The sequence below is a fragment of the Bidens hawaiensis genome, unplaced genomic scaffold (genome assembly GCF_021521415.1).
Source record: "Bidens hawaiensis isolate Kalapana, Puna unplaced genomic scaffold, B.hawaiensis_p1.1 tig00068199_1, whole genome shotgun sequence".
In the NCBI taxonomy this organism is placed as follows: Eukaryota; Viridiplantae; Streptophyta; class Magnoliopsida; order Asterales; family Asteraceae; genus Bidens; species Bidens hawaiensis.
The window spans coordinates 1-69287 of NW_027502068.1; the positions used below are offsets into that span (position 1 = coordinate 1).

Consider the following 69287-nt stretch of genomic DNA (forward strand, 5'->3'; position numbering starts at 1 on the left):
ATAACATAAAATTTATGAATTGGGCCTCCCATAAGTGTTTCATGACATTTTATTCCAATTAATTAACGAATTATCATGATAAGGGACTTGGATCGCCCTATGAGCACTCTATGGCATTTTAAATGGTTCAACTAAATAATGAATTAACGAAATCAAATACGAGTAGTTGAAGCATTTCGTGAACTACCACGGATGATAATGCTCCAACAAAACTTCATAATCAAAACGAATTGAGAAAATGGATGGCTAGAGTGTCCATGGTTTGCCATGGGTTTTCACCCGATTAAACATTTTAAAATAATAATATATAATAATTAGAATTTCCGAATTTAACCACGAAATCACCATGAATTCGGTTTGATAATTTAGGGAATGTAACTGTCACATTGGTTACGTTGACCATTTAAAGTCCGGATGGTATGACGTATGCTCCGCTTTGGCCTATTGGTTTGAATACTATGTTTTAGATCCTCCAAGAAAGGAATATCATCTTTCCTTTGATTCTCGGAATCTTTATGGCAAGGCCCGACTTATAGTATTCTCCCCCTTCCAGTTACTACAAGAACTTGTCTTACCCCTTTGCCTTTAGAAGAAGTAAAAATAAAAATCATGCCCGTAATTAAATCAAATAAAAAGAAATCTAGTGTTTTTATATAAAATTCAAGAGAGAAAATATTTTGAGAGTGAGGCGTAGCCTCAAAGTTTGTGTGTGCGTGTAGATGATTAAATAATTTACAAATAAAACCAAACCAATTAATGTAAAAACAACTTGTCTTTTTATTTATAACCTAAAGCCCATTCTATGCGATCTTCAACCTTCATTTCAAACCATATAATTACCTGCAATATGCGTATAAATGTAAAAATAAATGTAAAAAGTGGTGATTGTATGGAAATATGAGGAAATTGAACGGTGTTGTTATGCACCTAAACTTACACGCAAAACCGTCAAACGGCGTAGTTTTAGTTAAAAACAATTAAAAATTTAATTAACTTTTATTATTTATTCCTTGTTTAACCTAGTTAGATCCATGACATTTGTAATGTATCGACACCAAACAATCAGCTGCCGTGCCATAGAACTAATATTGTAAATGAAAAAAACTAAAACTTTAATTATCATATAATTAAATATCGAATATGTGAGAACCCCACGTAATGCATTTTCTTTTTTGTTTTTTATATTGATTTGGGAATTTTCATTTGTTTCTATGTTTTGATTTCGAAAATTAAGAAGCAGATGTTAAATATGGAGAAATTAACAATAAAATAGAATAAAAATAAGTTTTAATTGGATTTCATAAAGTGCTAATTCGATTTCCGGTAAAAGAAAATTTCAATAAAGATATTTTTCATCTCTATATGATTAATCCATTCCTAATGAAGAAGTAAGTGTATACATGATCAATAATAGGGATTTAATTAGCGATCTAGGTTTAATGGAGACAAAATAGGTAAATTAAAAGATTGAATGTATTTCTTAGTTAGATTTATTCCAAACTACGTTATTTTGATGGTTTTGTGTGTTGATGTACGAAAATATATGTAATAAAACGCGGTTCGCAACTAAGCTTTAAAACCAAGCAACCTAACCTAGTTTACACAATCGGCAAATTTAACGGTCGTGCGTAGCAAAGAGTGAGGAAGTCCGGATATCGAACTCAAAGATACGTGAGGTACCTCAGACACTAAACCCTAACTAAGCACTGCCTTATAAAAATATTTAACTTTGATTTTATTATTTTAATTAATTTAAACTAATTTAACTAACTTACTTAACTTAACGAAACTAACGAGAAAACTTAACGGCACTAACGGAGCCCTCAGATATGATGAAAGGGAACCACCTATGTAAGGAATCTTAATGACTATCAACGACGCTCGGGTGACACAAACACATGAAACTGGGTTCTAAAGATGATCTAACAAGATAATGATAAGGGAAAAATAAGTCCCTACGGTCAGATTTACTAAAGACCCCTAAAAATGTTCAGAAAGAAGGATAAAACACGGTTGATTTTCTAAGTACCCTAAATCACAATCTCCTCTAAGGCTCGTAATCCTAACAAACCTAGGGAATAATTCATGTAAAGATAAAATTACACGGGGTTTAATTAATATAATTCAGCTAACTAAATCGATTAGACCAAAGAGGTAAACCAACTCCTAATATCTTGGTCCAACTAAAAGGAGATGAACTACTGAGATAAACAACCTTAAGCAATCAAACCTTATGGTAACGTCTACCACAAACAACCGAAAACACAAAGTAATTAGTCTAACATGCAATCCTAAACCAAACCCAAAACTAGTTCATGCAAAGATAAAATTACATGAGGTTTAATTAATATAATGTTGAACAAACTAAGTGGTATTAATAGAATAAAATCATAATAATATGAACTTGACAATAGGAAATCAATCATATGTTCGTTAATCAACCCAAAAAAATCGTCAACACATCGCCAATCAACCAAACTAGGTAGTTCAAATAGGTTTAGCAACTCATACTAATTATAAGCCAATGTCTAAAACTCAAACCCAAACAATAAACGAACCCATTAGCGCTCCAAAGCGTTGTCTTCTGCCCTTTTGCAGCTGTTAAAAAAAACCTTCTGCCTTTGTTCGATCCCCCTATTCACGGCAGCCTCCAACTTCAATTTATACTGTCTTCCAAAAACCCTCCCAATTGCCGACAACAAACTCCATTCTAAAACACCTGGGCCCCCTTTTTTTTCCTTTAGTTTTTTACACAGCCACTAAGCCCATATCATAGAACTTTAATTTATATGTGTACATTACAATGCAAACAAACATGCATTATTAGTTTCCAACCTTGATTATATGTAAACTAAACTTTAAGTTCAGAGAATAATATATCAAAGTTGTTTGAAGTTTCAACAAATGCACACCATACATCGTCTCATCACTAGCAACAATAACTATTATATTTCATGACATGAGCATCAACCATTGATAATTATCGTATTAGTTCCCAAAAAATTGACAACAAATATATATATATATATATATATATAGGGGAGAGATTTTTTGAGAACCATGTTGAGTTTTAAGAACTTAAGAACTCAATCATAGGCCACACATTTAATTAAATGAAATGGAATATGTGGTTGAGATTAAATCTGACAAAAAAGTCAAAGTAGGAGAGAGAATAAAGATATAAGTGGTTACACTAACTTTTACGTCCGTTACACATGTGTAAAAAGTCGACTCAGTACGTAAAAAATTATGTAATTTTTTTACGAGTATGTAACATACATATATTACGCATGCGTAAAAAAAAATTCGAAAAAAAAAACCGTTACACTGAGTTCTTTCGAGTTCTTAAAACTCAAATGGTTCTCATTTGAAATCTCCCACATATATATATATACTAGATTTTATCCCCCGTATTACGGGGGTTGTTTACATTATTCGTTTTTAATATTTATTTATGTATATTTGTATTTTAATTTTATTTATTGTAAGAAAGTTAATAATTAATATACTTGAGGTTTGATGATAAAATGGTTTCACAAATAAATGATATGTTATAATAAACAATTTTCTTTATTATAAAATTGTTTCTTAACTATAAATAATATCTTTTTTTTAAATAAAATAGGATATTAAGTTTTAGTATATCCCTATTTTATAGGATTTTCATATCAAATATTTGATGAGATTAATTTTTTAATATAGTGAGATGTTATAACCCGTTTAAGAGCTATCTGGGTTTGCTGAGAGCTTTACCCGTGAATTCGGGTCAAATGCGTGAGAAATCTTTATTTACAAATAAAGCAATCTGGTGGCTTGAAAGAATGGTTGTTTTACATTTTTTGTTTTTTAATATTTATTTTTTGGATTTTAATTTTCTTTATTGTAAGAAATTTAATAATATACTAAGGTTTGATGATAAAATAGACTCATAAATAAATGATATGATATAACCCATTTAAAAGCTATCTGGAGTTTGTGACTCATGACCCGTTTATGCTTTTTACTATAAAATTGTTTATTAATTATAAATAATATCTTTTTCTTTTCAAATTGGATATTAAATTTTTGTATATCCCTATTTTATAGAATTTTCATATCAAATAATTGGTAAGGTTAATTTTTAATTTAATGAGATGTTATAACCCGTTTAAGAGCTATTTGGTTTTGGTAAGACCCATACCCATGAATTTGGGTTAAATCAATGAGAGACCTCCATTTAAAAATTAAGCAATCTGGTGGCTTCCATAAAAAGGGGGAGCGACCACATCGCGACACGTAGGATTTTAGGGTCTTCGTTTATATATATATATATATATATATATATATATATATATATATATATATATATATATATATATATATATGGTAAAGATAACATATAAATAGAAAAAGTGTGCGAAGCGTACGAACTAGAACAAAATTGGAGGCGGTGGTATTTTTGTAAATAAGTGGAAATCATGTTTGTAGTGTAATTTAATTGCTCTATACAGTTTACGAATAGAGTAATTATAGTTTACAAATAGTGTAATTTTATTACTTTGTTTGTAACTATATAGAGTAATTTTAGTAGTCTACTTGTTTCAACTAGAGTAATTATTTTATTAGTAGAGTAATTATTGAATCTGCTTCTTCTTCTTTCTCAAATTGTCTGCTTCAAAAATCTGTAACTACAAATCGATTGGCAAATCACACACTTTCTTGTTTCAATATGCCATAAAAAGTTTCAAATCAACGAAATCGTAAACATATATCTTCTTATTCCTCTCTAACATCATCATAATAATCCGGTCTTGCCGGAGACATAGGGATTTAACTTCCGATTGGAACGATACATCGGCTTTGGTGGTCAACAACCGCCAATTAGATCAAGTATGTTGCAGCAGAAAACGATGGCGATGTTGCCACCAGAGTTAAAGTCTCGCCGGATTTGTCGCAGTTGCAGATACGAGAGAAGTGGTTGGTGTCGGCGGCTAGGAAACGGAGCCTTGGTTGAAGGAAAGGTGGCGGAGGTTGGCGGTGGAATGATTGGAGTCTGGTGATTTTGTGGTGGATGAGGAAGAAGATGGAGATGGGATCTGGTGGTTGACTGAGGAAGAAGATGGAGATGTGGTGTGGTGGTTTTGTTCAGTTTGTATGTTTAGTACGGATTTTTTATTTGTATTTGATCCATCTCCTATATAGGATAACCCTCGCTATATATAATATATATTTGTATATTTGTTCAGTTTATATGTTTAGTACGGATTTTTTATTTGTATTTGATCCATCTCCTATATATGATAACCCTCCCCTATATATATATATATATATATATAGGGGTGGGTTCTAGTGAAAACTCCTTTTAAAGAGAAAACTTAAAAATTCCTATAAACTTCTAAAAAACTATTTTTAACTTTTAAAAAATTTTTTTTTTGAAGTTTCTTTTTTTTTCCCATTATTCTTATATGTTGTTATTGGTTTTTTTTTTAAAAAAAAAACAACCTGTCGGTAACTTCGTAGGTATAATACGCATGTGTAATAATATGCATTGCATATATGCAAAAGTGTTTGTATTGTATAGAATACAACACTATTGCACATATTTGGTACACACCATTATATATATGCAATATAAGACTAATACACACATTGAATACACATTAGTACCTATGTGTAATACAACATTAATGCACATGTGCACCACATCGATTTTTATTTTATTATTATTTTTTTTCATATAATATAACACTACTACACATATACAATACACAAAGATTGAATATATGTAATAAAACACTATTAAACTCAAAAATACATAGTAATACACATGTGTAATACAACGGTATCGCACAGTAATACGTATGTGCATTACAGCGGTTTTTTTTATTTTTTTTATATTTTTCGAGTGAAATATAAGAATAATGGTTAAAACAGAATTTTGAAAATATTTTTTATTTTTTATTAAAAATAATTCTTTAGGAGTTTTTAAATTTTCTCTCTAAAGATGAGTTTTCTCTTGATCATCTCCCTATATATATATAGGGGAGGGTTATCCTAAAAATAAGTAGTTTCCTCGGAAGACTACAAATAAATCATAATCATTGGATCATGTTAATTAATAGTTGAGATTTAAAATTACCAAAAACCGACATAGTTTTCTAGAATTACTCTTTCAACATTATAACCGACATAGTTTCCTAAACTTGTTCTTTCACCATAGATTTTAGTGCAAGATGTCAAAACTATTACTTCTTATCATTTATAGGAAACTCCTTATTTTTATTTGAACAATTTTCTATATATATATAGTTTGTTTGAAGTTTCAATTTTGAGTCTCGATTTTAGTAAAAATACTCTATTTTAGCTCGTTTACTCTTGAGACCATTAAAAAACAAATATGAACTAATCATGAGTATTTTTCAATAAAAACCAACTCAAAACTAATTCAAAGTGTATGAAATATTATTATATTGATATAGATATCATGACTTGCAAACTTAGATGCATAACATCACCGCACTCATTTTCACCTGTTCTAAAACCCAAGGTGTAGTTTTGGATAAGTAGAAAAAAACCTTTTAGAAAACAAAAGTCACAAAGCACAATGTAAGAGTCATTAGTCAATTTCAACACCTTAATCTACAAGTTAACTCCAATTTTCTATTCCAACTTGTATGTTACTCCATGCTTATGTTCAACTCCAAACATCTTTACAAATGTCTTTCTCCACTTGACCCCCCATTTACAAATATTATTATATTGATATAGATATCATGACTTGCAAACTTAGATGCATAACATCACCGCACTCATTTTCACCTGTTCTAAAACCCAAGGTGTAGTTTTGGATAAGTAGAAAAAAACCTTTTAGAAAACAAAAGTCACAAAGCACAATGTAAGAGTCATTAGTCAATTTCAACACCTTAATCTACAAGTTAACTCCAATTTTCTATTCCAACTTGTATGTTACTCCATGCTTATGTTCAACTCCAAACATCTTTACAAATGTCTTTCTCCACTTGACCCCCCATTTACAAATATTATTATATTGATATAGATATCATGACTTGCAAACTTAGATGCATAACATCACCGCACTCATTTTCACCTGTTCTAAAACCCAAGGTGTAGTTTTGGATAAGTAGAAAAAAACCTTTTAGAAAACAAAAGTCACAAAGCACAATGTAAGAGTCATTAGTCAATTTCAACACCTTAATCTACAAGTTAACTCCAATTTTCTATTCCAACTTGTATGTTACTCCATGCTTATGTTCAACTCCAAACATCTTTACAAATGTCTTTCTCCACTTGACCCCCCATTTACAAATATTATTATATTGATATAGATATCATGACTTGCAAACTTAGATGCATAACATCACCGCACTCATTTTCACCTGTTCTAAAACCCAAGGTGTAGTTTTGGATAAGTAGAAAAAAACCTTTTAGAAAACAAAAGTCACAAAGCACAATGTAAGAGTCATTAGTCAATTTCAACACCTTAATCTACAAGTTAACTCCAATTTTCTATTCCAACTTGTATGTTACTCCATGCTTATGTTCAACTCCAAACATCTTTACAAATGTCTTTCTCCACTTGACCTCAATCTAAGCAATCACTCTCCGTTCAACTGCAGTGCAAACCCCCACCCTCCTATTTATTTATGCCCTAATTATATTATAACATTTTTCATCTTTGCTTCTTCAACCCAACAAGCATGTCTGATTTTCACCATTAATCAAGAAACCCATGTCCGAAAGTCAACTCATTTCTTCACAAAAGGTTCAGTTTCTTGATTTTCTTCAATAAAGTTTCCATCTTTACTAGCACCTGGGTCTCTTTGATTTGGGGATATTCCAGGGTTTCATGTAAAAATTGAATCTTTAATCTAATCGAAGCCCTAGATGTCGATTTTCGGCAAGAATTTCAAGAAACATTATTCTGGAAGGGCGTATAATAATGATCGCAAGTGGATAATCCCCTTTTTTGTGAGTTTGGTTGTATGGATTACCCTAATTTCAGCTGCAATTTTTGGGTTTTATTCATCATCATCATCATCATCATTGCCAACATACAACCTTAATTTCGACATGGCCGCGAAATCGGATGATTCGGGCGGGTTGTTTGTGGAGATGAATATAGGGAAAGCTAGTGAGTTTCCTAAAGAAAAAGCCCCTAGATTAGCTTACCTTATTTCCGGTACCAAGGGGGATAGTAAGAGGATGATGAGAACTTTGCAGGCTGTATATCATCCCAGAAATCAGTACATTTTGCATATGGATCTTGAGGCCCCGCCTCGTGAACGATTGGAGCTAACGATGGCGGTTAAGAGTGACCAAACCTTTGCTGAAGTTGAGAATGTTAGAGTGATGGCTCAATCGAATTTGGTGACTTATAAAGGTCCCACTATGATTGCAACAACCCTTCAAGCGATTGCTATTTTGTTGAAGGAGAGTTTGAATTGGGATTGGTTTATTAATCTTAGTGCTTCGGATTATCCGCTCGTGACACAAGATGGTGAGTTTGATTTTGTTTAATTGTTACTTTCTTGGTTCAATATTATTCGACTCGTTATTTAACAATTAACTAAAGTTAAGACGTAATACCTGATATGGGTGGTACTAGTTTTAAAATGCACGCATCACATGATGTGGTCTGATGTGATGTGACACCTTGGACCGTTGATTGCAATGAGCATAGCATGAGTCTTTTGAATCTGACCGAACAAATCTGACCATCGATTGAACAATTTGTTTGAGTATTCGAACAAATTAGACAATTGATTTTACAAATCTTACCGTATATGATGAGAATCCTATTTTTTTAGTGTTTTTTAACTAGTCTTTTAGTTTTTTCAATCACATTAGGGACTTATAGGCTAAGTAGAAGGATTATGAGATAGTGATTAAACTAATGATTAAATTTACCCTTTCTTGTTTAGATGTCGAGTTAAAATTTTCTCTTTTCTTGATAAGTGTATGTCAAGCTTATCTATTTCTATTACCTAATTCACTTATTTTCATTATTACATATAAGTTTACAGTAATGATTTTGAGTTGTAAGATTCCTTTATTTATCTTTGTGGAGGATTAACTTTAGGAACCCGACAGATATTCAGCTAATAACATTGGATAACTCCTGAATTATGATCAATATTTGTTATTGTACATGTTTTACATAACCTTTTAATACGTCTTTCATGTATTGGATTTTGCAGATTTGCTTCATGTTTTCTCTAATTTGTCAAGAACTCTTAACTTCATAGAACACACTAAGCTTACAGGATGGAAATTGTAAGTCAATACCTGATATGTTTTTAGTTTTGGTAACACAAGTAAAACAATTAATGTTAATTTTTTAAATGCATGCTTTGTAGGAACCAAAGGGCGAAACCAATTATTGTTGACCCGGGTCTTTATTTATCCAAGAAATCGGACCTGGCAATCACTTCACAGCGTAGATCTCTTCCTACTTCCTTTAATTTATTCACTGGTAATGTTCAGTTTTTATTTTGACTTTTTAAGTCAAACTGACTAGTTGATAAGTTAAAAATCGACGGGCGTTTTTTTTAAAGTTTCTCTATAATAACTTCACATTCTTGAAACTCTAGGACAGTTAAAGAGAGAAATGTTAAAGACAATTTGGATTATAATAGCCTTATCAATCTTGAACTCTAAAAGTAGTTTGGTTGACTTTCAACATAAAAAGATAATTTCATAATTCATATACTCCCTCAAAACATGATATTAAATCATATTTACGCAACAAAAGATCATAAATATTAGATATATGTATTTCCAACTTTATGGCATTTATACTCTTCTTTTAACACTAGCATTAACATATGAAAGTTTGCAGTGTATGGAGAAAGAGAAGGGTATAATGGACATATAGGAAATTGTATATATTTAAATAGGTAAATATGTTTTAAGTTTTTGAATGGGCATGTTTGATTTTAAGTATAAAGGTCAAAGCATAGGTCAAAAGTCAAAGCAGGGAATTGCTTCCTCTATATTTTCAAAGCAAACAATGAGTTATTCTGCTTACTTTGACTTTTTAGGTCAAACTAACCATTTTAAACTTCAAAATCGACAAGGCTATTCGAATTGCAAATAATATTTCGATAACCACAATTCAACCTCATATAATCAAATAAACAATAGCTACTGAAAACTTTCATTACAATAACCATTTCAATTTCTAATTCCAGCAGTAGTTTGTTTGACACTAATTTATTGAAAGAATTATTTTTCATAAACGTTAAACGCTCACAGGCTCGGCATGGGTCATGCTCACGCGACCTTTTGTGGAATATTGCATATGGGGATACGATAACTTCCCTCGAACAATATTAATGTACTACACAAATTTCGTCTCGTCACCCGAAGGCTATTTTCACACCATTATTTGCAACACAAACGAGTTCGCTAAAACCGCGATAAGCCACGATCTTCACTACATCGCGTGGGATTCACCCCCAAAACAACACCCGCGTTATTTGACCATCAAAGACTTTGAAAAAATGATTAATAGTAGCGCCCCGTTTGCTAGGAAGTTTCCAAAGGATGATGTGGTTCTAGACAAGATTGATAAAGAGATTTTGGGCCGGACCCATCGGTTCAGTCAAGGTGCATGGTGTGTTGGTGGGTCCGACCATGGTTCGGATCCTTGTGTGGTTCGTGGTGATGATTCGGTTTTTAGGCCTGGACCAGGTGCGGATAGGTTGAGTGGACTGTTTGCACAACTTTTGGCGGATGAGTTTAAGAACAAAACTTGTCATTTGTGAATGTTTGTTTGGTTGTCGGAGATAACAAAAAAGTGAGTTGAGATTTTGCACAAGTGTACATTGGTTTCATAGATCAAAAGTTGATGTTTTTTTTTTCCTTTTAGATAAACTATAAAAGTTTCAAGTTGTAAATTTGAAAAAAATCAGTTCAAGCGTCTATTGATAGAATTTTCTTTTTTGGTTAAATTGTGCTAGTTTTTTTATCAAGACACATTGGCCTGAACACCCAATCCAAATTATTGGTGAGGCTTCAGATTTTCTGATTTTACTTAAAAAAAGTTTTAAACCCTAAACTGAAAATGGTAACATTAGTAGCAAAATATTGAAGTAAACAATGATATAAGACCATTTCAATTTCCGTACTTCATTTTCAATGTTTGTCTAGGAACAAGAAATGGCATGTTCAAATTGAAGATAGAAAAGATCATCAGACCCTTTGAGAAATGATAATCCAACATAAATAAGAAAAACACATAAAATTTTAACAATTGAGTGTTGACGCAGATGCCGTGCTCTAATAAAAAACAAGTATTTCATAATAAAAAACAAGTATTTATGAAGCTTAAACACCTATAACTAGTACGGGTAAGTGACGTGAGGTCGAAGACTCACTCAAAAATAAACCAAACACAACTAAATAGATAGCAGTAAGTGGGTGTTGAACATAAGGAGTTTATGGAATATGTGTTAAATAAGTAGCTTAACAGTTAAACTAATAGAAAAGTAAATGACACAAAGTGATCTTCAAGTTGATTTTGATTTGATTGTTTGAACTAAAATAAACTAGCAAATAAGTTGTAACGATTGATTAAATAAGTATTCCTCTTGAAGTTTGGGTTATTATGCAACACTCTTGTTAAAGTTCAATGGATAAACCATAATATCTCGGTTTTGTGTAAATATAATTGTTTATGATTAATCACGAACTAAGTACTCAGATTCCTACGCAAGGTTGTTATTTGGTAATCAATTAATAATTTTAACCCTAATTCCTTCCACTAAATCTCAATTGTCAACGACACCAAGAACGTATAGATTGAAATTAGGTTTAAACGATATGAACAATTTACAAACAATCACAATAACATCATGATTATACTAACATAAACAATTAGTCAATCAATCCAAGTTCAAGAACAATTAACATAAAGTGTTTTGTAAATAACCTTACATCCAAGAGAAACACCACAAGATTAGCCACTCATGGTTTAATGGATCATCATCACATCAATTCTCTTAATCATATGAATCAAAAATACAAAACAATGTTTACCAACACCCAAGATAATGATTTTGTCTCCAAAACTCGCCCACAAGTCGTCCCAATTGAAAAGATAGATGAAACGACTTGATAAACAAGAATAAAGTGGCAATCACGGGCCAGACCGTGGGCCACGGTCCATTCTACGGCCTTCATTGTGCCCACGGTACGGTAGGTTCTGGTGGTTTTGTTCCAGTTGAACCGTGGTCCGCGGTGTGTATTGTGGGCTACGGTGGAGCTTGTTCCCATTTTCTTGTTTTCTTCATAATTTTATCGTTCCAACTCCGTTTTCTTTTCCGTTTACGCCTAGGTTCTCGTAACGTCATCCTTTAACTCCTCAAACCTGCAATCACCCGAGTAACAGTAGTTATCCACTTCCACCAAATTTAGTTAATTTAACAACTATACTTCTATCCGTTAACTCGATTAACATCCTTCTAACGAATCACTCGTCACATCCCCACACTTACTTGTTACTTGCCCCCAAGCAACACTTAAAACCACAATTGCTTTCAAAACACAACCACCAAACAAACCACAAGCCCGGCTCAGTCAAGGTCCCAAATCATACCCTATTCCCTCATTATTAGAGGTTTAGTATCACTTAATATTATATTAAAATATAAAATTCTAGTCAACCTCAACATGCTTTCGGTTTTTACCCACACATAACACACCATTACTTATTAACCCTCTTATCGGTGATCGTTCCAACTATTCCAATAATACTCAATTCTTCTCGCATACGCTTGTACCACCATCAAATCTCCACCTATACATGCTTTAACACAAATGCAAATCAAGAGGTCTTAATTTGGTTATAATGGGGCTAGGTGTAAAGGTATAAAATGGGAATATTGAAAGTGCCTCAAGTGATCCAATCCGGTTTGTTACATCAAAACTAATTAAACAATAAAATAAACTACCATATGCACTACCAACTTGTATGACAAACTCGATACACATTACTTTGGATATTGAATCCCAATATTTTCCTTCTTATATATATATATATATATATATATATATATATATATATATATATATATATATTTCATTTTTTTTAACTACATAAACTTGCACATAAACATGAAATCTACCACTCTCTATTGATTACAATCAAAACAAATACAATTACAAAGAAAAACCTACCAAGCCGAATCGTCTCACAACATACATCGTGGTTGATTAAATGAAAAGAGTAAGTCCAAATAAGTTTTCTAAAGGAACCAACCCCCGCCCTTCTCATTGATTTCATGTGAATCATCAACACCTTCCAAAGGAATCCTCGATAAGTGGTCCGCCACCACATTTTCACACCCCTTTTTATCGCGGATCTCTAAATCGAACTCTTGTAATAGTAAGACCCAACGAATCAACCAGGGTTTTGCATCTTTCTTCTCCATGAGGTAACGAACCGCACTATGATCCGAATAGACCATAAACTTACTTACCCATATGTATGACTGAAACTTATCCAAGGCATACACCACGGCAAGTAATTCTTTTTCGGTAGTGGCGTAGTTCAATTGTGCCTCGGATAACGTTTTGCTTGCATAGTAAATTACCACCGGCTTCTTATCAATTATTTGACCCAAACTACTCCAATAGTGGTGTCACTAGCATCACATATAATTTCAAATGGCTTCGTCCAATCCGGCGGTTGCAAAATCAATGCTTGCACTAATTTTTCCTTCAAAACATCAAACGTTTGCAAACACTAATTAGTAAATTCAAATGCAACATCTTTTAATAACAAATTGCATAAAGGTTTAGTAATCACACTAAAACCTTTATTAAACCGCCGTAAAACCCGGCATGACCCAAAAAAGACCTTACCCCTTTTACATTTTTCGGTGGTGGTAATAAACAAATAACCTTAATTTTTTGCTTTATCCACCTCCATTCCCCAACTTGAATGTCACGCCCTCAAATTCCACTAACGGAGTTTTACCGTCAGAGGGTGTGAACTAACAGGATCGGAATCATTAGTTATAATCAAATCATAAAAACGTTTAAATGAAATTAAGTGCGGAAGCGTAAAAACCAAAAGACAAAAGTTGCGTCACGCAGGACGACTTAAAAACCCAAGTAATAATAGTTAAAAACATGTTTGCATATCAGAATGTTCAAAAACCATGCATGATCCTATACCGCGCGCCCGCCTCGGCTACCTGAGAATAACATACTAGAAGTGTCAACACAAGGTTGGTGAGTTCACAAGTTTATATAAAATAAAGCGTTTAGCGTTTGCGTTCAGCGTTTTGAGTTCAGCATTTTGCGTTAAGCGTTTTGCGTTACCAGATAGTGTTAAATCAATTATATATCGATAGGTAGCTAGCCTATACAACAAGTATTACTAAGTGTTCGACACCGAAGCTGACTGTTTATCAAGTGCCTTGTCACCAGGTCATCCAGACCATGGTACGTGTTAGCCAAAATTATACCCGCTCGACCTCCAGTCGAGTTTAGCGTTGGGTGGGGTTTGTCAAACCCAGTAGTACTACTCAACAGTGACTCGCTATTCCAAATATTAACCGGTTCGATGTGTAGGACTTCAAATGTTTCGTTTGCCACTTAGCCTTTACAAGTGATATATAATTAACTAACAAAATCTTAAATGCGTTTATCGGAGTATGTTATCTCCCCAAGTGAAAAGCGTTTAAAACAGTTTAAAAGGGGTAAGTGAAACTCACTGTTTGCAAAGAATTCCAAAAAATAAATCACCAAAGGATGCGCGTCACAGAAAAACTCTCTCTAGCGTTCTAAAACAACAAAGAGATTTTTCTAAGTGTTGGAACTATTATCGAGTCTCTAGACTCGGCACATAATACCTATGCACACAATATGTTTCGTGTTTCGTTTGTGAATCGTGTGTGACTTTAACAAGTACATTTGTGATACACTACATGTGTGAGCAATTATTTACGTGTCATGTATTAATAATGTACACCACTAGCAATTACTCTCCGTGAGGGCAATTTGGTCAACACATAACAATTAACTAGCAATTATTCCCCGCAAGGGCAATTTGGTCAAAACACGACAATTAATTAGAAATCATTCCCCTCAAGGGCAATTTGGTCAAAACACGACAATTAATTAGCAATCATTCCCTTCAAGGGCGATTTGGTCAAAACACGACAATTAATTAGCAAATACCACGTTTCATGCAACTTTTACAAAATTCAGCAACTAGTTTCTTAACGACAGAATTCTATTTGTAAAACTAGTCTATTCCACCGATCATAGCATCTAAATTAATTTACCAAAAATCATCACAAAATCGTATATGTATTAGGTTTCCAGAAAATATTTTATTTTATTTTTATTCCACATATATTTCTCACAATGATCGATTTACCACAGCAAACTCACAATAGTCGAATTTATGCGCAACAGAATGTTATTTCAAATTCCCGTTAAATGAAAAATCCAACAAGTGCAAGACCACTTGGGTTAGGTTCCTAACTCAACAAGTCAACTTCCAGAAGTGGAACCAACCCAATTGGTCTCGTAGTTCATGAGATATAACATTTACAAAACAACCTAACAGCAGGTCTAACAACTCAGCTGTGCACAACATTTTTGTAAAATCATAAAGGTTAACTTATACACGTCCAAAAATTGTAAATTTATATTCTCTAGAAACTAGACTCAACCTAGTTTACTGTAGTATCAATAATCTCAACCAATTTTCACATTTACACCCAGATACAGTCAATTGAACATCAACAACACAATCTGTCCAGAAACTGTTTGCAACAAAACTCAACATATTAACCATCTATGGATCATAATCCGTTCATATAACACTCTAAACACTATAACCACTATCCATGTATATCAATTACACAAAACATACATGGTTAGGGTTTTATTTGATCTCAAAATCAAAGACACAACAATTAACATGTAACAATATCAATTCTAGTTATCAAATCATCATCAATACACCATCAAATCAAACAAAATCATATGAACACAATAACATATAGAAATCAGACCTAGGGTTTATAATTAACCCATTGAAAATCGAAAATTAAGCGTAGAGGATGCATAGGATAGTTTTTTATACCTTCCTAGCACCTTAATCTTCAATCAAAAGCTTGAAAGATTGCTTGTATGTGTGTGTGTGTGAATGGCGATCGCAAGAGAGGGGGAGGGGGGGCTGGCCGATCGGTCTAGTGAGGGAAAGAGGGAGATTAGGGTTTTAGGTTTATTATTATTAATAATAATAACATGTTACATCTAGGTCCCTCCACTTTCAAATGTTACTTTTCTAACTTAGTTAACTAGTTCTAGCACATTGAGTTTACGTTTATAACAATGTTATCACATAACACATAAGTCTAACACATAATCATCACATAATTATTGTTATGACGTTTTTCGTTTTTTCACCAATCGTTTGCGTCAACTCGTTTGCGTTTCGGTGCAAATCCCGAAAGACTACACATGTAGTAAGTGTTAAGCGTGATTTAAACCCTAGTTTAAATGTAATGAGGTGTGCGTTATAGATTCGGTAATCTTTAAGTTTGAATTGACGGAGTTGAGTTAACGGAGTTAACCTGAAATTGACGATTGTCACATCATTCCCATGTTAAAGAATTTTCGTCCCGAAAATTTGGGTCAAGTCGTGATGAGTGTCTGAAAAAGTAAGAAAAATTTTCAGTTTGTCATATCATCCCCTAGTAGAAAGAAATTTCGTCCCGAAATTTAATTCATACCTCCGGTGATTTCTGACGGTTTGACGGGTTTCGCGGTTTCCGGTGTTTGGTCAGCCCTTCAAAAAGGTGAGGATACTTTTTCATCATTTGATCCTCGCGTTCCCACGTGAACTCCGGTCCACGTCTCGAGTTCCAACGAACCTTAACAATTGGAATTTTTCTATGCTTGAGTGTTTTGGTTTCCCAATCCAAAACTTCAACTGGTTCTTCAATGAAGCGTAGCTGTTCATCAACTTGCAGTTCGTCCAAAGGGACTACTTGGGTTTCATCGGATAGGCATTTCTTCAAATTTGATACGTGAAAAACATTGTGTACACTGCTGAGTTCCGCTGGTAAGTCCAGTCGGTACGCCACCGGACCAACGCGTTCCGTTATCCGGTAAGGACCAACATATCGTGGGTTGAGTTTGTTTCGCTTTCCAAAGCGAACCACACCTTTCCAAGGTGAGACTTTGAGTAACACTTGATCGTTCACTTGAAATTCGAGGGGTTTTCGGCGCTTGTCGGCGTAACTCTTTTGGCGATCTCATGCTGCTGCCATGCGGTTTCGGATTTGAACAATATTTTCCGAAGTTTCGAGTACTAGTTCTGGACCAGTGATTTGGCTGTCACCCACCTCTGCCCAGCAGAGAGGTGATCGACACTTCCGTCCATACAGTCTTCAAACGGCGCTGCTTTAATACTTGCGTGGTAGCTGTTATTATACGAAAACTCTACCAAAGGTAAGTAAGGTTCCCAACTTTTTCCGAAATCCAACACGCAGGCACGCAACATGTCCTCCAAGGTCTGAATAGTTCGTTCACTTTGCCCATCCGTCTGAGGATGGTATGCTGTGCTCATATCCAGACGGGCGCCTAGTGCGCTCTGTAGCGACTTCCAAAAGTGCGAAGTGAAACGGGAATCTCGATCAGAAATGATTGAGACAGGCACTCCGTGTCTAGACACTACTTCCTTCATGTAAACGCGAGTCAATCTTTCCATTTTATCCGATTCCTTAATCGCTAAGAAGTGTGCAGACTTAGTCAACCGGTCAACGATCACCCAGATGGTATCGCATCCCGTCGGTGTTTTAGGTAATCCCGTGATAAAATCCATTGAAATGTGTTCCCATTTCCTCATTGGAAGTTCCGGTTGCTGTAGCAGGCCAGATGGTTTCTGGTATTCTACCTTGACTCTGGCACAAGTCAAGCATTTGCTCACGTAGGTGGCAATGTCGGCTTTCATATTTGGCCACCAGTAAAGTGCCTTTAAGTCATGGCACATTTTATCTGAGCCAGGGTGGATAGAATATCGGGACTTGTGAGCTTCGTCCATCACTAGAGTTCTCAACTCTCCGTATCGTGGAACCCAAATCCGGTTCTCAAAATATCGGACCCCGTCCGATTTGGTTTCAAGTTGCTTGTTCATGCCCCGTATGAGTTCTGATGGAAGATTATCATCTTTCAAAGCTTCGAGTTGGGCATCGCGAATCTGATCGGGTAAGCTGGCATGAATCGTGAGTTGCAATGCTCGCACTCGTCTGGGTTTATCTGTTTCTTTTCTGCTGAGAGCGTCGGCCACTACATTGGCCTTGCCAGGGTGGTACTTGATGGCACAATCATAATCTTTAAGCAGCTCGACCCAACGACGCTATCGCATGTTCAGCTCCTTCTGATCGTAGATATGCTGGAGACTCTTGTGGTCGGTGTAAATGGTAAACTTGGTACCGTACAAGTAATGCCTCCATATCTTAAGGGCAAACACCACAGCTCCGAGTTCCAAATCATGGGTCGTGTAGTTCTTCTCGTGAATCCGTAGTTGTCGAGAGGCATAAGTTATAACCCTCTCGAGTTGCATCAGCACACAACCGAGACCTTGTATCGATGCGTCACAATGTACCTCAAAATTCTCCGTTCCCTCGGGTAGGGCTAGAATAGGGGCGCTACTGTGACATCTGCCCGATCCGACCCGACCCAGGTACCCGTTTATCTGACCCGATCTCTTTCTTTTATGATTTAATATTTATTTATACTTATATTTTACTTTTAATAATAATAATATATTTTCCTTCCCGCCTCTTTCTCTCTTTTTCTTTCCGCCGTCCCGTCCCTCCTCTCTTTCCGCCTTCTTTTCCCTCTTGTCGCCGTCTCGCCCTTACGCCTTGTTTCCCTCTTTCTTCTAACTCTTTGCTTGTCCTTTGTTCCTTCCCGCCTAAGGTTGTCTGCGCAGCTCCACGCGCCAGACTCCTTACAAGGAATCCTGCGTGAAGACCACCTGTTTCAGCGATACGCGAGACGAACACTTCTCGCAGCGCGCTAAGAATTGTAATTCTTCTCGCAGCGCGCTAAGAACGGTAGTTCTTCCCGCGACGCGCTAAGGATTTGTAGTTCTTCTCGCAGCGCGCTAAGAATCGTAGTTCATCCCTCGACGCGCGAAGAATTATAGTTCTTCCCGCGGCGCGCTAAGAAATGTGATTCTTCCCGCGGCGCGCTTAGAAATGTAGTTCTTTCCGCGACGCGTTAAGGATGGTTCTGTCTGCCTTCGCGCTCGCGCTCTCTTGACCTTCTATGTCTGCCTTCGCGCTCGAGCTTTCTCGCGCTGAACCCTTTGAGTTTTCTTCTGTTTAAATCTAGCCGTTTGCTTTTGTGTTGTCTTATCTTTTGTGCTGTTGACCTAATCTGCTTTATGTCTGAAAAGTTACTTTCGGCGCAGCATGCGCACCAACCCCATTGGTTGGCAGAAAAAGTGACTGACATTATCTTTTGAGATCTGCTTTTTCCATGCTTGACCAGTACCTTTATCTGAACCGCCCATGCTTTTTACTGTTCCCTGTCAGCCTTTTTCTCTTTTTCCCTGCTGCCATATCTTTTGATATCTTTTACTTGCTTTTGATATCTTTTGTTATCTTTTGTTTTGTCTTGTTTTGTTTGTCTTGGAATCTTTTCCCCTTTTTCTGGATTCATGTCTCCTAGGGTTTCTCTATAAATAATAGTATTATTTTTCCTAACACTACACACACAAACACTTAATTTAACCTCCTCCTTGCTCTCTCTGCCGCCTCCCTCTCTGCCTTCGTCTTCCTTTCTATTCTGCCCTGCTTTTCCGGTAATATATACTTATTAATTATGCTAACTTATAATCAAGACATTAAAACAAATCGTTAAAACAATAATCTTTAATTATAGGTTAACCTTGCTTGTTTGGTTCTTGCTTTACCTATCTTCACATCGTTTATCAAGTGAGTAATCTCGTACCTAATCCCTTTTATTTTTTTATGATTTGGGATGTTCATGTGTTCATACAAACTTAGAGTCTTAAATTGTTTATGAACTTTAGTCGCGCAGTATCCCATGTGTTGAGGACGTAGACTTGGCTGTTTATTTGTATGTGTGGATCATTAACCGTCTTGTCGGTCTATTCCGCAGTTCTCATGGTACCATTAGATGAACACGGGAGAACTATCGTTTATGATTTTCTCTTTTGTTTACACATGCACAGTTTGTCTTGTTTGTGAGCTCAATTGTGAGCACTGGCAGTCTATGAATCTTAGAGTTGGTCCCGATCAGATTACACCCCTGTTGAAAACCAGACATACACATGTTGCGCGCAGATTTATTGTTATCTATATATTAACTATTAAACTTGATTTCTCACCAACACGCAAGTGTTTGACGTTTTATTTTAACACATGTTCAGGTTTGCTGTAGCTGTTTTGGAGCTCGAGATAACCTAGGAAGTTTTCTTTATTTTGGACCTAGATTAAAATGTATCAAGACAAGTTATTGCTGTTCGAATATTTTGAGTTATAATATATTGATTTATGTTGCTTTGTTATCTTCTGTCTACTTTGCGTGTGCGCGAATGAATGTATTTATTAAATATTGACACCCAATAGTGTCACGAGTAATGAAACAATATGTGGCGCCCCGATGTATAATCCGCCTTTGGTCGGGGTGTTACAGATTGGTATCAGAGCTCGTTGACTTTAGGATAGGTGGTTAGACGTAACGGCCTAGAATACCTAAGAGTCCCTTCTCGCGCATGAGAGAAATCTTATGTTTGCGCGCTTATTGTTAATTACTCGTTATTTATGAATATGCACGCGCTTGCGCTGTATATGATTTTATGATTTATTTCGCGATATTTCGACTTTTGCTGAATTTCGATTTTTATTGATTTTTCTTGCATATTCGTTTGTTGGGATTTGAAAATCCGAAAAGTCATGGTGATGCATGAATAGTTGATTTTCAATTTCCATTTACGATTATGTTCTGAGGTTGGAGACTTGAAAAGTCATGGTGATACATGAATCGTCAATCTCCAATACTCGTTTACTCGTATATTTTAAATTGGGAATTCGGAAAGTCATGGTGATACATGAATTGTCGATTCTTGATTCGAATTTGTTACCTTTATTAAGTCTGCATCTAGGGTCATTTATTTTACTTTAACTTTTGACAGTAACTGACTCCGCGAAACCAAGCTTTTCGAGGTTATACTTTGCGCTATAACCAAGATATTAACTAAAATTAAAACTTTTATAGAATGCCTCCGCTATCAGCTCGCCATCTCAAGAAGAAAGAAGCCGCGCGCAGACGCTCGCAGCAACGTTCCCAGGAAATGGCCGCCGCAATAGCCCAAGCTTTGAGCCAAAACAATACCAACACCTCTGGTTACAACATTAAGTCCTTTAACGCGGGTAACCCTCCAAAGTTCACAGGTCTTGAAGGAGCCACCGTGATGCTCCAGTGGCTTGAGAAAATAGAAAACACTTTCCTCCACACCCAATGCCCCTCAGACAGACGAACCCTATATGCTTCCAGTGTCCTGGAATCTAGAGCGCTTACATGGTGGAATGGAGTAGCTCATGCGCGTGGCGCAGAAGCTGCTTCCAGCATGCTCTGGGAGGAATTTAAGGATCTCTTGACGCGAGAATTCTGCCCTCCCAACGAAGTTAAGCGCCTGGAGGAGGAATTTTGGAACTTGAAGCAATACAGCGGTGAAGCGCGCGAGTACGCGACGCGCTTCCATGAACTAAGCCTGCTGGTCCCTCACCTTGTTACCCCTTCACGCCGAGCAATCGAGAAATTCCTTGGGGGTCTCCCCATGGAAATTCAAGATTCTGTATGGGCCAGAAACCCAGTAACCCTCCCTGACGCTATTGAGTTGGCCGCTGTGCTCAGCGACAACCATGTCAGAGCAGGAACCTTGTTCCTGCGGGGAACAGAAAAGACCAAACCCACCAAGACTGCCCCTGAACCAACAGAAACCAAACCTGAACCCTCAAACCGTAACAACCTCAAGCGCAGGCGCAAGGCCTATGCGCTTACCAACCCGCCCATTGTCCAGCAACCCATCTACCAACCTCCAGTTTACGCGCCTAACCCTCTGTCAGCCTACCCAACACCTCCTGTAGCCCACAACTATGCCTTAACCAATCCAGCACTCCCTGCCCCGCCAACTAAGAAACCTTACACAGGAAACCACCCCTTTTGCCCAACCTGTAGACTCCACCACCCACCTCAAGTCCCATGTCGACTTTGTACCCGATGTGGCCGCGCTGGTCACCTTGCAGAAAACTGTAGAGTCCTTCCCGCCAATCCAATTGCGCCAACACCACCCGTCTACCCGCAGAACCCACAACCAACCTACCAAAACCCACGACCCAGATCGTGCTTTAACTGCGGTGATCCCAGTCATTTCCGGAACGCGTGCCCAATACTACAAGTTCAGATTACGCAAGCGAATCCGGTGAACCAGATTTCAAACCAAGTAACGCGCGGACGAGCTTTTAACATAACCGCGCACCAAGCGCAAGCGAATAATGACGTAGTTAATGGTACATTTTTGCTTAACGGATTTTATGCTTCTGTACTTTTTGATACTGGCGCCGATCGAAGTTTTATCTCTCGCGCCTTCGAGCAGAAGCTTGCGCGACCGCGCAACGACTTAAAAGAAAATTTTTCAGTTGAATTGGCTAATGGTGAAACTGTTTTAATTAACTCCGTGATTAAAGATTGCACGCTTAACCTTAACGAAAACGATTTTCTGATCGACCTCATCCCCATGCCTCTTAGGAGTTTTGATATTATCATTGGTATGGACTGGCTTTCGAAGAATCGCGCCGAAGTTATTTGTGCCAAGAAGATGATTCGCATACCTCGAGAAAATGGTGATCTTCATATCTACGGCGAAAAACCCTCCCGCGGTCTTAAGCTTATGTCTTGCGCCGAAGCCCAAAGGCTTATGCGGAAGAAGTGTGTTGCATTCTTAGCCCATGTGGTCAAACCTGCTGAAGAAAAGAAGCTTCGCGATATCCCTGTTGTGCGTGATTTCCCTGAAGTTTTTCCTGATGATCTTCCTGGTATCCCTCCCGCTCGGGAAGTCGAGTTTCGTATTGATCTTGTCCCTGGTGCTTCCCCTGTAGCTAAATCTCCTTACCGTCTTGCGCCCGCTGAGATGCAAGAATTGGCAAGTCAACTTCAAGAGTTGACTGCTAAAGGATTCATTCGCCCTAGCTCTTCGCCCTGGGGTGCTCCGGTGTTGTTCGTTAAAAAGAAAGATGGATCGTTTCGCATGTGTATTGATTACCGCGAGTTGAACAAACTCACCATTAAGAACCGGTATCCCTTACCACGTATTGACGACCTCTTTGATCAACTCCAAGGTGCCTCTTGTTTCTCGAAGATTGATCTCCGCTCTGGCTATCACCAGTTGCGCATCCGCGATGAAGATATTCCCAAGACTGCTTTTCGAACTCGTTATGGCCATTTTGAATTCTTGGTCATGTCCTTCGGTTTAACCAACGCACCCGCCGTTTTCATGGATCTAATGAATCGGGTGTGTAGGCCTTTCTTGGATAAATTCGTGATTGTGTTTATCGATGACGTTCTGATTTATTCTAAGACCAAGGCCGAGCATGAGCAACATCTTCGGTTGGTGTTGCAAAAGCTTCGAACCGAGCAGCTTTATGCTAAGCTCTCCAAGTGTGAATTTTGGTCGGATGAAGTACAGTTTCTTGGCCATGTTGTGAACAAGATGGGTATTCATGTCGACCCATCCAAAATTGAAGCAATAGAGAACTGGATTACGCCATCCACTCCTACCGAAATCCGTTCCTTTCTGGGCTTAGCTGGTTACTACCGGCGATTTATTTCGAACTTCTCAAAGATCGCTTTGCCTTTAACAGCTCTAACGCACAAAGGTAAACCGTATATTTGGGGCTCGAAGCAAGAAGAAGCCTTTCTGACGCTCAAGCGTCTGTTGTGTGAAGCTCCTGTTCTTGCGCTACCTGAGGGTAATGATGATTTTGTCGTGTATTGCGATGCATCCAACCAAGGTCTCGGTTGTGTTCTTATGCAACGAGGCAAGGTTATCGCTTACGCATCAAGGCAACTCAAGGTTCATGAAAAGAATTATACAACTCACGACCTCGAACTTGGTGCAGTTGTATTTGCCTTGAAGATCTGGAGACACTACCTCTATGGTACTAAGTGTATCCTCTACACTGACCATAAAAGCCTTCAGCATATCTTTGATCAGAAGGAACTCAACATGAGGCAACGCCGATGGAACGAACTCATCAGCGATTACGATTGTGAGATCCGGTATCATCCTGGTAAGGCTAATGTGGTAGCCGACGCGCTCAGCCGAAAACCCTGCCAACTTAACTGTATCTTGCCGCGCACCCAGCTTCACTTCGCGCCGATTCAAAGCAACCTTGAATCGCGTATTCGTGACGCGCAGCGCGCATCCATCAGTAATGGTAACCTTCGCGCCGAGTTAGCGTGTGGCGCGGAAGCGCTCTTTGTCCCTAATCTGAGTGGAATTCTCTGCTATCTTAATCGCATCTGGATTCCCTTTGATGAGAATCTTCGCGCTGATATCCTGAGTGAAGCACACAAATCTCGATATTCCGTTCATCCTGGCGCTGATAAGATGTACAAGGATTTGCGCATTACTTATTGGTGGCCCGGTATGAAAAAGGATATTGCTGTGTTCGTAGCTAGATGCCTGACTTGTTCTAAAGTAAAAGCTGAACACCAACACCCATCTGGTTTGCTCGAACAACCAGAAATTCCTACATGGAAATGGGAAAGTATAGCGATGGACTTTATTACCAAGTTACCTTTGACAGCAAGCAAACATGATAGCATTTGGGTAATAGTGGATCGTTTGACTAAGTCTGCTCACTTCCTGCCCATTCGTGAAAACTACCGTGTTGAGCAACTCGCGCAGCTTTATGTCAAGGAAATTGTCTGCCGCCATGGTACTCCTTTGAGCATCATATCCGATCGCGATGGCCGTTTTATATCCCGCTTTTGGAAATCTCTCCAATCTGCGCTAGGAACTCGCTTGGACATGAGTACTGCATATCATCCTCAGACTGACGGACAGTCTGAGCGAACTATTCAAACTCTTGAGGATATGCTCCGATCTTGTGTTCTTGATTTTGGAGGTAATTGGGATTCGCACCTGCCTTTGATCGAGTTCTCTTATAATAACAGCTATCATTCCAGTATTGGTATGGCCCCATTTGAAACACTTTACGGTCGTAAGTGCCGCTCCCCGATTTGTTGGAGCGAAGTGGGTGAAACTCAAATCACAGGACCCGAACTTGTTCAAGAGACAACCGATAAAATCGCCAAGATCCGTGATCATCTGCTGACTGCCAGAAGCCGACAGAAGAGTTACGCAGATCGCAGGCGAAAGCCTCTCGAATTTCAAGTTGGTGATCTTGTTCTCCTCAAAGTGTCGCCTTGGAAAGGTGTTGTCCGCTTTGGGAAGAAAGGTAAGCTTGCTCCTCGTTATGTTGGACCATTTAAGATTCTCGCGCGTGTAGGAAAAGTTGCCTACAGACTTGACCTACCGCCCGCGCTCAGTAATGTGCATCCAACGTTCCATGTATCCAATCTCAAGAAATGTTTAGCTGACGAGAACCTTCACATACCACTTGATGAAGTTCAAGTTGATGAATCCATGCATTTCGTTGAGAAGCCTGTTGAGATTTTGGATCGCGAGGTAAAGCAAACCAAGCGCAGTCGTATCCCTATTGTTAAAGTTCGATGGGAGTCCAAGCGCGGAGCCGAGTTTACATGGGAAAGGGAATATCAAATGAAGATCAAGTACCCGCACCTGTTCTCTGCGCAACCTACTTCGAGATAAATTTCGGGACGAAATTTCTTAAAGTAGGGGAGACTGTGACATCTGCTCGATCCGACCCGACCCAGGTACCCGTTTCTCTGACCCGATCTCTTTCTTTTATGATTTAATATTTATTTATACTTATATTTTACTTTTAATAATAATAATATATTTTCCTTCCCGCCTCTTTCTCTCTTTTTCTTTCCGCCGTCCCGTCCCTCCTCTCTTTCCGCCTTCTTTTCCCTCTTGTCGCCGTCCCGCCCTTACGCCTTGTTTCCCTCTTTCTTCTAACTCTTTGCTTGTCCTTTGTTCCTTCCCGCCTAAGGTTGTCTGCGCAGCTCCACGCGCCAGACTCCTTACAAGGAATCCTGCGTGAAGACCACCTGTTTCAGCGATACGCGAGACGAACACTTCTCGCAGCGCGCTAAGAATTGTAATTCTTCTCGCAGCGCGCTAAGAACGGTAGTTCTTCCCGCGACGCGCTAAGGATTTGTAGTTCTTCTCGCAGCGCGCTAAGAATCGTAGTTCATCCCTCGACGCGCGAAGAATTATAGTTCTTCCCGCGGCGCGCTAAGAAATGTGATTCTTCCCGCGGCGCGCTTAGAAATGTAGTTCTTTCCGCGACGCGTTAAGGATGGTTCTGTCTGCCTTCGCGCTCGCGCTCTCTTGACCTTCTATGTCTGCCTTCGCGCTCGAGCTTTCTCGCGCTGAACCCTTTGAGTTTTCTTCTGTTTAAATCTAGCCGTTTGCTTTTGTGTTGTCTTATCTTTTGTGCTGTTGACCTAATCTGCTTTATGTCTGAAAAGTTACTTTCGGCGCAGCATGCGCACCAACCCCATTGGTTGGCAGAAAAAGTGACTGACATTATCTTTTGAGATCTGCTTTTTCCATGCTTGACCAGTACCTTTATCTGAACCGCCCATGCTTTTTACTGTTCCCTGTCAGCCTTTTTCTCTTTTTCCCTGCTGCCATATCTTTTGATATCTTTTACTTGCTTTTGATATCTTTTGTTATCTTTTGTTTTGTCTTGTTCTGTTTGTCTTGGAATCTTTTCCCCTTTTTCTGGATTCATGTCTCCTAGGGTTTCTCTATAAATAATAGTATTATTTTTCCTAACACTACACACACAAACACTTAATTTAACCTCCTCTTTGCTCTCTCTGCCGCCTCCCTCTCTGCCTTCGTCTTCCTTTCTATTCTGCCCTGCTTTTCCGGTAATATATACTTATTAATTATGCTAACTTATAATCAAGACATTAAAACAAATCGTTAAAACAATAATCTTTAATTATAGGTTAACCTTGCTTGTTTGGTTCTTGCTTTACCTATCTTCACATCGTTTATCAAGTGAGTAATCTCGTACCTAATCCCTTTTATTTTTTTATGTTTTGGGATGTTCATGTGTTCATACAAACTTAGAGTCTTAAACTGTTTATGAACTTTAGTCGCGCAGTATCCCATGTGTTGAGGACGTAGACTTGGCTGTTTATTTGTATGTGTGGATCATTAACCGTCTTGTCGGTCTATTCCGCAGTTCTCATGGTACCATTAGATGAACACGGGAGAACTATCGTTTATGATTTTCTCTTTTGTTTACACATGCACAGTTTGTCTTGTTTGTGAGCTCAATTGTGAGCACTGGCAGTCTATGAATCTTAGAGTTGGTCCCGATCAGATTACACCCCTGTTGAAAACCAGACATACACATGTTGCGCGCAGATTTATTGTTATCTATATATTAACTATTAAACTTGATTTCTCACCAACACGCAAGTGTTTGACGTTTTATTTTAACACATGTTCAGGTTTGCTGTAGCTGTTTTGGAGCTCGAGATAACCTAGGAAGTTTTCTTTATTTTGGACCTAGATTAAAATGTATCAAGACAAGTTATTGCTGTTCGAATATTTTGAGTTATAATATATTGATTTATGTTGCTTTGTTATCTTCTGTCTACTTTGCGTGTGCGCGAATGAATGTATTTATTAAATATTGACACCCAATAGTGTCACGAGTAATGAAACAATATGTGGCGCCCCGATGTATAATCCGCCTTTGGTCGGGGTGTTACAGCTACAGAGTTTGGTTTTCAGCAGTTGAAAAGCGGATTCTTGCGCGTCACCCCAATTGTACTTAGTGCCCTTATGAGTCAAAGCGGTGAGGGGTTGAGCAATCTTTGAAAACCCTTCGATGAAACGCCGGTAGTAGCCGGCTAGTCCTAGGAATTGCCGCACCTCAGTCGGGGTCTTAGGTGCTTCCCAGTTTTTGATGGCCTCTACCTTACCGGGATCGACATGGATACCATTCTCGTTGATCACATGTCCCAAAAAGTGAACCTCGTGAAGCCAAAATTCGCATTTCGAGAGTTTAGCGTACAGTTGTTCCTTCTTCAATAGTTCCAGAATTACCCTTAAGTGTTCTTCATGGTCAGCCTTGTCCTTGGAATAGACCAGGATATCGTCAATAAACACAATCACAAACTTGTCGAGGTACGCCTTGCATACTCGATTCATAAGATCCATAAATACGGCTGGTGCGTTGGTTAGGCCAAAAGGCATAACCAAAAACTCGTAGTGACCATACCGTGTTCTGAAAGCCGTCTTTGAAATATCTTCCTCGTGCACTCTTAGTTGATGGTAACCAGACCGCAGATCGATCTTCGAGTAGTAACTCGATCCTTGGAGCTGGTCAAACAGATCATCAATTCGAGGTAGAGGATAACGGTTCTTGACCGTCACCTTGTTCAACTCCCGGTAGTCGATACACATGTGGAAAGTCCCGTCCTTCTTTCGGACAAATAAGATGGGGGCTCCCCATGGCGATGAGCTAGGTCGGATAAAACCTTTATCCAATAAATCCTGCAACTGAGTGGACAGTTCCTGAAGCTCCGCCGGTGCGAGCCGATACGGGGGTTGTGCTATGGGTGCTGCACCGAGTGTCAACTCGATTTGAAACTCGACTTGTCGAATATGAGGGAGTCCAGGCAAATCCTCCGGGAATACTTCCGGAAAATCTCGCACGATCGGTATATCTTCAATTCGTTTCTCCTTCGCGGTTTCTCAACAATATTTGCCAAAATTGCCGGATGACCCTTTCGTAGATACCTCTGCGCCTTCATGAGGGTGATAACGCTGTTGGTCATGCCGCTTCTCTCGCCCCGAATCGAAATGACCTCGCCGGAAGGGGTAGAAATGTGGACTATCTTGTCGTGACATATAATCTCCGCTCGGTTCTCGAAAAACCAGTCCACGCCGACCACGACATCGAAACTACTAAGTGTAAAAGGAATAAGGTCGATATCAAAGACATGACCTGACAGTTTTAACTTACATCCCGCAAGTACATGAGTCGTTACTATAGTCTTACCGTCAGCTAATTCAACAGGAAACTTAGCATCTAACGGGGTTGGAGTTAAGTCTAAGAGTTGACTAAAGGCTTTCGACACAAAACTCCTATCAGCTCCAGTGTCAAACAATATAGAAGCAAAACAATCGTTCACAGGGAACTTACCAGTCACCACGTACGGATCATTGCGGGCTTGACCCGACCCAATAACAAAAGCTCTTCCTTTACCATTGTTTCCACCACCACTGCCACTTCCATTACCCCCGTTGTTGTCGTTCTGTTTCAGCTTGGGACAATCTTTCCTGAAATGACCTTCCTGACCACATTCGAAACATCCCTTAGCCGTCATAGGTGGTTTAGGAGCACCCTTTGCCGTAAGGTCTCCTCTACATTCCTTTGCATGGTGACCCATCTTTCCGCATCTCAGACACTTAACACGGTCACACGGGCCGGCATGATGATAGTTGCAAATGTTGCACTTCGGGTACTTCCCAGCATAGCCGCTCGAACCCTGCCCGCTACCGTTGTTATTGTTGTTGTGACCCTGATTGTTGAAGCTCCGGGTGAATTCGGGCTTTCGGTAGTGTTGCTGCTGTGGGGGGTTCGAGGATGAGGATCTGGTGTTGTCAAACTTTCTCTTTCCGTTGCTCGGGTTGCTGTTGCTGTTGTTGTCAGTACTCGGTTTGTCACGGGCTTTAGTGGTTGAACCCCTAGGTGGTAGCGGACCTTGGGTCACTGCTTGATCCGTTAGTTTGTGAGCTAACCGAATCGCTTGTTGAATCGTGGCTGGTCTGGAAGACGTCACCATGCCCTAAATTTGCGGTGCTAACCCATCAATATACATTTCAATCCTCTTACTCGGCGGGTTTACCATCCGTGGACACATCACAGCTAACTCGTGAGAACGGGTGGTGTAGGCTTCGATTTCTGAACCCACCATCTTTAATGACCAAAAAATCTGACTCTAACTTTGCAATCTCTTCTCTCGGACAGTACTCTTCTCGCATCATGTTCTTGAACTCCTCCCAGTTCATCGCGTTAGCTAGTTCCAATCCAAGAATCTGTACGTTCGAATTCCACCAAGTGAGGGCATAATCTTCAAGTGTTCCAGCAGCAAATTTGACCCTACTGGCAGGGGGACAATCACACATCTCAAACGCCGATTCGGCCTTCTCGGCCCAACGCAGGAAGCCTATAGCTCCCTCAGTGCCCTTAAACGAACTGGGCTTGCAGTCAAGATAATTCTTGAAGGTACACGTTCCAATTGGACCTCCAGCTTGGTTCTGAACATGTGCGGCTAGAGCGGCCGCCCTCATGGTCATTCAGCAGAGTTTGGAGTTCTGCTGCAGTCAAGTTGATGTTACCACGTCCGTGTCCAGCGTTTCTTCCTACCATTTCCTAGAATCACAGCATAAAATATTAAACATGAATTTTTCTTTCATATGAAACACGCCATACATGTAATAAAAAGATAGGTAAGAAAGAAATAAGAAACAATCATCACATCACAACCATATAATAATCCAAATAATAATTCATGATTAAAACCATTGTATTCGCTACAAAGTATTTCAAATCAATCCTTAAAATCATAGAAAATAATAGTTTGGATGGAGACAATCCCTCCATCTAGGTGTTATCATCACTAGATGTCGTCATCTGAGGACACCTCTGAGTGTGCCTCCTCCTCAGCCGGTTCTTCCTCCGGTTCTTCTTCAGGTTCCTCCTCGGGATCCTCCTCAGGCTCCTCTTCGGGATCTTCTTCGGAATCCTCCTCAGGTTCTGCCTCAGGCTCTGCCTCAGGCTCGGCTGCGTTCTGAGCAATTTGCATTTGTAAGACATCGCAACGCTCTAATGCTATCTCGGTTCGGGTCCTTGCTACTTGAAGTTGTCCTTGCAAGTCTATCATCTCGGATTGCATCTTTCTCATAATTTTCATCTGTTGATTACTAGCCTCTTGCATTTCCTTCATTGCTGCTGTCATGCGGGAAATTTCCTCTTTAGTTTCGGTTCCATCTTTTAACAGTCTGGATACGTTCGCTCTCGTATAGCGCATGCAACCAACATCACGCTCCAAACAAGAAACAACAGCTGCGAGAACTCGCTCCACAGGTTCGGTTATGGGTGGTAGGGTGTTGGGGTAAGCAGGATGATTCGGGTGGGGTAACGGGGGAACTTGTTCGCGATAAACCATACGCCTAATCATATTAGGGTACCCATCCCAGCTAACTTCGTCTTCGTACATGCCTCCGGATAAGCGATACCTCTTCGGTGCGGGAGTTTCGAGTTCCGGGACTACACGAGGTGGCGATGAGGTAGGTATCTGCGGTTCCTTCCCATGAGCATGAGTCATCGGATCGGATGATGATGAGGGTGGCGTCGACATCCCTACAGGTAAGCCGTGTATGCGTGCGTATGAGTGAAAGAGGTAAAGAGATAAGATAACAAAGACTACACAAACATATGCAGTGCGTATCATTATAACTAATGGGTCGTCGCAGTTATAGTCTAGTATGCATGCAATTTCTAGTTCGCTATAACCAATGGCTCTGATACCAATCTGTCACACCCTCAAATTCCACTAACGGAGTTTTACCGTAAGAGGGTGTGAACTAACAGGATCGGAATCATTAGTTATAATCAAACCATAAAAACGTTTAAATGAAATTAAGTGCGGAAGCGTAAAAACCAAAAGACAAAAGATGCGTCACGCAGGACGACTTAAAAACCCAAGTAATAATAGTTAAAAACATGTTTGCATATCAGAATGTTCAAAAACCATGCATGATCCTATACCGCGCGCCCGCCTCGGCTACCTGAGAATAACATACTAAAAGTGTCAACACAAGGTTGGTGAGTTCACAAGTTTATATAAAATAAAGCGTTTAACGTTTGCGTTCAGCGTTTTGCGTTAAGCGTTTTGCGTTACCAGATAGTGTTAAATCAATTATATATCGATAGGTAGCTAGCCTATACAACAAGTATTACTAAGTGTTCGACACCGAAGCTGACTGTTTATCAAGTGCCTTGTCACCAGGTCATCCAGACCATGGTACGTGTTAGCCAAAATTACACCCGCTCGACCTCCAGTCGAGTTTAGCGTTGGGTGGGGTTTGTCAAACCCGGTAGTACTACTCAACAGTGACTCGCTATTCCAAATATTAACCGGTTCGATGTGTAGGACTTCAAATGTTTCGTTTGCCACTTAGCCTTTACAAGTGATATATAATTAACTAACAAAATCTTAAATGCGTTTATCGGAGTATGTTATCTCCCCCAAGTGAAAAGCGTTTAAAACAGTTTAAAAGGGGTAAGTGAAACTCACTGTTTGCAAAGAATTCCAAAAAATAAATCACCAAAGGATGCGCGTCACAGAAAAACTCTCTCTAGCGTTCTAAAACAACAAAGAGATTTTTCTAAGTGTCGGAACTATTATCGAGTCTCTAGACTCGGCACATAATACCTATGCACACAATATGTTTCGTGTTTCGTTTGTGAATCGTGTGTGACTTTAACAAGTACATTTGTGATACACTACATGTGTGAGCAATTATTTACGTGTCATGTATTAATAATGTACACCACTAGCAATTACTCTCCGTGAGGGCAATTTGGTCAACACATAACAATTAACTAGCAATTATTCCCCGCAAGGGCAATTTGGTCAAAACACGACAATTAATTAGAAATCCTTCCCCTCAAGGGCAATTTGGTCAAAACACGACAATTAATTAGCAATCATTCCCTTCAAGGGAGATTTGGTCAAAACACGACAATTAATTAGCAAATACCATGTTTCATGCAACTTTTACAAAATTCAGCAACTAGTTTCTTAACGACAGAATTCTACTTGTAAAACTAGTCTATTCCACCGATGATAGCATCTCAATTAATTTACCAAAAATCATCACAAAAGAATATATGTATTAGGTTTCCAGAAAATATTTTATTTTATTTTTATTCCACATATATTTCTCACAATGATCGATTTACCATAGCAAACTCACAATAGTCGAATTTATGCGCAACAGAATGTTATTTCAAATTCCTGTTAAATGAAAAATCCAACAAGTGCAAGACCACTTGGGTTAGGTTCCTAACTCAACAAGTCAACTTCCAGAAGTGGAACCAACCCAATTGGTCTCGTAGTTCATGAGATATAACATTTACAAAACAACCTAACAGCAGGTCTAACAACTCAGCTGTGCACAACGTTTTTGTAAAATCATAAAGGTTAACTTATACACGTCCAAAAATTGCAAATTTATATTCTCTAGAAACTAGACTCAACCTAGTTTACTGTAGTATCAATAATCTCAACCAATTTTCACATTTACACCCAGATACAGTTAATTGAACATCAACAACACAATCTGTCCAGAAACTGTTTGCAACAAAACTCAACATATTAACCATCTATGGATCATAATCCGTTCATATAATACTCTAAACACCATAACCACTATCCATGCATATCAATTACACCATACATACATGGTTAGGGTTTTATTTGATCTCAAAATCAAAGACACAACAATTAACATGTAACAATATCAATTCTAGTTATCAAATCATCATCAATACACCATCAAATCAAACAAAATCATATGAACACAATAACATATAGAAATCGGACCTAGGGTTTATAATTAACCCATTGAAAATCGAAAATTAAGCATAGAGGATGCATAGGATAGTTTTTTATACCTTCCTAGCACCTTAATCTTCAATCAAAAGCTTGAAAGATTGCTTGTATGTGTGTGTGTGAATGGCGATCGCAAGAGTGGGGGAGGGGGGGGCTGGCCGATCGGTCTAGTGAGGGAAAGAGGGAGATTAGGGTTTTAGGTTTATTATTATTAATAATAATAACATGTTACATCTAGGTCCCTCAACTTTCAAAAGTTACTTTTCTAACTTAATTAACTAGTTCTAGCACATTGAGTTAACGTTTATAACAATGTTATCACATAACACATAAGTCTAACACATAATCATCACATAATTATTGTTTTGACGTTTTTCGTTTTTTCACCAATCGTTTGCGTCAACTCGTTTGCGTTTCGGTGCAAATCCCGAAAGACTACACATGTAGTAAGTGTTAAGCGTCATTTAAACCCTAGTTTAAATGTAATGAGGTGTGTGTAACGCCCTGAAATTCGATTGGTAAACTAGGATCGTGAAATCATCGGAAACTATAGACTTTGGGATTCTGGACGATAAGTTCGGAACCCATATCATTGGAAAAATCTGCTTTTATCATTTAAAATGTTTATTTTATAAAACGACATTTACGCCTGAAAAATATTAATTTTTATGCTTTCGAAAAATTAAATGTTCTTATTTAAAAAGATTTCAAATAATTATTCGGAAAATGGTTTTATAAAAGTTTTGCTGAAAAAGTTTTAGTTTGTTTAAAAACTTATGAACTCGACTAGTCTTGACCCGTCGGTAGCCTAAACCCGAACCCGAGTCACCCGAGTATTTAAGCGGAAAATCAAGTATTCTTACACCATCTCTTTCATTTCCACCAACACTTCCCACCCAAACACTCTCATTCTAGAGAGAGAAACTAGAGAGAGAAAGTCTTCAAACTTCAAATCCGAGTCCACAATTCTGTTCGTTGTTATTCTTGGTAAGATCTTCTTGAAAATCATCCATTTTCATAACCATTTTCGGCCTCAAATCGAGCAAAAACACCCATTTTCGTTTCTAGAGTTTTCGGTCAAAAACCGTCTTGTTTTGGTGTCAAAATGCAGGCTTTTGTGTTTAAAATCACTAGGAATCGATAGCCCTTTCAATCCCGAGCATTTCCATGTCAAAAACTTCGATTTTGGGTCAAAAATCTGGAAAATCTGAAAAACCCGTAGGTTTCTCCGTCGCCCAGCTTGAAGGAGTCGAATCAGACTCATTCGATCGAACCAGTCGATCGAATCAGTCCAGTCGATCGAATAGGAAAGCAACCGAATGGTCTCCAACTCATTCGACCGAATGAGTTTCGTATTCGATCGAACGAGTGTCTATTCGATCGAACAAGTTCCATGTTCGACCGAACGAGTTTTTCCAACTGGTTCGACCAAATGTGTTTCTAGTTCGATCGAGTGTGCCTCAGATTCGACCGAATGTGTGTCTATTCGATCGAACGTGTTCCTATTCGATCGAATCAAGCCAGAACCAAGCTGTTTTCGTCTTTAAAACCCAGTTTTTGCTCGAGGCCGCGTAAGCTCGTTTTCTTAGACTTATAGCACGTTGTTAACCTTATATATATGTTCAACTCTAGGCTAAGGAGATCTATTGTAGCACCATCCTAACCCGAGATCAAGGTGAGTTCATAGCCCCTATTTAAGCTTTTCAAAACTATGGGGTGGAAACATGGTAACTTTACACGTTTGGATAAAATCATTTATGCAAACACTCTTTAAACTATAAACTTTTGGATTTCTACACACGTGCGGAAATCCACAAGCTTTTTAAGAATCTATAAACTTTGGAAATCTATGAACATGGGGAAAACCCATCAACTTATGGAGATCTAAGAACATTGGAAATCAATGAGTATGGGAAATTCTATGAACATTGACATCATGGGAATGGGAATCATATTCATATCATCATAGTCATTGTGTCAGCATGGAAATCTAGAGATCAAAGCATCATGAGTTGAATTGGACGTGAGAGTCTATTCTACTCTCGGTAGAACTCGCGACCATGAGTGGCATTCTATTCTCGGTGGCACTCGTAACTCTTGGGATTTCATACTAGTCTCGGTGAAATCCATAACTCTTGAGGACCTATACTAGTCTCGGTAGGGACCAAGGGAACCCAGGATTCTTTGGGGAGTCTATCCTACTCTCGGTAGAACCTAGCTGAGTCCTGGATGACAAGAACGAGGTAGTCTTGGTTTAAGTCTTGCGTGGGATCAATCAAGTCTTGTGTGATCATTGAGTTTCATCATCATTCATCATCATCATCATTTATTCACCATCATCTTGGATACTAGTAAACAGTGGGATCTTGGTGTTGGTTTATCTAGTAAACTTAGCATGCTCAAATCTATATGTCCTTATTTATGCTTAACTGCTATGTGCTACATGTACCGTTGGGAGACCACAAATCTTTGAGTAATCTTATCACAAACGACTCTAATGGGAGAATAATAAGCCCGCTGAGAGTCCAGGAGAACATTTCATGTTTTACTTACTACAAAAACCTCTTTGGGAAAACCAAGAGACCTTTTCTTACAAACCATCTTAAAACCGGGTATTATATCCAAACATAGTAGTATAAGTTGTAGGAGTGGTGGGTTAGCCGCAGGTACACCCTATATATAAACCCCTACAACCTATACTAGTATGTTTGTGTATAAACTCTTTTTCTTTAAACCTATGAATTCACTCATCTACTTTATGTAGTTGACAGTTTGTTACATGTTTTCAGGAAATAATGCAGCAAGAAATCCCTAGCAAGTTTAGAGGCCTTAGAGAGATGAAGGCTAGTCTAGGAGTTGTTTGGAAACTTGATATTTTGTATTAAAACAATTTGTTTCATGTTACCTGGATGGTGTAATATTTGACATTTTGGTTATGTTTATGCATTTAGACTTTTATACTATTGTGCTCAACAATCACGACTTAGTCGCCGCGCCTCGATTATTCCGCCATCACGATCGGGGTGTGACAGATTGGTATCAGAGCCAGTGGTTATAGGGAATTAGGAAACCGACCTAGACTATAACCTAGGATCCTTGACTCTAGATAGCTCATGCATCACAATCACATGTCTACACTTATATACGTGCTGCGTGCTTATGTGTTGTATATTAACTGTTAATCTCTTGAGCCATGTCATTCTGTGTTCTTGGTATAATCTATGTCCTCTATTCTTAATCTTTGGCGTGTCATCGATTCTATCTAACGCTCGTTTTTTTTTCGTTTTGTCAAGAATGCCTCCCAGACGTGCACCCGCCCCCTTGGACTCCGCTGATCTAGCCAACCTTATAGCCCAGCAGATCTCGGCTGTGTTACCAGGCATGGTAACAGCCATCAGCCAGGGGCTGAGGCAAGAAGGAACCTCTGGGGCCAACCAAATTCCAGCTCAGAACGCAAATGAACCAGCAAATAAGCCATACAAGGACTTCATGGCTACCAAACCCACCAGCTTCAGCGGTTCAGAAGGCGCCGTTGGTCTCCTCCAGTGGATCGAAAAGATGGAGGCTGCCTTTGTTATTAGCTCGTGCCCTGAGACACTGAAAGTCACGCACGCGGCAAGCATGTTGTCTAAACGCGCGCTGACCTGGTGGAACAACGAGATAAGAACCCGCGGGCGTGAGGCTGCCTTGGCCATGACCTGGTCGGAATTTGTAGCTTTGGTTACCCGCGAGTTCGTACCTCGCAGTGAGGTGCAGAAACTTGAAGCTGAGTTTTGGGTGCACAAAATGAAGGGCGCTGATCACCAAGGGTACACGGAGCGTTTTCACGAGCTCTCCCTTCTCGTACCACACTTGGTCACCCCTCCCTCCCGGGCTATTGAGCTTTACATCAATGGCCTACCTGACACTGTCCGTGGAATCGTTATCGGGGCTGACCCATCAACCCTACAAGCGGCCATTGAACTAGCTGCCCGACTGACCCAGGACCAGGTTAAGACTGGGGTCCTAGCCAAAGGTACGGGCAAGGCCGCTGAGGGCTCATCCAAAAAGATCAACCGCATCAAAAAGCGTAAGGCTAGCAGTTACGCGATGGTTACTCCCGCAACCCCAATCAGCTCTGTCGCTCCTGCTCCCACCCCTTCTGGAAGGCCAAAGAGGGAGTACACTGGGGTTCACCCCAAGTGCGGCACTTGCCAATTTCATCACCCTGCCGGAACCCCCGTGCTGGAAATGCACGAACTGTGGACGTTTGGGGCACCTAGCGGAACGCTGCAGATTTCAAGGTAATCAACTGGCAATACAGAGCAGCAGTTCCCAACCCAGCAACACTCGAAGCTGTTTCGAGTGTGGAGCCACGGACCATTTCAGGAGCAGGTGTCCTCGTCTTGCAAATCTTCCTCCGGCCCGAGGCCGAGCCTTTACTATTGGCGCTGCTGAAGCTCGCCAAAATCCTGACGTCATTACTGGTACGTTCATCCTTAACAATCTCTGGGTTTCTATTCTATTTGACTCGGGTGCAGATAGGAGTTTTATTTCTAGCGAGTTGGTCCCATTGCTTAATCTAGGAACCTCTGTCTTAGACCCCGCTTTCTCTGTCGAAATGGCAAACGGAGAGTCTACCCAAGTGAACAAAATCGTTCGCAATTGCACGCTTACGTTTGATCAGACGTCTCTTAACATTGACCTCATCCCTATGCAATTAGGAAGTTTCGATGTAATTGTTGGGATGGATTGGTTGTCCATCAACCACGCGGAAGTGGTGTGTGCTGAGAAGCTCATTCGCGTTCCTTGTTCTTCTGGCGAGTCCATAATTATTCAAGGAGAAAGATCAGGCAGATGTCTGAAATTAATCTCCTGCTTTAAAGCTCGGCGATGCCTTCGAAAGAAGTGTCTCGCCTTCCTAGCTCATGTCTCCATCAAGAAATCTTTGGGGAAGAAGCTCTCTGATGTCCCCGTTGTGCGTGAATTTCCAGACGTTTTTCCTAAAGACTTACCCGGACTACCTCCTAGCCGACAAGTCGAATTCCACATCGAATTAGTTCCCGGTGCAACCCCCGTGGCAAAATCTCCGTATCGTTTGGCTCCGTCAGAAATGCAGGAATTATCGAGCCAGCTACAGGAACTACTAGACAAGGGTTTTATTCGCCCTAGTTCATCTCCATGGGGAGCTCCAGTCCTCTTCGTCAAGAAGAAGGACGGATCTTTCCGGATGTGCATAGACTATCGTGAGCTTAACAAACTCACGGTCAAGAATCGGTATCCATTACCAAGGATTGACGATCTTTTCGACCAGCTGCAAGGAGCCACTTACTTTTCCAAGATCGACCTACGCTCAGGTTATCACCAAGTACGCGTCATGGAGGACGACATCGCGAAAACCGCTTTCAGAACTCGTTATGGACACTACGAGTTCCTAGTCATGCCTTTTGGTTTGACGAATGCCCCTGCGGTGTTCATGGATCTCATGAATCGCGTTTGTCGTCCATACCTGGACCAGTTTGTTATCGTCTTCATTGACGATATTCTCGTTTATTCCCGCTCTAAAGCCGACCATGAGCTTCATCTCAGGCTTACCTTGGATCTGCTGAGGAAAGAGCAACTCTACGCCAAATTCTCCAAATGCGAATTCTGGCTAAGGGAAGTTCAATTCTTAGGTCACATCATTAACAAGGAAGGCATTCATGTCGACCCTGCCAAGATTGAAGCCATCAAAAATTGGGGAGCGCCTACAACGCCAACCGAAATTCGTTCATTTCTTGGTTTAGCTGGGTACTACCGTCGATTCATCTCGAACTTTTCAAAGATCGTATTGCCTCTCACAATGTTAACTCAAAAAGGGGAACCATTCATTTGGAACCAAGAGCAAGAAGAGGCTTTCCAAACATTGAAACATAAACTCTGTCATGCACCAATCCTGTCACTTCCTGAGGGTAACGATGATTTTGTTGTTTATTGCGACGCCTCGAGCCAAGGTCTAGGCTGCGTCTTAATGCAACGCGGTAAGGTCATCGCTTATGCCTCGCGCCAACTCAAGAGTCATGAGAGGATTTATGTCACCCACGACTTGGAATTGGGTGCTGTGGTCTTTGCCTTAAAAATATGGAGACACTACCTATACGGTACGAAATGTGTCATCTTCACCGACCACAAGAGCCTACAACACATCCTCAACCAAAGGGAGCTAAACATGCGACAACGTCGATGGGTTGAACTCCTAAGTGACTACGACTGCGAAATCCGCTACCACCCTGGAAAGGCTAACGTAGTGGCTGACGCGTTAAGTCGCAAGGAAAGGACCCAGTTGCATGCGATCCGTATTCAGTCCAATCTTCCCTCCTTGGTTCTTGAAGCTCAAAAGCAAGCGATTGCTGGTGGTGATCTCAAAAATATGCTATCTTGCGGTGCCGAACGGAAGTTTGAAACCAAGTATGATGGTATACTTTACTACTTAAATCGCATGTGGATTCCAAACTCTGAACCACTTCGAGAACTTATCCTGAACGAAGCGCACAAATCCAGATACTCTATTCACCCGGGCAGTGATAAAATGTATCAGAATCTCAAGTCTCACTTCTGGTGGCCGGGTATGAAGAAAGTCATAGCTTTGTACGTCGGTAGGTGCCTAACATGCTCGCGGATCAAGACTGAACATCAGAGACCATCTGGCCTGTTACAAAAACCGATCATACCGCAGTGGAAGTGGGACGAAGTCGCTATGGACTTCATTACCAAACTCCCGCGGACACCCAGCGGTTATGACACGATTTGGGTTATCGTGGATTACTTGACCAAGTCTGCCCACTTTCTCCCTGTCCGCGAGGACTACACTACGGAGAAGCTGGCGCGGATTTACATTCGTGAGATCGTAACCCGTCACGGTGTGCCTAAGGGCATCACGTCTGACCGTGACCCCTCTTTTGCGTCAAGGTTCTGGAAGTCATTTCAGAAAGCCTTTGGGACAAGTGTGAAACTTAGCTCTGCCTATCATCCTGAAACGGACGGACAGAGCGAAAGGACCATACAAACCCTGGAGGATATGCTCAGAGCCTGTATCCTTGAATTCGGTAGTAGCTGGGAGACTCACCTTCCTCTTGCAGAGTTCTCATACAATAACAGCTATCATGCTACCATCAAATGCGCACCATTCGAGGCACTCTATGGCAGGAAATGTCGTTCTCCACTGTGTTGGTCCGAGACCGGAGATTCTCAAATCCTCGGCCCGGAACTGATACAGGAAACCACTGACAGTATCGCCATCATCCAGCAAAGACTTAAGGACGCCCGCTGTCGACACAAGTATTACGCTGACAAACGCCGCAAACCTCTGGAGTTCCAAATAGGCGATCGCGTAATGCTCAAAGTTTCCCCCTGGAAGGGCATTGTTCGCTTCGGGAAAAAGGGAAAGTTTGCTCCAAGGTACGTAGGACCTTTCAAGATCATCGAAAAGGTCGGACCCGTAGCCTATCGCTTGGAATTGCCTCCAGAACTCAGCCGTGTTCACAACGTTTTTCATGTGTCGCAACTCAAAAAGTGCCTCGTTGACGAGACCGCTCAAATCCCGATCGACACGGTTCGCATCGACGACAAACTACACTTTGTTGAGGAACCTGTCGAGATCCTAGATCGAGAAGTCAAAAGGACTAAGCGAAGCCGGATACCCATAGTCAAGGTACGTTGGAACAACCATCGTGGACCCGAGTTCACATGGGAGCGAGAGGATAAGATGGAGGAGGAATACCCTCATCTGTTCGCATAGTCATCATCTTTGTAATTCTAGAAATCTTGGAGTCTATGTAATCGTAATCATGTAATCAGGGACCAATATCAATCAATGAAGTATCATGTTGTTCCTATTTGCTTATAAATATTCTCTTATTTGCATAACACCAAGTTTGGCTACCCATGACTCGTGCTGGAAAACACAAGTTGTGCATACTTAATCATGTAAACATTGGGGTAAACTATGTATCATTGAGCCAAAATTTGTCATCATTCTAGCATTCATGAAGCATGGTTGTGTGTGTGTGTGTGGTGTCGTGTCGATTTTTCTAGCCGCACACAATGGAGTTTATACATTGATACAAGGTGAACTCGTAATTATAGTCCGGAATATAATTACATCAAGTTCACAGGTGTATACGTGTATAAACAATATGCTATTGTGTAACTATGAGTCGTGAACTCAAGCTTCGTGTAGGGAATTAATCAATGAATGTTGAAGGAGTGGTGGGTTAGCCGCTGGTACACCCTATACATAAACCCCTTCGGCACAAGTTGATTATGTCTGAAGCGAGACTTGGAATTAGGGACTCATAGTTAGCGTGGCAGCTGTGAGGCGTTAAATTCAAGAGTTATTGAGGGAATTATTCATTGGAGATTGAAGGAGTGGTGGGTTAGCCGCTGGTACACCCTATATATAAACCCCTTCAATCCGAAATGAATATGTCTGATGTAAAGCTTGAAGGTGATGCCTTGTAGTGGAAAATAGTGTGTCGTCCTGTGTGTCATTGAACTAATAGGAGTCGAAAGAAACACCCAAGTGGAGTTGAGGGAGTGGTGGGTTAGCCGCTGGTACACCCTATATATAAACCCCTTCAACTTGATTTGGGTGGTATCCAAGACGAAAATTAGGGGTAGTGGCGCATAGTGGTCATCATGGGATCATTTGATCTAAAACATCATTGCATCAACTATACTAAGTTCTAAATTTCGGGACGAAATTCCTCTAAATTGGGGAGGATGTAACGCCCTGAAATTCGATTGGTAAACTAGGATCGTGAAATCATCGGAAACTATAGACTTTGGGATTCTGGACGATAAGTTCGGAACCCATATCATTGGAAAAATCTGCTTTTATCATTTAAAATGTTTATTTTATAAAACGACATTTACGCCTGAAAAATATTAATTTTTATGCTTTCGAAAAATTAAATGTTCTTATTTAAAAAGATTTCAAATAATTATTCGGAAAATGGTTTTATAAAAGTTTTGCTGAAAAAGTTTTAGTTTGTTTAAAAACTTATGAACTCGACTAGTCTTGACCCGTCGGTAGCCTAAACCCGAACCCGAGTCACCCGAGTATTTAAGCGGAAAATCAAGTATTCTTACACCATCTCTTTCATTTCCACCAACACTTCCCACCCAAACACTCTCATTCTAGAGAGAGAAACTAGAGAGAGAAAGTCTTCAAACTTCAAATCCGAGTCCACAAATCTGTTCGTTGTTATTCTTGGTAAGATCTTCTTGAAAATCATCCATTTTCATAACCATTTTCGGCCTCAAATCGAGCAAAAACACCCATTTTCGTTTCTAGAGTTTTCGGGTCAAAAACCGTCTTGTTTTGGTGTCAAAATGCAGGCTTTTGTGTTTAAAATCACTAGGAATCGATAGCCCTTTCAATCCCGAGCATTTCCATGTCAAAAACTTCGATTTTGGGTCAAAAATCTGGAAAATCTGAAAAACCCGTAGGTTTCTCCGTCGCCCAGCTTGAAGGAGTCGAATCAGACTCATTCGATCGAACCAGTCGATCGAATCAGTCCAGTCGATCGAATAGGAAAGCAACCGAATGGTCTCCAACTCATTCGACCGAATGAGTTTCGTATTCGATCGAACGAGTGTCTATTCGATCGAACAAGTTCCATGTTCGACCGAACGAGTTTTTCCAACTGGTTCGACCAAATGTGTTTCTAGTTCGATCGAGTGTGCCTCAGATTCGACCGAATGTGTGTCTATTCGATCGAACGTGTTCCTATTCGATCGAATCAAGCCAGAACCAAGCTGTTTTCGTCTTTAAAACCCAGTTTTTGCTCGAGGCCGCGTAAGCTCGTTTTCTTAGACTTATAGCACGTTGTTAACCTTATATATATGTTCAACTCTAGGCTAAGGAGATCTATTGTAGCACCATCCTAACCCGAGATCAAGGTGAGTTCATAGCCCCTATTTAAGCTTTTCAAAACTATGGGGTGGAAACATGGTAACTTTACACGTTTGGATAAAATCATTTATGCAAACACTCTTTAAACTATAAACTTTTGGATTTCTACACACGTGCGGAAATCCACAAGCTTTTTAAGAATCTATAAACTTTGGAAATCTATGAACATGGGGAAAACCCATCAACTTATGGAGATCTAAGAACATTGGAAATCAATGAGTATGGGAAATTCTATGAACATTGACATCATGGGAATGGGAATCATATTCATATCATCATAGTCATTGTGTCAGCATGGAAATCTAGAGATCAAAGCATCATGAGTTGAATTGGACGTGAGAGTCTATTCTACTCTCGGTAGAACTCGCGACCATGAGTGGCATTCTATTCTCGGTGGCACTCGTAACTCTTGGGATTTCATACTAGTCTCGGTGAAATCCATAACTCTTGAGGACCTATACTAGTCTCGGTAGGGACCAAGGGAACCCAGGATTCTTTGGGGAGTCTATCCTACTCTCGGTAGAACCTAGCTGAGTCCTGGATGACAAGAACGAGGTAGTCTTGGTTTAAGTCTTGCGTGGGATCAATCAAGTCTTGTGTGATCATTGAGTTTCATCATCATTCATCATCATCATCATTTATTCACCATCATCTTGGATACTAGTAAACAGTGGGATCTTGGTGTTGGTTTATCTAGTAAACTTAGCATGCTCAAATCTATATGTCCTTATTTATGCTTAACTGCTATGTGCTACATGTACCGTTGGGAGACCACAAATCTTTGAGTAATCTTATCACAAACGACTCTAATGGGAGAATAATAAGCCCGCTGAGAGTCCAGGAGAACATTTCATGTTTTACTTACTACAAAAACCTCTTTGGGAAAACCAAGAGACCTTTTCTTACAAACCATCTTAAAACCGGGTATTATATCCAAACATAGTAGTATAAGTTGTAGGAGTGGTGGGTTAGCCGCAGGTACACCCTATATATAAACCCCTACAACCTATACTAGTATGTTTGTGTATAAACTCTTTTTCTTTAAACCTATGAATTCACTCATCTACTTTATGTAGTTGACAGTTTGTTACATGTTTTCAGGAAATAATGCAGCAAGAAATCCCTAGCAAGTTTAGAGGCCTTAGAGAGATGAAGGCTAGTCTAGGAGTTGTTTGGAAACTTGATATTTTGTATTAAAACAATTTGTTTCATGTTACCTGGATGGTGTAATATTTGACATTTTGGTTATGTTTATGCATTTAGACTTTTATACTATTGTGCTCAACAATCATGACTTAGTCGCCGCGCCTCGATTATTCCGCCATCACGATCGGGGTGTGACAGTGTGCGTTATAGATTCGGTAATCTTTAAGTTTGAATTGACGGAGTTGAGTTAACGGAGTTAACCTGAAATTGACGATTGTCACATTGAAACTTCATGACCCAACACTATACCCTCTTGTACCATGAAATGACTTTTCTCCCAACTTAAAACTAAATTACTTTCGACACAAAGTTTAAAACCTTTTCCAATTCATCAATACATCTTTCAAAAGTTGACCCAAAAATAGAAAAGTCATCCATAAATACCTCAAGTGAATCCCCAACCATGTCCGAGAAAATACTCATCATACATCGTTGAAACGTGGCCGGGGCATTACACAATCCAAATGGCATCTGCTTAAAGGCAAAAGTACCATCGGACATGTGAATGTGGTCTTATGTTGGTCATCTAGGTGGATTGCAATTTGATTATATCTCGAATACCCATCCAAAAAACCATAAATTTTTTGACCCGACAATTTTTCAATAATTTGGTCAATAAAAGGTAGTGGAAAATGGTCTTTTGAAGTAGCCGCATTTAACTTTCTATAATCGATGCACACTCGCCACCCGGTGACCGGTCGGGTGGCGAATTGTTCACCACTTTCATCTTTAATTACCTGGATGCCAACTTTCTTTGGGACTACCTGTGTTGACTTACCCATGCACTTTCTGAAATGGGATAAATAATTCCCTCATCCAACCACTTGATGACTTCTTTTTCACCACCTCTCGCAAGTTGGGATTCAACCTTTTTTGAGTTTCCTGAGTAGGCTTTGCGTTATCCGTGGTGATGATTTTGTGCATGACTATAGATGGACTAACACCCTTCAAATCGGCTATAGTCCACCCAATCTCTGCCTTGTAAGCTTTCAAAACCTTCAACAACCCCACTTCTTGAGCCTCATTCAAATTAAAGGCAATGATAACCGGCAAAGTTTCACCTTCTCCCAAAAATGCATACTTGAGATGACTTGGAAATTCTTTTAATTCAACCTTGGGAGGACAAACCAATGAAGGTTTCGTATCTGAATTAATTTCTGTTGGTAGACTTTCAACCTGATGAGTCCACGGTGGTCTTCCTTCTTGCAATGCCAATGCATCTTGCTTCGTTTCCTCCAAACCCAATGCATAAAATGTGAACCTATTCAGAATCATCACAAACACAAACAACCAACATACCTTCCTCATACTCATGTGGTACACACCCATCTATAATAACTGCCATAAAACATTCTTCACTAGCCAATGAATTAGAAACATTAGTAACCACATTTAAACGCATTTTTCTATTTCCAAAGGCCATATCAACTGTACCATACCGGCAATCAATAATAGCATGAGCAGTGTTTAAAAATGGCCGACCCAATATGACATTTTGTTGTTGTGTTGGTTCAACCGACGAGTAATCCAAAACCAAAAAGTCAACAGGATAATAAAATTCCTCTACTTTTACAATAACATCCCGCACAATCCCCCGAGGAAGTTTATGAAACAAATCAGCCAATACAACTGTGGTCTCAACTCGTTTAAGTGGACCAAAATCATATTAATCATACAAACCCCCCGGTAGGTTACTCACACCCGCTCCAAGATCCAATAGCACCCGTGACATTTGAAAGTCACCCACTTGAATGTTAATCAAGGGCGCTCCCGGGTCTTGAAGCTTAGGTGGGAGGTCACCTTTAAGAATCGCATTCACTCGTTCAGTTAAATCCACTCGTTTAGGAACTTTTTGTTGTCTTTTCTAAGTACACAATTCTTTTAAAAACTTTGTGTAAGCAGGTACTTGTTTTATTGCCTCAAGTAAAGGAAGATTGACTTTGACTTGTTTGAACACCTCCCACATCTCCTCCTTTTGAGGACCCACCCCGTTTTAAAATCACGTTTTTCTTACCTGGATCGATTAAAGTCGAAGGAAATGGAATTGGAACCTCTTCCACTTCCTTGTTTTTATCGTTTAAAAGTTCATTTTTACCCGAATCTTTGTTTGAAAACGAGGATGGTTTAGGGGGTTGAATGGGTGAAGATTGTTCATCTTCACTTTCTGTCCCCGTCACATCCTCTACCACCCCCTTCAACTAATTCTGGTGTGGTATTGATTTGAAACTCCTTACCACTTCTTAAAACACTTACCTGATTAATCGGCACATTGCGAGAAGTAGTATGAGTAGGGTTCACCTTATTGTCACTCGGGAGTTGACCTTTGTTCTTCTTCAAGTTGGATACCTCGGTTGCAAGTTGGCCCATTTGAGTTGTCAATGATTGAATGGCCTTGTCAAGAATTTCATCCTTTTGTACACGAGCTTCATCCAACTGATTCCTCTTCTGCATCTCTTGCTGCATCATCTTTAACATGTCCATCACTTCATTCCCACTTGATGAACTTTAACCGAAGACCCACTTTGATTACCACCCGGTTGATTAAATTGACCTTGATTTCCTTGGTTATTCCCACTTTGAGCATTTCCTTGATTGAAGTATTACTGACGAGGAATAAAGTGGGCTTAAGGAGTCCCTTGGAAATTAGGATTGAGTTGAGTTGATTGATTACCATAGAAAAAATTTGGATGATTTCTCAACCCGGGGTGGTAAGTGTTTGAGTTCATGTTATAATTTCGATTACCACCTCCTTGACCTTGAATTGCATTTACCTCTTCAGCTTGCCCTTCCACACCTGGACACGTATCACTAGCATGTCCTAACCCATTACAACTCGTGCACACATCATACACTTGATTAGAAACTTGAGGTGCTTCATTGTTAACCGCATGCACTTGTGGTCTTGTAATAGCCGACCTTGCTCTTCTTGCGTTTTGAGCCTTTCTCTTTGATGTGACCGACATTTGCTCCAAGAATGCCCAATCATCTTGTTCATAGTTGGTTCCAAATGTACCATTTGTGATTGACATTAAATCCCTCTCATCTTCCGCATTCAACCCCTCATGAAAAGCATTTAACAACTCTCAAAGAGCAATACCATGGTGAGGACAATTCTTGATCATCATATTGAACTGCTCAAATGCTTCATGAAACATCTCACCCGATTGTTGTTGGAAGCTTCTCAAACTTCGTCTTGTATCACTAGTCTTTTGGGCCATGTAAAACTCTTCCAAAAATCTTTGTTGCATCTCGGCCCAAGTATAAATTGATGCAGAAGGCAATGTGTAAAACCATTTCGTTGCGTTTTCTTCTAACGAAAATTGGAATAAAACCAGCTTAACCTCATCCGGTGAAAAACCTTGACCCCCCGATCGTGTTGCAAATCGAATCATATGCCTTCAAATGAAAATAAGGTTCTTCCGTTGCTAGACCCTTATACTTAGGTAAACTTTGGTTCGCATTGGTGCTAACCTCAAACGTTCTTCCATTTTGATTTCGAGGAATAACCACTGGAGATGGGTTATTGGTGATGACCGGTCGAAAATGAGCTTCAATTCCCCTAACCATCTCTCTTGCATGCCTTCTTGGTACCCCCAAAGGCACTCTCGGTTGGCCCATTTTCCGATACACGGGCCTTTGTTGTGCATATTGTTGAAATTGTGATTGGGGATTTGGTTGTTGAGGTTGTTGATATTGCGTTTGTTGTGAAACTTGTTGCAATGGTTGTGGTTGTTGTATTTGATTAACATGTGGCCCACCCCATTGTTGCATTTGTTGTTGCGGTTGTTGTTCGGGTACATACCCAAATTGCCCTTGAATACTCAAGTGATTCCCATCGACTCCACTTGAATATACTTCTTCATACTCTTCATACCCTTCATTGTTATCGCCATAACGTGGCCCACCAAACAAATGCGGGCCCGATCTCAAACCCGGTGAAATATGGGTTATGGGTGGGTCTTGAGGCAATGTATATGGTTGTTGATTGAAAAGTAGTTGTTAAGAGTGGAAAGGTGATTGCTGTTGTGAATTTGATGATTGTCCTTGAATAGGCATGAAGTTGGTCAAGGGTGGAAGACTAGATGGTGATTGAAAGCTAAACACGGTTGAGGTGGGTTCACTTGTGGAACTTGTAGTGGTAATGGGTGCAGTGGATGGTGGGTTTTCTGAATTGATGGGTGGCGGCATTGGCTGTAAAGATTGATCCGAAGCCATGATTGTGGTGTCAGTTGTTTGACTTTGTGTGCTTGGTGACCCAATAATCTTATTCTCCCTTTGAAGAATCCGATTCTGACGAAAAGTTCGCTCGATTTCAGGATCAAAAGCTAACGGTAATGAAGACCGAGAGCCTCGTGTATGCATATACCTGTAAGTACCTGCACACTAGCACAACCCGCGTAAAACTGACAATAACAATTAAACAAAAACAACAAAAGTAACATACGTTGCGTAATACTCACTGGCAACGGCGCCAAAATTTGACATGAGGTCGAAGACTCACTCAAAAATAAACTAAATACAACTAAATAGATAGCAGTAAGTGGGTGTCGAACACAAGGAGTTTGTGGAATATGTGTTAAATAAGTAGCTTTACAGTTAAACTAATAGAAAAGTAAATGACACAAAGTAATCTTCAAGTTGATTTTGATTTGATTGTATGAACTAAAATAAACTAGCAAATAAGTTGTAACGATTGATAAAACAGGTATTCCTCTTGGAGTTCGGGTTATTACGCAACACTCTTGTTAAAGTTCAATGAATAAACCATAATATCTCGGTTTTGTGTAAATATAATTGTTTGTGATTAATCAAGAACTAAGTACTCGGATTCCTAGAATGCGAGGTTGTTACTTGGTAATCAATCAACAATTTTAACCCTAATTCCTTCAACTAAATCTCAATTGTCAACGACACCAAGAACGTATAGATTGAAATTAGGTTTAAACGATATGGACAATTTACAAACAATCACAATAACATCATGATTATACTAACATAAACAATAAGTCAATCAATCCAAGTTCAAGAACAATTAACATAAAGTGTTTCATAAATAACCTTACATCCAAGAGAAACACCACAAGATTAGCCACTCATGGTTTTATGGATCATCATCACATTAATTCTCTTAATCATATGAATCAAAAACACAAAAAAATGTTTACCAACTCCCAAGATAATGATTTTGTCTCCAAAACTCGCCCACAAGTCGTCCCAATTGAAAAGATAGATGAAAAGAGATCCAAAACGGCTTGATAAACAAGAATAAAGTGGCGGTTATGGGCCGGATCGTGGTCCAAGGTCTAGACCGTGGGCCACGGTCTAGACCGTGGGCCACGGTCCACTCCACGGTCTTCATTGTGCCCACGGTACGGTGGGTTTTGGTGTTTTTGTTCCAGTTGAACCGTGGTCCACAGTGTGCACCGTGGGCCACGGTGGAGCTTTTTCCCATTTTCTTGTTTTCTTCATAATTTTTTCATTCCAACTCCGTTTTCTTTGCCGTTTTCGCCTAAGTTCTCGTAACGTCATCCTTTAAATCCTCAAACCTGCAATCACCCGAGTAACAGTAGTTATCTACTTCCACCAAATTTAGTTAATTTAACAACTATACTTCTATCCGTTAACTCGATTAACATCCTTCTGACGAATCACTCGTCATTAAGTAAGGTCGTCTGCACAAGGAATCATTGGAAGTGAAATTCATGTTCATTATTTAATAATTTAATTAACTAAATGGACAAATGATGCCAAGCAATTTATAATTTGATTTAGTTGTAAACTCTTACAGAAAACAGTGACATACCTCAAGTTCAGGCGAAGGAATGAACCAACTGGCCAAACTTATACCAATTAGGGAATTAAACAGACATAATTCAATTGTTAGAATAGGGAAATAATTACGAGACACATTAGTATGGTTATGATGATTCAGATAACTTAATCCGACGAATTGACACAACGGAACGTGGTCTACTTAATTACTATTTCGTTAATATAAAACCTAGAATCTATCAATGATTAATGGTAAACAGTTAATGACGATAAGAACTTAATCCTAAATGTTGATGAACACAAACCAAATAATTGATGATAAATGTAAATCTTAGAAAAACAACGGTTTAACCGATTCAAACAAACATAAAGGTTCAATCAACCAAAATATTAATCAAAACTATAGCCCAATATTAGTGACAATCGCAAAACAATCAGTTTCATATGCAAACCAAACACATGAAGCGGTCAAGAATGGTTTAGCCTTGCTTCTACATCATGAATCCTTCAACTGTTGGTTAGAATCTTGAATCCATGGATGAATTTAGGATTGAGAGGTGTTAAGATGGTGTACAATGGTCCCAAAATCGTCCTTAGTGGTTAGGGTATGAAGGTTAATCGACTTTGGGTTTAACTGGGCTTAAATATGGAAGAAAATCCTCAAAAAATTCATTCCCTGTCAGGTCCACCATAAGCTATGGTGGAGCTACCGTACATTACGGTGGAGGGTTAGGAAAAAGTGTCATAAGCTATTCGTAAGGCAGAAAAACAGCACCATAAGAACTTAATCCTAAAAACAGCATCGTAGCTTACGGTGGGCTCCACATTTACAGTGCTATTTTTCTACCTTACGGCCAGCTTACAGCATTTTTACGAACCCTCCACCGTAAGCTACGATGGCTCCACCGTAGCTTGTGGTGGAGGTGACATTAAGATTCTTCAATTTTCTGATTTGTCTCGTCGAGAAATCCGAAGTTCACATACTATGGTCCCGTAACTCATTTTCTAGCCCCGAATATGCCTATTTTACTTTTAAACGCACGCGAATCCATTTCTAACTCCCCCGAACTTTAAAGCATCCATGTAACAGCCTCTAATTGGTATATTTAATATTCCAAATTAGTTCCTTTAAGCTTCGAGCACCTGCAATCATAAAACCAATCAATGTAACCATGTTTGATAGATATAAACAAGCACTACACAAGATATTAAACACTTTAAACACATGATTTCACCTATGGATCAAGTGTACCCTCAAATAGTTTAATCTGATAATGATATCACGATTCCAAGATTAACACAAGTTGCTATATTCAATTCATCATCATGGTATTCAATCATCATCACGGTATTCAATCACGATTCTACTTCATTTATGTTAATGTTAATTCTAATTATTTCAACACCCCACCACCAATTTGAACCACCCTTTACAAGAATACAAACACAAATGACAATTATGATATCTATAACTCTAAGTCATGATGTTACAAACAACATATTCATCCAACTTCTTGATTAACAAAGTTCTACTTATTACTTATCAAACACTACTAGAAAACTGGGCATTTGCGACCGCCATTTCGGTCGCAAAACAGTCGCAATTGCAATGTTGCGATCGCTTTGCAACCGAAAATGCGGTTCGAAAAACGCAGGTCGCAATTGCTCTGTTGCAACCATTTTGCGACTACTCATATTTGCAACCACTCTACCGTCGCAAAGCTTTCGACCACTACTGCCATCGCAAATCTTGCAACCACTGCTGCCATCGGAAATTTTTCCACCACTATTGTTGTCGGAAATTTTGCCACCACTCATTCGATCCCAAACTTTGCCACTACCCCGCGGTCGGAATTTTTGCGACCACCCTAGCAGTCGCAAGTTTTGCGACCACTACTGCAGTCGCAAATCCTGGACGTTTTTTTGGTCGCAATGCAGTCTACACCTTTATATGCTTAAAAATAATTACCAAATTGTTTTTATATATAAAAATACTTACAAAATCATACACATATAAATGCAAACACAAATCAAACTAATAACTTGTATCAAAGATGTTCAATATTAACAAAATGTTATACGAGTTCTAAAAACAAATAAAAAAGATGTTATTCTATCTATATACATTAATAAAAAAACCAAAACTAACATACTTCTGAACCAAAAGCCCAGTGACATAATTAGAAGCATTAACTACTACAGAGAAGCATGACAGAGCCATTTTCGCTTGTGAAATAATTAAGTTAGCAATAAAAGAAATCTAAGATTGATGGTCAATTGAAACTGAAACATTTATTGTCTTTCAATATACATAGAAAACTAATGGCAAAAACACTAAATACAATAGTCTAGCATCAAAATGTCGGGCTTTGTTAACAAGGAGTCGACATTCGATTTCTTTTTTATCAAGACATGGTTTTCGACAATACCGAGTACACACTTTAAGTAGGACACTTAGAAATTTGAATGAGCACATGTTTTAGGTAAATATTATTGTAAAAACTTAAGTAGGAAGTCAAAAGTGCTTGTATAAACTACCTTCGGTTTTGCAATATCATAGTTTCTGTGTAAGCATTTATTTTTCCCCATGTCATCAAGTTGTTTCTTCACAAGGCAAAGAACTAAAGTCATTAGCCCTATAACAAAAGGATAAAGTAACTTATATATCCAGAGAAGAATACATTCTTGTCGGCTTCAGTTGTGTCGTATCATATTATTAAATATTAACTAAACGTACGACGAAAAAATGAAACTTACATCCAAAAAACAAAATATATTCTTGGCAGCTTTGGTTGTGTCATATCATATTACAAGAGCACTTAAAGCTATGTTTGTAAGGCAATCCTGTACCACATTTTTGCCACCATTATCTCCAAAATTCAAGGGAACACAGTAGAGTAATAAAGCATTAGTTTATGAGAATTATAGTTATATGTTTATATAATATATATGATCTTGGATTTTCAATTGATTGACACAGTGGATGATAAACAGTATATGAGCCCTAACTTAGAGATCTTATTACTTCAAAGTAGTGAAAATACATAACAAATCAACATGAATAAATCTCGGATGCTAGTTAAACAGCAGATGATAAACAGAATATGAACCCTAATTTAGAGTTTGTAAAGCACATGAAATCAACATGAACGGATCTCAATTGCTAATTAGGTTTAGAAATTCACAACTATAAGCATACCTCGATTCCGTTTATCATCCAATGTGTACGGATTCCTAGCTCAAATTCGTCAGAAATTGACGAAAAATATATTCCTACCGAGAGGAATATTGATGAACACATCGCCGTCGGAGATTTGCATAACTCAATCGAAGAAGAAGATGATGTGCCGCCGCCGGAGAAGATGAAAAGAGTCGCCAGAAATTGAAGCGGTCCGTCCAATGCTTAATCGAGAGCGATGGATTGATGCAGACGGATTGTGAAATCAAGTTTGTTCTAAGTGTGTCATGGGCTCCGTACATACGCCGATTATTAATTAAACGATGGAGAACAAACCTGTTTAATTATGTATATGCTTTTTTTTCTGCGGCACTTTCGATTAATAAAATGAATACAATTCCCTTAACTAAACCATTTGTAAAAATTCTGACCGTTTTACAAAAATTCTGATCACGGTTGCAAAAACTCCGACCGCTTAGGCACGGTTGCAAAAAATCCGACCGTACTCTAGCCATCGGTTGCATAATTTCCAACCGCCTAGTCACCGGTTGCAAAAACTCCGACCGCTTAAGATAAACGGTTGCAAAAAATCACATCGCTTAGGCACGGTTGCAAAAACTCCGACCGTCTAGCCACCGGTTGCAATAATTCCGACCGCCTAGTAACCAGTTGCAAAAACTCCGACCGCTTAGTCATCGAAAATAATCAGTGGCAAAATCTTCGACCGCTTAACTACCGTGTCAAGTAACTATGGTTTCGGTAGCAAATTTGCTAAATCGGTCGCTAAAATTGCCACCGTTTTTTTTCGGTAGCAAATTTTGGTGACAATTACTCAATTTTCTAGTAATGAAACAACATATTCATCCAACTTCTTACTTAACAAAGTTCTACTTGTAACTTACCAAAGCAAGTTGCTTTATTTTGTACTAAATAGTTTTACAAAAACTTATTATTATACATTTTTTAGTTAGATTTATAGACTGAAACTACAATTATAATGGTTTTATATCTGCACATGTTTATGGATCAAAAATCAATCTGAATTTTGTACAGATTCTCAATTTATATTCAAACAATCATTGAAGAATCAACTAACAGTAGGATTAAATATGCATATGGATACAAGATTTAATAGAGATTTAGACGCTCAATGATGTCAACTTGGTACACTTATATTCTTTGGACTTGAGCTTTGATATATTATTTGAAGGATTAGAACACAGGCTAGTAAAATATCATGCTATGTCAATTTTGACTTGGAAACTCATATGTATTTACGTACATGTATAAAAAAATGGATAACATGGGTTCAATCCATTGTGACACCCTTGTTGTTCTAATATTTGTAACGCTTAAATACTAAATGAGAATTTAATCCATAAGACATTTTCATTTATGCGTGCGTTTGTATTATTGTGAGAATTATTTAAGTTGATTATCACTACAAGCGGCTACACATGTCGCCACTAAAAAAAAGGCGTCGCTATACGTTTAGCGGTGACTTGTTGCAACTAATAGGTTGCCGCTAAATGTCCGTTGCTAAACGGTAAGGCGTCGACGCTAATACGTCTCTGGATTTTATGCCGGAAAGTTTGCCGGAAAAAGTTGCAGGTGGCCGGGGCACATTTTAAAACCATAAAACATGATTATTAATCAAATTCAGCATGAAAAGAAATAAAACATGAGTAATTTCTTATTAAAAATGGTTAAATTACAATATTTCTACAAGAACTTACATAAAACTACAAGAATGGTCAGTGGCCGGAACCAAAAAAAATGGTGGCTGAAGTTGCACCTTGCCAAAGTTTGATGCCTTGACGATAGCCGGAGCTTGAAAACACAATGGCGGAGCTTAACAGTAGCTGGAGGTTGAAAACATAGTGGCGGAGCTTGACTGTGGTGTGTGTGGTGTTGAAGAAGATGGGGTGATGGTTGACGGTGGTGGAGGTTGACGGCCAACTTTACTTTGAGCTTCCAGTGGAGATGGCTTCAAAAATGTGGTGTCGATGAGTGGTTGAGTGAATGAGTGGTGGTGGCTGGATAAGTATATGGGTTGGTGGGAAGAAGATTGGTATTATTGAGAAAGAGATTTGGTTTGTTCAGCCATTTGATCAAAGTTTAATCAACGGTCAGGAGTGCTATATGAACAGTTCATGCGGATCAAGCCATTGCCCCCGCTAATAGTGGGCGTTGCCGCTAAAGGCTTCGCCACTATTGCTCACTTTCTTGTAATGTATGGACCTTTTCAAGCGCATCTTGTTCTAATTCGATTAAGCATTGAGTGTACCTTAAATAGTTTAATCTAATAGTAATATCACAATTCCAAGATTAATCCAAGTTTTTTTATTCAATGCATCATCACAATATTCAATCACGGTTCTGCTTCATTTACGAGTACATTAATTCTGATTATTTCTACACCACACAAACATTTTGAACCAACCTTTACAAGAATACAACCACAAACGTCAATTATGACATCTATGACACTAAGCCATCACATATACATCCAACTTGTAACTTAACAAAGTCCTACTTGTAACTTACTATAGCAACTTGCTTTATTTTATACTAAAACACTTTTACAGAAACTTATTATTGCAAAACTTTAGTTAGATTTATAGACTTAAACCAAAATTATGATAGTTTTATCTGTCCACATGTTTATGGATCAAAAATCAAATTGAATTTTGCGGAAATTATCAATTTATATTCAACAATCATTAACTAACAGTAGGATTAAATATGCATGTAGATACAAGATTTACTAGATATTAGACGCTTAATGATGTCAACTTGGTACAGATATCCCCCTTTTAACCCACACGACGCCCATTTTACCTTTATTAACCGGAAACAGAGGTCTTGCTGATCAGTTTTAAATCGTCTGGAATCATATCTTCCATTGGTACTCTGGCTGACATTAGTGTCTTTAACTTCTTTCACAATAGCAACATCAACAGCCTCAACGACACCATCACCACCGGAATCATTGTCCACATAGCAAACGGTGCAGTTTTGCCTTTAGGTTCTCTCTAGCACATTTATTATACATGTCACAGAAACTATTTGTTTATGTGGTTTTCAGTCAAGGAGAATTGGGTCGATATGCCTAGTTGGTGGATTTATTTTGATGTGGGTATTGTTCATAAGTAGTTTTATTGTCATCGTTTAATACACCGAGAGAGAACTTGATTATGACTTTGTTGTAATTTTAACATTTTGATATTGAGTTCATTTGTTGAATGAATTTCTCAATTTATTTTATTGATTTGTCTCGTTATAGTCTATTTTTTCTTCTTTTTATTTGTTTCATTATTGTCAATGTATTTCTCAGTTTATTTTTTCTATTGTTTCCATTATAGTTTTTCTTACTTCTTGTTTTCATGAAAGTTATAGAGTGATGCTACACACACTAATGTACATTGAAAGATATCTATGTTTATGTTTTTCAAAAATAAATTAACTATTCATTTAAGATATTTAATTTTTTATAGTTTTTAATTTTTCTAACAGCGATTCTGATTTATTATTCTTCAAGTAAGTGTCAAAATCGTCCCCAAAGTTTGTACACATTTGCGAATTTCGTCCAAAAATAATTTTTCGCAATTAGACCGTTGATGCTTCCCAACCGTTGTCAATTTCGTCCAAATGTTAACTTGGTCTAAATTTAATGTTAACTCTGGGGTGTTACTGTTCTTTTACATGTTCGTTTACATTATTATTATTATTATTATTATTATTATTATTATTATTATTATTATATTGAGCTAAACCCTTTATATGACTAAAAATAAAGAAAAATAAACTAACGGATACTATATTGGATTCAAACATAGGAATCGTGAGATGTTATATATGCCATCGAACAAACTACTACTGCTACTTTAACAAACATGTAAAAGAACAGTAACACCCCTGAGTTAACGTTGAATTTAGACCGAATTAACAATTCGGACGGGCGGTTGAGAAACATCGAGGGTCTAAATGCGAAAAAAATATTTTTGGACGAAATTCGCAAATGTGACCAAACCTTAGGGACGATTTTGGCACTTACTCATATAATAAAGAAAGAGTGAAAAGACATGTATATCTCTGATTTAACGATTAAATTTAACAGGGTTGGTGATTTGGATGTAATTGACAAGAATTAGGAAACGTGGATGGTCCATGTGCAAAAAATAAACTTTTTAGACTAAAATCGCATTATTTGCCAAACAACAAAGACGGAAACGACACTTTACTCTTATTCTTCTATCATTTCTATGTTTCACCTTTTCTCCTCGGGTAGGACTAAGCATGCTACATAGTCATTAGACTAGCCCGCCAAACACATTTAAACAATTATAATTATTTAATTCTGTAAACCTGTGCATACCATTAATTGGGTTTTATATGATTTACTTAAAATCTGAACTTTGCATATGAGTTTCCCAATATTTGGGAATAAGAAAGCAATAGATATAAGTTTTCCTAATAGAGATTTTAAATATGATTGTTTTAATTGCTGACTATATTCATTTTGCCAGAAGAAAACAACCATTTCCTTCATTTTAACCATTTAAGTGGCGTGTTCCTTATATAGATTGCAAACGAGACATTTTCTTTAATGTGGACAGTCCAAGTTTATGGAACTGAGCATAGAGAACTTGAGAGGTATGCATTTAATTAGTTGTATTTACAATAGCAAATGCATGCTTAAGGTTTAATTGGACTCATGCTAGTTTTGTCCACAGTGTAAGACACTAAGACAATGGACTAGCAAAACAAGGTCGGCTTTATGGAATTTGGAATTGCAGTTTCAACACGCCGTTACCATTCTACATTACTACACTGGTTATGCCATCCTCCATTCCCGTCACGTCTCTATCGCAACGCTCGGGCATATAGCAACTATATATTTTGTAACAAGACAATCACAACCGTTATGAATAAAAGATAAATCGAGAATTGTATTTTTATTTAAAATATAACCTATTGCATGCAGTAGCAGTAAATTGTATTTTTGTAATGAATTTTGTTGCATGCAGTAGTAACTATGAAATTTTTTGTGAACCCAATCAGTTTTCATGCATAGCATTTAATTTACAGTTGCAGCCTTCACGTGAACCGATTCATAGTTACAGCCTCCTATTCGCTATTCGCCAATAGTTAATTAAAAGAATTAGTTTGATCATTATAAATAACAAAACAAAAGCCAAATTTGGGAAACTTTTACAAAGGACCAAAAATGGCCTCTCTTCCGGTGTTGACTGTTGTTGAACAAACACAAGTATCGCCACCAGCGGCCACCGTAGGCGAAAGGGTGTTGCCGCTCACTTACTTCGACTTTGTATGGCTAATGCTACATCCTATTCACTATCTATTCTTTTATGAGCTTCCGATCGCACAAACTCAATTCATCGAAACTATTATTCCAAAGCTCAAACACTCGTTATTAATCACCCTTCAACATTTTTTCCCTTTTGCTGGTAATTTGTTCGTATATCCTACCCCTACCAAAAAGCCCGAAATCCGTTACGTTGAAGGTGATTCTGTCGCGGTTACTTTCGCAGAATCTAACCTTGACTTCAACGAACTAACGGGTAACCATCCCCGAGATTGTGGAATGTTTTATGACCTAATACCTCTATTGGGTGAGGCTGATAAAACTTCAGATTTCACAAAGATCCCGGTGTTCTCTGTTCAAGTGACGCTTTATCCAAACTCGGGAATCTCTGTTGGAATGACAAACCATCATGGCCTCGCCGACGCCAGCACCCGGTTTTTTTTCTTGAAGGCGTGGATGTCGATTGCTCGACTTGGTACCGATGAGTTGTTCCTACCTAATGGAACTTTACCCGTTTATGATAGAGTGGTCAATAACCCGAAACTAGATGAAAATTATTTAAATTTGATCAAAGTTGAAACGTTTAAAGACGAGTATCCGCCCCCAAAACTATGTAGCCCAACTGATAAAGTTCGAGCCACGTTTATATTGCCTCGAACTGTACTCAACAGGTTGAAGATTTTAGTTTCAACACAACTACCAGCATTAGCATACGTATCGTCTTTTACCGTTGCATGTGCCTATATCTGGAGTTGCTTTGCGAAGACACGTGAGGAGGGGCTGTAAGCATTTTGTTTAATCATCGACTGTAGGGCGCGAATGAAACCCGCGATCCCTGCAGCCTACTTTGGCAATTGTGCTGGAGGGAGAATGGCTATGGAAAACGCCACAAAGTTAAGGGGAAAAGAAGGGTTCGTGACTGCTGCAAAACTGATTGGAGAAAGTCTGCATAAGACGCTGACGGATAAGGATGGAATCGTGAAAGAAATAGACGCATCAGAGGAGAGGTCTCCAGATGGGATTCCGACAACAATTATCGGGATTGCTGGAACACCAAAGCTCAAGTTTATGACGTCATGGATTTCGGATGGGGTAAGCCGAAAAAAATAGAAACAGTTTCTATTGACTATAATGAAGCGATATCCATGAACGCCTGCAAAGAAAATGGCGAAGATGTGGAGATTGGCGTTTGCCTTCCGATTACCGAGATGAAGTCTTTTGTTCGTGTTTTCGAAGACGGGTTAGATGCGTACGTTTAGATCAATTATTTGTGGTTTCCTTGGTTCACTTACTGTTTCCTATCTAATAAATATTTTCATTGGACGCTAAAAAAGAAAATCTCATTGGACCCAAGGGTTTTATATGATCAATGACCAAGACCTCTTGCACCTTTTAAAAGAAAATCTCATTAGATCCATCCTTTTTGGCTTAAATCAAACCGCGATGACTTCAAATTTAAAAGAAAAAGCAATCAAATATGTCCAAGACCTCCGCCATCCCCAAATTGTTGAGAATGATTCAAGAATTGTTATCCATTGAGATTCAAGACCGTTGGGAGTTGTGATAGCTACATATTTGCATATTGGAGTTAATAAAATGTCCTGGTTTTTTACAGAAGTTTGTTTATGTTTATCTAGTCTTTAGTTCAGTTTGTTAGGGTTTGATTAAGTCTTTTATTTTACGTTGTATTGTTGCCTATTTAAGGCCTTTTCATTAAAAGAAATTATCCAATCCTTCAATAAACATTCTGTCATTTATCACTTTGATCCAACAAAGTGGTATCAGAGTAAATTCCAGGTTTTGATATTATCTTGATCGCTTTCCTGATTCCTTAGACAATAAATCTTTTTACCCTCATAACCCTAACCCTAATCTTCTTAATGGCAGCCAACCTAAGTGGTGTACCTTCTACTCCCCTTCCAATTTTCAAAGGAGACGGTTACTAATTTTGGAAGATTAGAATGAAGACCATCCTCATATCTCAAGAGCTTTGGGATTTTGTGGGTACTGGATATAATGATGCTGATGGAGATCGGGTTAGATTACAAGAGGATAGAAAGAAAGATGCAAAGGCCCTGTCTTTGATTCAATCCGCTATGCATAATGAAATCTTTTCTCGTATTGCAGGAGCTTCAACATCCAAGCAAGCTTGGACACTTCTGCAAAATGAATACCAAGGTGATTCAAAGGTTCAGATGGTAAAACTACAAGGGCTTAGAAGAGAGTTTGAAACGATTCAGATGAAGGAGGGTGAACCGGTAGCCGATTTCTTGTCCAAGGTAATGAAAATTGTGAATCAGAAACGATCATATGGAGAGGAGGTGACAGATCAAACTGTTGTTGAGAAGGTACTTCAAAGTTTACCTGTTAGATGGGATCATGTTGTTGCTGCAATTGAAGAGTCCAAAGATTTAAGTAGGCTTTCGTATGATCAGTTGATGGAATCATTACAAGCCCACGAAGCAAGAGTCAACTGCGGAGCCAAGTTCCCGTTGAAGAACAAGTTTTGCAAGTAAGAGAATAAGATAATGTTGGTATGTTTGTACGTGGTAGAGGAAGAGCACTGGTTAAGGGCTGTGGACGAGCACGAGGACATGGAAGGGGTTTTGGACGAGGAAGAAATTCCATCCAATGCTACAATTGTAATGGAATGGGTCATCTAGCCAGAGATTGTTGGAGTGAACCCCAAGCGATTGCAGTAGTAGAAGGTGAAGGTAATGATGATGACGAAGGGCAACTGAATATGGCTATTGCCTGTACGAAGGAAGAGGTCGAAGATGCTTTAATGGCTCTTGATGACACAAATAAAGCAACCAAAGATATATGGTTCTTGGATAGTGGGTGCTCAAACCACATGACAGGTCAAAGGCATTTGTTTAAAGAATTTGATTTATCAAAGAAAGTGAAAGTTAAGATAGGTAACGGAAAGAAAATTCAAGTGGAAGGGAAAGGTGTTGTAAAGCTCGAAGCTATGGCTGAAAAATAGAAATTGATATCTGATGTTCAATTTGCCCCTGATTTGGATTATAATCTTTTAAGTGTGGGACAATTGATGACAGCAGGTCATAAATTGTTATTCGATGAAGGTGTATGCACTATCACAAATAAAAAGGTTGGCAAAGTGGTCTGAACTATCCCTATGTCAAGTAATAATACTTTTCCTCTTGATGTTACACGAACTACTAGTGTTGGTCTATCTATAATAAGTGATGAAACAATCCTATGGCATCTAAGATATGGGCATCTAAATGAAAGAAGTCTGCATGATTTAAGTAGTAAGGGCATGGTGCATGGGCTGCCAACCGTGGAACATTTGAATGTATGCGAATGGTGTGTAGAAGGAAAAAAAGGCACGTGAAGCCTTTCCTCGATATTCCTCTAGAACAACTCAGATCCTTGATCTAGTTCATGCTGATGTGTGTAGCTTGATGCCGATTAAGTCCTTGGGAGGTAACACATTTTTTCTGTTGTTCATAGATGATCTTAGTAGAATGACTTGGGTTTATTTCATTCATGATAAATTAGAATTCTTTGCTAAGTTCAAAATATTTAAAGCTAAAGTTGAAACAGAAACTGGATTAAAGATAAAGGTCCTAAGAACAGATCGTGGAGGAGAGTTTATCTCTAATGAATTTATGAGATATTGTGAAGTTGAAGGAATAAGAAGGGACTTAACAGCTCCTTATACTCCACAACAAAATGAAGTATCAGAAAGAAAGAATCGAACACTCATTGATATGGCGACCAGCATGCTGCAAGAGAAAATTTTAAGCAAGGTCTTTTGGGGTGAAGCAATTGCTACAGCCGTTTACATTAGAAATTTATCTCCTACTTAAGCATTGAATAAGCGCACTCCACATAAGGTATGGTATGGTTATAAAGCATCTGTTCATCATTTGAAAGTATTTGGGTGTGTAGTGTATGGGTTAAAACCCAAACAACATAGAAAGAAATTTGATTGCAAAACAAGAAAGCATATTCATATTGTATTCACCTAATTCAAAAGCTTACAGATTGTATGAATTCAAAACAAGAAGTGTGGTGATAAGTAGAGATGTCACGTTTGATGAGTTGGCTAAATGGAACTCAAAAGGTGAAGGGAAACATGAACTGGGTAATGATTTGTTAATGAGTATCAGTGGAACAAGTGGCAGTTCAAGAGCTGAACATAGTCTTGATGATAATCTCTTAAGTGATGAATCAGATGGAGAGCCCTCTCACCATCAGTCTAGTCCAAACAACCAAGCTGTGAGGACACCCACATCAAACCGGGCAGATACAAGCGCAGGTGACACTCCTGATAGTAAAACCCCAAAGGTACGATCACTTGCTGATGTATATGATTGTACTAGTCCTATGCAGGACTTTCAAGCTTGTCAGTTTGCTTTTTTGTCCATTGAACTATCCTCTTTTGAAGAAGCAGCCAGTTATCATGATTGGATGGATGCTATGAAAGTTGAAATACAAGCCTTAAAGGACCATACATTACAAAAAAATGCCATTTAGTGGCATACATTTTTAATGGCGTTGATGTGAGCTAAATTAGACATAAATTATATAAATATTTCTTACACTTTTAATTAATGTTGAGTCAGGTCTTTATTGAATATTATTTTTAATTGGTTAATATATAAGTTTTTAAGGTTCTAAGAGATAATGAGCTAAAACTATGTACTTTTTCTAAACTTGTGACCAATGAGTGAATAGTCGAATATTATTATTACTACCCACCTTTATTTATTATTGCTAAACATTTATTTTTAAAGGTTTTAAAGAACCACGTCTCATTAGTAACAACAATTATATCATTTAATTCCAATTTTGAAATTTCAATACAAATCACAAAGTTTAATTTTGTTATGGACAGTGACGTTAATATTGGAAGGGTGGCTAAGTTATTTTATTGGGCTAGGGATTATTTTGAAAGGCTCATGTCACGGGTTCACTAAAAAGTGAAGTAGGCTGCAAGAAAGGTTAGGAGGGAAGTCGGTTGGAGCTTGGAGAATAAATAATTAGTTGCACGACTATATTAAGAGGGAGTGGCTGTTGCAATCGAATTATTGGATAGTTTATCTCTTGGACAGAAGAAGGGCAGCCGCAAGTTGGGGTTTCAAAAAAGAAAGCCATTGGTTCAACACCTATTCATCCAAGCACAATTATTATTCGGCTTGAATTTATTGTTTTCATTATGAACTCATTATTTGAACTTATTTATTTTGGTTTATTCTTAAGTATGGTTGTTGGGTAAACCCTTAGACCGTATAGGCTTATGATGAACTTACTTTGACGTTTTGATTTGACTTGGGATTATTTATTGTTATGGTTTTTATAATTTAGTAAAAGATTTATTTATATTAAATTGATGCATATGGATGCTTAGGATTGTTTGGTGAGTTTTATTCCATAGTTTTTCTTGATAATTGTTTGTCATATGATAGGATTGCTATTAGGTCAATTACTTCGTGTTTTTGATTATTTTATGATTGATGTCATGATAAGATTATAGGAATAATATTGTCAAATAAACCTAAGTGTGCTGCAAACCTAAAATTTGTAAAGTGCTAGGTTATCGATAAGTCTTTACTATTTAATCTTGCTAGATTTAGTTCTTCGTAAGGAGTCCGTCTAGGGTTGATTATTTATTATTGTTTATCAAATCAATTAAGTATAGTAAATTACCTTTGATTTCCGCGCTGTAAGGTAGGATTTCGTATAAAAGAACTAAGTTATAAACAATTGGGTGACCGTAAGCGAACTTGATTTTTAATACTGGTGTGCGTTAAAACTTGTTAGAAATCCATAGGTTTCTCTTGAGAAGGGTCAGGGGTCCTGTTTGGGTTTTCTTATAAGTGTCCATTTTATGATCCCAGCCCATAACTAAATATTTTCCCGAGTCAATTCATTACTAAAATTTAGGGGATTCTAGCCTAGGTAGTTTTCTTGTCATCATCTTATTTTCATAACAAACTTTGCTTTCGTTTAAATTACTTGTTTTCTTAATTAGTTTATAATTATAGTATTAAATTAGTATTTTAATTAAAAATCCCCCAAACAAATATTATTAACAAGTCGTGTTTTGTAGTCGAGTCTAATTAGCTAATAAACATAATTTAAAGACTTTCGTGGGTTCGATATCCAGACTTACTTAGCTTTACTAGAGTCGATCGGTTCACTTGCCGGTTAGTAGTTTAGTCGAGTTTTAGAGAGTCTAGAGTATTATTTAGTGTTAATTTTTAGTTAATAAATATTAAACTACTTCAAGCACATCAAGTTTTTGGTGCCGTTGCCGAGGATTCTTTGCGATTGCGTTATTAGATTTGATTAGACTTGCTTGCTATATACGTGCTATTTGGTTTATTTATGCTTTGAGTCGTATGTGTCTAATTTTAAGTGTTAGTTATTTTATTCTATTTTCAGTTTTTTATTTTTGTGTCTTTTATTAGAGTCTACCAATTTTGTTTTGTGTGTTTTTTCAGGTACATGTCACATCTTCGTTCGCAAGAACCGCCGTTGAATTGTTTTGGACCTACTCCATTGAAGTTCGAGGCAAGTTCGTCTGAAAAGCAACCGATCACCATAGATACTTCACCGAAATCATCACCCACAAATTCACCCCGCAAATTCACCACCACCAAGTCCTAGGCCCGTTCCAATGGCCGAGAATAACCGCACCGTGTACCAGCAAGCTTTTGAAGGGTTCCATGGAGATCACTCACCCATTGTCGCCCTCGACATTAATAGCCCTAAATCGTGGCAGATTCCATCCTATGTCATGAACAACATCACCAATCACCACCAGTTCCATGGCTGTGAAAATGAAGATGCACCGGCACACATCAACCGTCTAACTCGTGTGTTCAAAACGTTCAATTTGCAAGGTGCTAACCGGGATGCGATCTTCCTTCACTTGTTCCCGTTTACACTTTCAGATCGTTCCGCCACTTGGTTCGATTCACAACCTGCTGGAACATTCACCACATGGAGGCGCTTCGCAATGCATTCCTCAAGAAGTACTTCCCACCTGCTAAGGCCTCTTGCCTCCGTGATCAGATCCACTCCTTCCACATGGAGCCAGATGAGGCTATTACCAAGCTTGGGAGCTTTTTCAGAATCTACTTTCCCGTTGTTCACAACATGGGCTCACACCTTGGGCCTTGTTGAGAAGTTTTACAATGAGCTTACTTACGAGGCTCAAGCGAGGTTCGACCCAGCTGCTGGGGGCAATCTGATGGACAGGAAGAACGTGACCGAGTGTAACGAGATGTTTGAAAGTTTCACACAATCTGAATACGCAAAGAAGCCACGAGGCGGGAATTCCAATCCGTCACCAGTACACCCTCATCTGCTCGAAGTGTGCACCAGGTTAATCTGGACACTGGTATGGCTGCTGCTTTGGAGAATCTCACATGAGAGATAAAAGAGCTAAAGACTAACTTGGATAAGTGTGAGATATGTAGAGGTGGTCATGGTACGTTGGATTGCCCGTTGATGAACAATCAAGATGTTGATTTTGTGCCGGTCAGAACAGGTTCCCTAATGCTTACAACAACAATCAGAACTGGAACAACTACAAGAATCAGAATCAGGGGCAAGGTAACTCAAATTGGCATCCGGCCGGTGGGGCCCCTGGTTTCCAAGCTCCCTATAATCGAAATCATGGACAGTATAACAATGAAGGATCTAATGGTCAAAGTTCGAATAATGTACCGGATCTGAGTAAGAAGTTGGACGAGATAATGCAGCATATGGTTACTAGAGATCAAGCCACTCAAAAGACCCTTGCCGATCATGATCTGCTTTTGAAGAATCAACAATCAGCTATGCTCGACATGCAGCAAGGCATTGGTGATCTTGCTCGACAATTGAATGAAAGACCCCCGGGACAGTTTTCAGGTTCTACTCAGTAGAATCCGGCCGCTCAAATAAAGGCAATTACTACTCGTAGCGGCAGGGTTTTGGGTCCCGAAGTAAAAAGTAAAGAGGTTGAAGTGGAAGATGAGGAGGTGATGGATGAAGAGATCGAGATGGAAGTACCGGGAAAAGTGCAGAACACCGCACCAGTCGCACCAGTTGCACCGCCAGTAGAGAAGAAGCCGGTTGAAATCCGGCCATCACCTTTGATTGACCACTCTCGTATCCCGTATCCCGCTCACAGCGAAACACCAAAAATATACGCGGGAGTATGGGCAATTTCTTGATATGTTCCGACAGTTGAAGATTAATCTCCCATTCATTGAAGCCCTCCAACACATGCCGAAGTACGCAAAATTTCTGAAAGACTGTTGAAGAGGAAGGATAGGTTGGGGGAGGTGTCATCGATTCCCCTCATAGGAGATTGTTCAGTGGTAGTGTTGAACCGTGTGCCCGAGAAGCTGTCGGATCCGGGTGTACTTACGATTCCAGTTTTGTTCGGTAGTGATGCGATGAGCCATGCATTGGCGGATTTGGGTGCAAGTATAAATTTGATGCTGTATTCTTTGTACGAGAAGTTAGAGTTAGGCGAGCTTACACCGACTCACATGTCCTTGTCATTGGCCGATCGTTCGGTTAAGTATCCACGGGGTATTATCGAGAATTTGTTAGTAAAAGTGGATAAGTTTGTGTTTCCGGTTGATTTTGTGGTGCTCGATATGGAGGCCGACGAGAAGGTTCCCATTATTCTTGGCCGTCCGTTCTTACGAACTGCGAAGGCACTTATGGATGTGTATGATGGGAAGATCACGCTTCGGGTTGGTGATGAGAATGTTACTTATGATGTCGCGAGGTCGATGAAGCATCCGAGTGATCAAGATGATTTCAGTGGTTCGTGCCACTTGGTGTATTTTATTAACTCGTCTATTGTAGGTATTGATAGCTGTTTCAATTATATTTGCGGTGCGGATCTCGTGGGAAGTAATGGGCTTGTCGATTGTGATGATTTGGGTGAGGATGAGTCGTGTGAGGACGACTCGGTTTGTGATGAGTTGGCTGAGAATTCAGGGTTACCCGAGATGATTGAGGTAAATGAGATTAGTTGTGAGAATGAGGTTGTTTCTGAGGAAAAACCCACCCCGTTGGAGTTGAAAGTACTCCGCTCACACTTGGAGTATACGTATCTTGACGAGGGCTCAAACTTGCCCGTTTTTGTATCATCCAAGCTGACAGAAGAACATAAGTCAAAGTTGATAGACGTGTTGAAGCTACATAAGGGGGCGATTGCATGGAGACTTTCCGATATTCAAGGTAATAACCCCGCTTATTGCACACACGGATTCTAATGGAAGATGAGTACAAACCGGTGGTGCAACCGCAAAGACATCTTAATCCGAATATGCAAGAAGTTGTGAAGAAGGAGGTGTTAAAGTTGATAGATGCCGGGATGATCTACTCGATTTCCGATTCTCCATGGGTGAGCCCGACCCAAGTTGTTCCGAACAAGGGAGGAATGACTGTTGTGATGAATGAGAGGAATGAGCTTATCCCTTCGCGTATAGTTAACGGTTGGCGAGTGTGTATTGACTATCGGCGGTTGAATGATGCCACCCGGAAGGACCATTTCCCGTTGTCGTTTATTGATCAAATGTTGGAGGGTTTGGTAGGTCAGCAATTTTATTGTTTTCTTGACGGTTTTTCAGGTTATTTTCAAATTCCCATTGCACCGAAAGACCAAGAGAAGACAACTTTTACATGTTCGTATGGCATGTTTGCGTACTGTCGTATGCCGTTTGGATTGTGTAACGCTCCGGCTACCTTTCAGCGTTGTATGGTGCCATATTTCAAGATATGATAGAGACGTCCATGGATGTGTTTATGGACGATTTTTCGGTTTACGGTAATTCTTTCGATCATTGTTTAGCTAATCTTGAGAAGATGCTGAAGAGGTGTATCGAAACAAAGTTGATGTTGAATTGGGAAAAGTGTCATTTTATGGTGAAAGAAGGGATTGTGTTGGGTCATAGGATATCGAGAGATGGTATTGAGGTGGATCGGGCGAAGATTGATACTATAAATAGGCTTCCTCC

At 39.1% G+C, this 69287-nt stretch overlaps 1 protein-coding gene and 1 pseudogene across 1 annotated transcript; both read left to right on the forward strand.

Moving 5' to 3' along the window:
- Positions 1–7823: 7823 nt before the first annotated feature.
- On the forward strand, positions 7824–10781 carry LOC143605143 (beta-glucuronosyltransferase GlcAT14B-like). The gene is made up of 4 exons (XM_077081370.1): positions 7824–8497; positions 9198–9273; positions 9357–9472; positions 10255–10781. Exons 1-4 carry the CDS (start codon positions 7885–7887, stop codon positions 10764–10766), a joined length of 1317 nt encoding a protein of 438 aa, XP_076937485.1. The 5' UTR covers positions 7824–7884; the 3' UTR covers positions 10767–10781.
- A 48406-nt stretch (positions 10782–59187) lies between these two features.
- Positions 59188–60545, forward strand: LOC143605142 (malonyl-coenzyme A:anthocyanin 3-O-glucoside-6''-O-malonyltransferase pseudogene; annotated as a pseudogene).
- The last annotated feature ends 8742 nt before the right edge of the window (positions 60546–69287 follow it).

Bases quoted from the DNA above. Each gene is read 5' to 3' on its own strand.
- LOC143605143 (XM_077081370.1), top strand. From the start codon at position 7,885: ATGTCGATTTTCGGCAAGAATTTCAAGAAACATTATTCTGGAAGGGCG. The intron at 8,498-9,197 runs GTGAGTTTGATT...TGGATTTTGCAG, and splicing joins TCCGCTCGTGACACAAGATG to ATTTGCTTCATGTTTTCTCT. The intron at 9,473-10,254 runs GTAATGTTCAGT...AAACGCTCACAG, and splicing joins TTCCTTTAATTTATTCACTG to GCTCGGCATGGGTCATGCTC.